The following is a 72,089-nucleotide window of genomic DNA, read 5'->3' as shown; positions in this document are numbered from 1 at the left end:
GAACAACATCAAAAAGAGTGAGAATGTTATGTTGTGATCCACATTCAGTTCCCACAGTCCTCTCTCTAGTCATAGATGGCTCTTCTCATTACAAGATCACTGGAACTGGCATCAGTCATCTCATTGTTGTTAAGAGTCATGTTCATCAGAATTAATTATAGTATAATATTGATGTTGCTGTGTAGAATGATCTCCTGGTTCTGCTCATTTCACTTCACAGCAGATGGCTTTCTGTCACACTACTGGAATTGTCTTGAATCACCTCATTGTTGAAAGGAACCTCGTCCATCACAGTTGAACATCACATAATCTTGTTGCTGTGTATATAATGTTCTCTGGTTTCTACTCACTTCACTTAGTATCAGCTTATGTCTTTCTAGGCTTTTCTGAAATCATCCTGCTCATCATTTTTTATAGAACAATAATATTCCATTACATTCATACACCACAACTTATCTAGCCATTCTCCAACTGATGGGCGCATCCACTCTGTTTCCAGTTCAAAAGGAAATGGGTTCATGTGCAAAAATGTTTGTGGCAGCCCTTTGTGTAGTGGCAAGAATCTGGAAACTGAGTTTGTTGGAGAATGGCTGAGTAAGTTATGGTATATGAATGCTATGGAATACTATTGTTCTATAAGAAACAACCAGCAGGATGATTTCAGAGAGGCCTGAAAAGACTTACATGAACTGATGCTGAGTGAAATGAGCAGAACCAGGAGATCATTATACACAGCAACAACAAGACTATACGATGATCAATTCTGATGGACGTGGCTCTCTTCAACAGTGAGATGATTCAAACCAGTTCCACTTGTGCAGTGATGAAGAGAGCCATATACACCCAGAGAGAGAACCATGGGAACAGAGCATGGAACACAACATAGCATTCTCATCTTCTGTGTTTTTATTTGCTTGCATTTTGTTTTCTTTCTCAGTTTTTCTTTTTCTTCTTTCTTGATATGATTTTTCTTGTGCAACAAGATAACTGTATAAATATGTGTATATATATGCATATATATATTGGATCTAACATGTATTTCAACATATTTAAAATGTATTGGACTACCTGCCAGCTAGGGGAAGGGGGAGGGGAAAGGAAGGGAAAATTTGGAATAAAAGGTTTTGCAAGGGTCAATGTTGGAAAAATTACCCATGCATATGCTTTGTAAATAAAAAGCTTTAATAAAAACAAACAAAAAAAAAAAAAAGAAAATGGGTTTTAGCATTTAACAAATGGAAAAGACAGATTCCTTAGTGGAACTTACAATTAACCAGGAGAAAGACTGGCAGGCTAAATCCATAGAGGGATTTTGCACCCTAGAAGAGTTAGCTATAAGGAGAAAGACACCATGGGATATGGTGAGAGGATGAGATGAGGAGAAAGACACTAGGAGGCAAATTGCTGTGTCAGGCTATAATCCCAAAAGGGTTTCAGCTAAATTGGCATGGACCATTGACAGATTTAGAAGGAAAATTTAACCTTGGGGTTTGACATAACTTAGATTTCTGATTTGATCCGGCAAGGTGGAGTTACCCACAACCTCCACAGAAGGTGGAACTATAAGGTTGAACTGATCCCCATCAGTACTTTTCCACACACATATATACATATATATATGCACATATGTATTTATACACATATTCACTTATATTTTTACATGAATTTGCAATATGCTCCTCCCCTTCCTTCCCTGTTGAAAAAAATATGTAACAAAAAACAAAACTATCTTCATACACATACAAAACAAATTCCCACATTAACCATTGCTAAAAATGTTTCTACTTTTAAAATTTCACAGGTTCACTCGATCTTTGAGTTTTTCAAAAACTATGCTACTGTGTTTATTTTCTTTCATGTGCTATGTACCTCATCTGTTCCACTGTTTGATCTCTTCCAATTTAAACCATGACCAATTATATTAATGATTACTGCTTTGCAGTAAAGTTTAATGATTACTGCTGTACAGTACAGTACAGATCCAGCAGGAGATGAACCTGCCTATTTAATTTTTAATTTTTCTCTCTATAATGTTGGTATTGTATAAATTGTATTTCCAGTTGTACTCACTTAGTTTTGCATCTGATCATAGGGTTCTTCCCAGTTTTCCACTGGAATTGTCAAGTTCATCATTTCTTAGGGCACAATAATATTCTCTTACAGCCAGACATCATAATTTGTTTCCCCAATAGAAGAAAAGCTTTTTATTAATTTCCAATTTTTGGCTACTACAAAAAGAACCACTATAAATATTTTGTTTACTAAGTCTCTTTTCTCTGGCTCTGATCTAAGATATAGGTCTACTGGTGGTATAGCTGGATTGTGAGGTAGGCGCCTTCTTTGTAATTTTTTGGGCATCATTCTAAATTGCTTTCCAGAATCGCTTGGATCAATTCACAGTTCTATTAGGTATACTAATGCATATTTTTCTTGAATTCCCCTCCACAAACTTTGTCATTTGTAGAGGGGTGAAATTTTGAATAGGTGTACTTGAATCAGACAACTGAGCACTTAAGACTAATTATCTATTCAATATAAGACAATTACTCTATTAGCATATATTTAGATAAATTGCTTTTCTCACAGTTGATGCTGGCTGAATGTTTAGTGTTAAGATAATCATAGGCAAGGATTAGAGGGTGAGATGAGACAGGCCAGAGTCACCTTGCACAGGATGAGGAGAGAATTTGGTGACTTTGGACTCCAGAATCCAGGATAGATCAATGACAAGCCTAGTGGCAGTTTGTCTGCCCCTTCTCCCTCTTCTGTCTGCCCTCACTTCCACTCCTAAAGACCAAGGATTTTAATTTATCCTGACTCTGGCTGACCGAGGCCCTCCAAGGAACTAGCCCGTACTTCATAGTCATTTTTCTATATTGTCATTTTTGCTGGCCTGATGCATCCATCAGGAGTTACTTTAATTTTCACTTCTTTAATTATTAGTGATGTAGAACATTTGTTATATGGTTATTTGCAGTTTGGATTTCTTTCAAAACAGCTTATTTTTATCCTTTGACTATTTATTAATAGGGCCATGACTATTATTCATATAAATTTGAATGAATTCTTTAATTTTATTAGATATCAGATCTTTAGCAGAGAAATTTGCTGCAGAGATATATTTCCTATTTACCTAATGTACTTTTAATTTTAACCAGATTATATTTGTGCAAAAACTTTTAAAATTGTGTGAGCTCTATCATCTGTTTAGTCATGAACCCGTCTTCATCCATAGATATAGATCTGAAAGATATTTTCCCCAATGCTCTAATTTCTTTATGATATGAACTTTTATATCTGTCATATCTCCATGCAGAGCTTATTTTGATGTATACTGTGAAATGTTGGTCTATACCTAATTTCTATCAGACCACTGTCCAGTTTTTTAAGTAGGTTGTTTTTTTTTGTTTTTGTTTTTTTGTCAAATACTGAGTCTCCCAGTAACTGGAATCTTTGGAATTTTCATAAATATTATATTATGTGCCTAATATGTTCCACTGATTAATCTTTCCCCTTTTAACCATGACCAGATTATTTTAAAGATGGCTGCTTTCTAGTAAAATTTGAGATTTGGTACTGTTAGATCCCCTTTCTTCACAGTTTTTTCATTATTATCCTTGAGATTCTTGACCATATGTTTCTATATGGATTTCCTTTTTTTTTCTAGCTCTGTAAAATATTCCTTTGGTAGTAGGATTGGCACAGCACTGTGATTAATTTACGTAATATTGTCATTTTTATTTTAATGGCTAGACCTACTCATAAGCAATGAATGTTTCTTCAGATAGATCTGTTTTTATTTCTACAGTGTTTTATAACTGGATTCAAGTTCATCTTGGTAAACACACTTCCAAATATTTTATAGTTTTTGCAGTTATTTTCAATAAAATTTTTCTTTCAAGAACTTCCTGTTGTGTTTTGTTGATAACATAGAAGAATGTTAATAATTTATAATGATTTATTTTATAACCTTCAACTACTGAATTTCAATAAGCTTAAATTGGTTCATTTCTTTAGGCTACTCTCTAAGTAAATTATTGAATTAGTAAGAAAGCAATTTGTTTTTTTCTGTCTATGCTTATTCCCTCAGTTTTTCATTCTGATATTATTAGTACAGCTATTATTTCCAGTGGTGATAATATTCTTATTCTGTCTTATTGGAAAGGCCCCTATCTTTTTTCTTTATGTACAATGTTTACTTTTAAATTTAAATAGCTATTATTTATTCTATTAAAGTCATTTTTTCCCTTATGCTTCCTAGTTTTTTAGAGAAATTGGTACTGAATTTTGACAAAAGCCTTTTCACCATCTTTTCTTAAAACATGATTTTTATTATATTATCATGATTTATATTATTTATACTCCTTTCTTAAACTAAATACTGCATTTCTCATTTAAACTCAATCTTATCATATATCATATCATATATCATATCAAACTTTAACATTTTTGCATCAATGTTCATTGAGTCTAGAGACCTGTAGTTCTCTTTTTTAACTTTTTTTCTTCATGATTTGGATGTCAAGACCACATTTGTATCATAGAAAGTTATTAGATTCTTTTTAAAAACATAATTATTACAGAAAGTTTGTAATATAGAATTAATGTTATCTGAATGTTTGATGGAAGTACTTGTAAATCTGTCTGGTTCTGTAGTTCTCTTCCCAATTTGGAAGCTTTTTGTTTTTTTTTTTAATAATTTGTTTAATTTCATTTTCTGAGAATTTAATCTTCTTATGAATATTTATTTCTTCTAGGTTATCAATTTTGTTAGCATATAATTGAGAAAATGGTTTCTGGTCATTTGTTTTTTCAGTTGCTGAATTCTTTTCCATTTTTGATTTGAACCTTTTGGTTTTCTTCTCTCTAAAAAAAAAATCCAATTAGTTATCTTTTTAATTAGTTTTTTCTTTAAAAAGCTCTAATTTGGGGGCAGCTAGGTGGTGCAATGCATAGAGCACCAGCCCTGAAGTTAGGAGGACCTGAGTTCAATTCTGGTCTCAGACACTTAACACTTCCTAGTTGTGTAATCCTGGGCAAGTCACTTAGCTCCAGTTGCCTCAGCAAAAAACAAAAACAACAAATATTCTAATTTTATTAATGTTTTATTTGCTTTTCTTTTTATTCAACTTTTCTTTAATTTTCAGAATTTCTATTTTGTTGTTTGGTTGGGTTTTTATATATATATACACAAGTTTTTTTTTACAGTTGTATACTCAAGCCATTAATTTGTTCTTTCTCATTTTTATCAGTGGAAGTGTTTAATAATACATATTTTCCCCTAAGAACTGTTTTAGCTACATCCCATGAGTTTTCATATGTTGTCACATTGCTTTCATTTTCTATTTTGAGATTTTCTATTGTTTCTATAATTTTTTCATTGGTCCACAAGTTCTTTAAAGTTGTTATTTAATATCCAATTTTTAAATATTCCACAGGCCCTTTATTAAATATAATTTTATTACATTGTGATTAGTAAGTGGTTTTTCTATATTTTTTGGAGAAGTCACAATGTCCCAATACATTGACAATTTTTGTAAAGATGCACTGTATAGCTAGCAGTATATAATTTTTTTCTATTCCCATCTAGTATTTTAGAGATCTGTCATTTTTAAGTTTTCCAAACTTTTAATCAGATTTTTTAAAAAGATCTTTTGGCTAAATTTATCTAGACCTAAAATGGGTATATTGAAGTTCCCCACTGTTAAAGTTTTACTACTTTTCTCTTTCACTGTGATTAACTTTTCCTTCAAGTATTTAGAAGTATTTAGTATCTTAGATACATATATCTATCAATATAGCTATTGATTCATTATCTATGGTGGCTTTAAATAACATTTCCCTGTTTATCTTTTTATCTTGTCTCTGCTTACTATGAAATTATGAGTCCTACCCTCCTGCTTTTTAAAATTCAGCTTGATGAATTTTGTTCTAGCACTTCATTTTTCAATTGTTTCTTATAAATACAGCAAATTCTGTTTTCTTATCCATCCTGCTATCATTTTCCATTTTGTGGGTGAATTTATCCTATTCACAGAGTTACACTCATTGTGTACTTCTCTCCATGCTATTGTCTTTGCTCGCATGTCCTCTTTATAGGAAGGTAGTAAAAGACAACAGTTGCCTGACATTTTCAATGTTCAGATAACAGAATGGATATTGCCTCAGACAAATAGAGAACTGGGAAAGACCTTACCTTAAAAAGGCCAAAATCTCCCATTGCATTTGGAGCCATTGTCAGTTCTCCTGACCTATGTCTTGCCACTGAACATTGAATGAAATGATTCTGAAGGAGTGATGCTGACGATGCATAGCATAACCTCATTTAAATCCAATTTACTTGCAAGTCAAGAAATCACCTTCCTGATACCATTGGTTCTCTTTGAAAGCCAAGAATAAACAACAAACAGTACCATTTCTTCTTAACCTTCTCCCAATCTCAAAATTTCTCTTTCTTCCTTTTTATCTCTCTTCTTCAACATGCAAATTGTTTTATTTTATGACCACTCCATTTCACATTGTGGGCTCTTTCTTAGACTTTACCTTGCCCAACCCTTATCATTTCATATTTTTTCCCTTTTGAATTTACCGTTTTACTATATCAACATTTCCATATAGGCATGTATAATTGTGTTGAATCTTCTTTTGTTCATTTTATGGAATGCCTATTTCTTCCCATCCCTTCTTCTACAATTACTTTTCACTGTATTATGTATCACTCTATTATGTGATATAATTTCCATCCTTTTCCACTTAGTCCTTATTCTTCCCATTTTTATTTTCTCCTAAGCCATAAAAAAGAACAAAACTATCCACAGGCCCCTTACTATATTTACCTTTCTTCATGATCCTTAAAAATATATTAGGATAAAAATATCAAACACTTGTTTCTTATTCCACTATTAACATATAAACAACCCATCCTTGCAGTTTCCCTTTCAACTAAATAAATGTGTGTACTTTTTTTCATCAGAAATTCTATATTCCATTGAGTCCACTTCCCCTTTCCTTACTTCATCCAGGCAAGATTATACTTAGTTAAAACTTAGTTTACGTTATTCTTGTTTGTAAGTCTCTATTTTTTGCCTTTTGGAATATCATATTCCAATCTCTGTACTTAAAGGTGGCAGCTACCAAGTCTTGTGTGAGCTTTACTATGACTTCTTCTCTACTTGAACTCTTTTGGGTCATTTGTCATTTTTTTTTTCCTCCTTGCTCTGGATGTTGACTAATAATCTTCCTTTGAATGTTTATTTTAGAATATCTTTCAAGAAATGATTAGTGGTTTCTCTCTTATTTCATCCCTTGTTCTAAGATTTCTAGACAGCTTTCATTTTTAATTCTTGGAACATGCTATCTAGACTTTTTTGTTTGGTAATGAATTTCAGAGTCTGATAATTTTTAGCTTGTCTTTACCTTGATGTGTTTTTCAGGGTAGTTATTTCTGATAAATTTGATTTTTTTCTTTTTAAATTATATTTTAATGTTTCTTCTTGCCTTGTCATTGTTTTCTAATTAGCCTACTCTAAATACATTTTTTAATTTTATTAAAGCTTTTTCTTTTCTTTTTTTTTTTTTGCTGAGGCAATTGGGGTTAAGTGACTTGCCCAGGGTTATACAGCTAAGAAGCGTTAAGCGTCTGAAGCCACATTTGAACTCAGGTCCTACTGGCTTCAGGGCTGGTGCTCTATCCACTGTGCCACCTAGCTGCCCCAAAGCTTTTTATTTTCAAAATTTATGCGTGGATAATTTTTCAACATTGACCCTTGTAAACCCTTGTGCTCCAAATTCCCCTCCTCCTTACCCTCTCCCCTAGATGATGGCAGGTAATCCAATATACGTTAAACATTTAAAATATATGTTAAATCCAATATATGTATACATATCTAATCACATTTTTAAATTTCTGAATGAAGCTTTCTAATTATATGTTCTAAGTACCAATTCTCCTTGCTATTCTTTTCTCCCAACCTATTCCATTTTTTCTCCTTCCCCCTCTTCTTTTAATTTCTCCTTCGTATTTCTGTAATCATTGTAGCCAGAGAATATTTTTTCCTTGGAGGCTTCACCTGGACTTCTTGTGGGTCACAATCTGCCTCAAAATTTACTTCTGGGGTGTTATCAAATCAAAGTGTTTCTTAGGTATTTGGAGTTTACCTTTGGTTTGCCCAATATTTTGGTTGGGGGTAGTAATTACATGCTTGGCTCAATCTTTGCTTGAGCCAAAAATGGCATGGGCAGATCCTGATTTGTTCTGAGTATGGTAGCAATAACTTAAATTTGTCCTTCAAGGGAGTATGGGACTACTAAGTTGGGTTCTGCCTTGGGTCCACTTGAGTTAAGCTGTGCCTGTGGTTCTTCCCACTGCTATTGGGCTCCTACTAAGGGTTTCTGACAGATATTTCTGCCTAACGTCTTTCTCTTAAGTCTAAGTTTAGCTAATAGCATCAAACAAGACCAATCCAAAGCCTCAAACAGCCTATGTATACTTAGCTTGCTACCTTTGCCAGCTGGTGTTATCTCTGGATCTTATCAGGATTTTATGTATCCCAGGCCTGATTGAAAAATATATAAGCCTCCAATTACCTACAGCCCAATTTCCCCACTCCCTAACTCCAATTCTCAGTTACTTACAGTAACTCCTTCCCTTCTTCCACTTTCACCAGGCAACAGCCAGACAATCCATAAGATGTTGGCCTTTTATTCATGGCAAGCACAGAAATTTAAAATACAAAAAGCCTTGGGAGATTAGTGAGTGTCAGAAATAAGGGATCATGGTGAGGTAGGCTAAAGAACAAAAGCCCAAGATGAGGAGAACCTGCCCCTCCTAACAAGGCACCAGTGAAGTGAAAGTAAAGTAGGTTTGAAGTAGGAAAAGTTGAGTTCACTTCCACACACATTCATAATTTAAAGGGACAGAGCTGTCCCCCATCAGTGCAGAAGGGCTTTTCCCACAGTGGAGACAGAAGTTAAGCCCCTTAAAATGATCCATTTAATATCCTTACTGGGATTTTGGCAAGGAGGCAAACCCAAATTAACCTCCTCTTTGAATCTCAGAGACCACATGATTGAGATGAGTAAGTAGACTAATCATTCCCCTCCCAATTCCTCCTAAGGAAGAAGAGGAAAGTCAAATATCAGTGCAGGTGACTGGAGTAACTCCATGGATGAGCAATGTTGGACCTAGGTCCTGACTCAACATCTCCAATAGAGATAAGTATCTAAGATATCGAGCAGGGTCAGCAGGCGGTCGAGGCAGATATAGGAAGGTAAGGGCTGTAGTTGGCCCATCCTTTTTATAATCCCCATCAGGACCCCCTGGACCATCACTTCTGCCATTGGCCTGCTGTGCCCGAACTAGGGCATTGGCACTTATGGCTAGTGCATCAGCTTCAGCATCTCCACGGCTCCCATTTACAAAGTTCCCCTCATCTTCTCCCTCTTCTATTCTGGCTCCTTCACCCCAGGCCACTTCTTGAACTTCTGCCCGGATCCGAAGTTGACTCAGCAACACCTGGAGCCTTGCCTCACCAGTCCCTGGAGCTTCCTTAGGTCCCAGACACAGGAAGATTCGAAGCTTGGCACTTTGCCAGGCAGGTACCATGCTCAAGATAGTTGCCATCTGCAAGAGGAAGAGACCACAGACATCCACATAACCAGGGCTCCCTTTTGGCCGCAACAAGTTAAGGGGCCACACATCCACATGATGAGATTGGGAGGAACTCCCTGAGCTCCGGGTTAGCCGTTCAGGAGGCAATGCCTCACACCCTCGAGCTAGGACAACATTCTTGTTCATCTTCAGGGCATCTACCACCATGGCCACATAGTCGTGGGGAGTTAGTGCCCTAGGACTTCCAGGGGCTCGTGGAGGAGGGAATAAGGAGTCTAGAGCAGGTCCTCCTCCCTCCATAGGCTCTGAAAAGGCTGGATCTGTTAGGAAATGGTCTTGAGGTTGTGCATCATCATAGAATCCTAAGACCAACGTGTTGGGCTTCATGCCACCTGGCAAGAGGAATGCAGAACAGAAAAGGTAAGAAAAAAATGCACAAAAATAAGACTCCTTCAAAGACTTTCAGCACCTTATTTCTTAGTTTGCACTTAGTTAGTAGGCACCTAAATATAGCTTATTTTGTTCTTTGTGGATTATTCAATATACTCATCCTTATACCACTATTATACCTTTGAAAACCTGCAAAGTCTGTCAAACACTATCTATCTCACTTGACTATACCTAATAATTGAAATCCTACCATAGAAGAGTCCTACTTTAATACGTAATGCATAAAAGAAAGTGATTACAAAATTTAAATGGGAATCTTGGGTTTTCAAAGACTGCCTGTGGAGTACAAATTCTGACAAGTTCTACTTAGTTGGAAAGTTTGAACACAGTCCTGGAAACAGACCACAGTTTAAAAGCAGTGTGTGTTACATATATACATACAATTCTTTGATTCCTTAGGTCCCTTTTAGAGAGGCAAATAAAAGTCTTAAAGGGTTTGGCCAACTAAAGACAATAATAAATATTATTTCATGGGACATCCTTCAGGAGAGGCATTCTGTCTTCTTGGGTAGAATACTGTCTTGGAATCAAGAAGACCTGAGGACTGAAGTCCTGCCATGGATACTTAATTTGTCTCTGGGCAAAATGATTTTTGTTGTTGTTATTGACTACTAAACTAGAATTGAGAGGCAAATAAAAGATTCCAAAAAAGATTCCCAAAGGGACAATTTGTACCTTTTTCCTGCCTGGATGATTCAAGTGAGGAAGTCATGCTACAGGATTCTGGGGAGAGGGGTTGGATGGAAGGGCACTAATTCAAGTGAGGAAGTCATGCTACAGGATTCTGGGGGGAGGGGTTGGATGGAAGGGTTTTATGACCAAAACGAGCAAAACTGAGAAAATAAGATCTCCTCCTATGGAGGAAGAATTTTTTTTTGTTTGTTTGTTTAAAGAGTATCAATTTGATAGAAAAAACTGGGAAGCTGTGACTTATTAAGTAAAAGGTGAATCATAGAGAGTCATTTATGCCACTGAACAGACAGTGGCAAAAGAGAATGAGGAACCTGAAAAGTTATTCTGTTGGAGATGGGGCAGTTAGAAGCAGTCATCTGAGAGAAGTTTTCAGTTCTCTTTAGTGATTCCTGCTATCCCAGAAAGAAATTCATTTCATTGGCTAAGAACTCCAGGGACAGCTATTGTTCTCTCGCCACCTAAAGTTGGAGAAAGGTGAACCTTTCCACCTCTGCACTGAGACAGAAAAGCAGAGGATGCTTTGCAACTTGTTTTAGCATCTTGGTGGAGCTGTCTTAAAAGAGTCAACTTGAGTTATGATGCTGAGAGATCCTTTCTGGAGAATCAAAGAGATGCCAATACATCCAGTGCCAGTTTCCTGGTCTGGCTTTTCTTTCTGCAAGCAGGGAATTGGGTAGATGCTATTCCACTGTTGTGTGCTGGTCTGCTGAGATGGCCTCTTCTACTTGGCTACAGGGGACTATTCCTGCCAGTAAAGGACAGATGCCATTCCTTCTAACTCTCTCCAACTATTTCCTGATTTAGACCTGCCCGCAGGGACAGGAGAGGAACACTATTTCATCAATACCTCACACTGGTCCCCTCATCTAAGCTGTCAAACACCATAAGAAAACAACACTAGAAGGCTGAATTGCTAGTGATGTTAATAACTCTTCTGAACTCATCTGACAATGATCAACAAACTCTCACCTGATCATTTCCTCCCCATTATGATGATTCTGAACATACAGTTATCATTACACAAATCCCATTCTCCATCCCTCACTCCTCAATTCCAAGGTACCAATTTTCAGTCAGAGTTGAACATAACAGAAAAAATTCAGATAATATTGTCACTACTAAAACACAAGACATTAGCAATTATTAAACCTTTTTAGCTATTTTTTTTCAACTTGAAAACATTGTAATGAGCTCCTTGATGAAAATGAGAAGAAAAGAGGCAAGCATTCACAAATGACTTTCCATAGCAGATCACATTTCCATTGTATCACAACAGATGAAAAAAGTATAGAAAATACAAGATTCCAATATCTTTGTTTATTACCTCTCTCCTCCAAAAAAGTCTGACACATCTTTCATAATTACTTTTCTTTTTTTCTCTTTATTCTCTTCTCTTTCTTGCTTTTGTTCTAACTAGCTTTCTCTCATTTCTTCCCTTTACTCTTTTCTCTAGATTTTTCATGACACAATTTTCTCCTGATTCTTCTACCCATTTGACTATTTTTCCTTAGTCTCCTTTGCTAGATGTTCATTCACGTCAGGGCTATTCTACAAGGTTCTGTGCCAAATTTTTTTCTGTTCTCTTCCTATTTCACTTAGTAATTTCATCAGCTCTCATAGATTCAATTATCTCTAATGATTCTCAGATCTACTTATCCAACCCTAATCTTTTTGTTCACCTCTAATCTCACATCTCTGCCTACCAGACATTTCTAACTGGATGTCCCATAAACAGCTTAAACACATGTACAGAACTGAATTTGTTATCTTTCCCCAAAACCCTTCACTCTTCCCAATTTCTTTATGACTATTGAAGATACTACCATATTCCCAGGAACCTAGGTTAGCAACTCAGATGTCATCCTCCCTCCTCATGATCTCTCACAAGATTTGTTCATTTTTATCTTTGCAACATCTCTTATAATAGTCTGCTAGTTGCTTTCCAGTCTATTATCCACTCTTATGCTAAAGTGATATTTCTAACAGACAAGTCTAATCATGTCAAACCCCCTCCTGCCCACCACACTCTCATTAAATAAACTTCCTAGCTTCCAAATATCTCCAAGATTAAAAATAAAATATTCTTTTTGGTTTTTAAAGGTTTCATCCTTCTTTTTCTAGTACCCTTCCTACTCTACAATCCAGGAGTGCAGATCTTACTGCTCTTCTTTGCACAAGGCTCTCCCATCTCCCTTATTCCATGTCTTTTCATTGGCTATTTCCTATGCTTTCTACATCTCTGTCTTCTGACTTCCTGGAGCTTCAACTAAAATCTCATCTTCTACAAAAAGTCTTTCCTAAACCTCTTCAATACTGGTGCTTTCTCTCTGAAATTATTTCCAATTCACCCTGTATATATCTTGTTTATACATAGTCATTTGAATATAGTCCCTCTCTCCCATTACAATGTAAGCTTCTTGAGAGTAAGGACTGTACAGCCTTTCTTTGAATCCCTGTATTTAGCTCAATACTTGGCATACAGTAGATTTTTAATAAATATTTGTTGATTGACTCTGTTCTCAATATTCTTAGAGCAATTGTCTGTATCATTCATCTAAAGCTTATCACATATCGCCTTATATTATTATTTGCATCTGTGTATGTGCATATATTTCTTCCCCAAATAGATTCTAATCTCCACAACAGTGTCTCATATGCCTCCCACAATGCCTCACCCAGTCCCTTACCCATAACTGGAGTATTATAAACAATTTCCGACTGATACAAATGGAAACCAAAACTAGCAGCAGGAATCAGGAAGAGAAGACTGGGAGAAAAAGAGAGGAGAAAGAAGATGGGGGAAGAATCTCACCAAGACCAGAAATATGCAGCAGGTGCTGGGCCCCTTGGCGCACAGATGGTGAAAGAGTAAGGTCCACAAAAGCCTTCACTTGAGCACGGTCTATGAGACTCAGCCATGCCCCATACTGGGGCTGCACAGGGTCCAAGGGCAGAGAATCTGAGTGGGGGTTTGAGAATGGGAAACATCAGAAAATCTGCATCTTCATCCTCAAACTCTTATATGGAAACTTCCTTCCATTCCCCAATAAGTCCAGAGGAAGGGGTAACTAGAGAACATGAATGGTATTTAAAAGGAACTAGGGAATCATGGGATTTAGGAGTGGGGGCTAATCAGAAAACACTTAGGGATGGGGGGCAGAGGGGATTCTTCACCAAGATCTCCCAAGCTGACATGGCCCAGCACATAGAGACCACCCTTTTTCAGTTGATTGGCCAGTCGTAGCAGGGGTAGCGCTCCTCGTGGGTTTCCCACCAACAACAGTAGCTGTGGTCTCCAGAACTTTACGTGATCCTTCCGCACATCCAGACGCAAAAGGTATTTTCGGACCTCAGTAGATAAGGATTAGGATACAGAATTAAACAGTATTAGTCATCCTGCCACTCCCCCAACCCACCTCTCTCTCATTATGTACCAATGTGAATCTCTCTTGGGACAACATTTCTTGAAAGCCTGTCACCAATTCCCTCCCAAGATTAAGGACAAGGATAAGGAAGGTCCCCACAATCCCTACCAGCAATTCTCTGATTCCCATCCCCTGCTAACCTGGTGGAACAGCAAGGCTTGACTGACATAGCCCCAGCTGCTAGGCCCTCCTCGGGCAGTGAGCAAGGCAGAAAGCAGCCCCATGAGCAGCAGAGATCCACCTGCAGCTCCTGGGCTGATAAGGAACATCATGAGCAAGCAAGAGGCCATGCCCAACAAGCAGGTGTGCCAGGAGAACAAGTTGAAAGTGGGGCTAATGACAGAAAGACAGACCACTTAAGACAAGGACAGATAAAAATTGGGACCTCCTGCTCTATACCCTTAGGCCCAGGGTTAATTCATTCTAAATCCCCTTCAGGAATCTATAGGAACCCAAATCCAGTTTTTTCTCTACCCTACATCCTTTCCCAAACATGACATGCAAGTAATAACACTGGATGGGACATCAAAAGACTTGTTCTATCCCTGCCATTTACTAAGGATGTGCCCCTGGGCGATCCATTTGATTTCTCTAGTCTATGTGGGACAGTCAAAAAAACCATAGGATTGTAGTCCAAGGACCTAAGTTCAAATGTGTGTCACTCACTATGTTGGGCATGTCACATAACCTCCTTGAGCCTAAATTTCCACAACTATAAAATGAGGGGGTTGGATTAAATAATCCCCAAGGTCCTTTCCAACTCTCTGGAAGGTTCTCTGACTCATGATCCAACTCAGTGATGCCAGATTTCTGGAATATTAATGTTCCCTCCAAAATCTAAGGTTACCATGCTCCTCACCGGAAGTTAGGGGCTGATGCCCACTCAAGGCTCAGGCATGAAAGGTCCACTGCAGCATAAGCTACTAAATAGAACACTGTGACCACAGCTGCCAGGGTGTTGAGCTTCCCAACCAGAAGCATAACCTAGAGGGAAAAGGTACTTAGGTCTTCTCACCTAACCCAAATGCCAACCCCTGCCTTGGCCAAATTAGTTCCCGCAGAACTGACTTCCCACCCAGCTTCCTGACCATTTAGGAAAGGTAAAAGAGACAGTCTAGAGTTTCCCCAATTCACCTGCACTAGACACCAGGAGTACAACACAGCTCCCCAGGGGTTCCCCCCTTGGGATACAATTTTAGCTGGAGCCAGAATTAGCCCTGCAGGGGAAAGAGATAGGACAGGCAGAGGTTAAACAAGAAAACTTCAAAGGATAACAAGGGGGAGAGGGGAAGAAGGGAGAAACAATAAATGGTAGAGAAAATTCAAAAAAATCCCAGAGGATTCAAGAAAGGCCACAAAATTAGAGAAGATATACACTTATTAAAACATTATAATTGAGAACATGAAATAATTTATCTGTCAGATTTATGAATTAGGAAAGAATTTATGAACAAATAAGAGAGGGAACATTACAAAATGCAAAATAAATAATTTTGATTATATAAAATTAAAAATTTTTCACAAACAAAACCAAGGCAACTAAAATTATAAGGAAAGCAGAAAAACTTGGGGGAGGGGATTTTATAACAAATATCTCTGATAAAGCCCTCATTTCTCAAATACATAAAAAATTGAGTCAAATTTATAAAAATACAAATCATTCCTCAATTAATAATGGTCAAAGGATAGGAACAGATAGTTTTCAGATTAAAAAATCAAAGCTATTTATAGGCATATGAAAAAATGCTCTAAATCACTATTAATCAAGGAAATGAAAGTTAATACAACACTTATTAAAACCAGTCACACCTATTAGGAGTGACTAATATAAAAAAAAAAAATGTCGGATATCAGGAGAGATGTGGGAAAACTAGGTCAACCATTCTAAAGAACTTAGAACTATGCCCCAAGGGCTATAAAATTGTTCCTACCCTTTGATGCAGCAATATTACTATTAGGAATATAACCCAAAGACATCCAAAAAAAAAGAGAAAAGGATCTATATATACTAAAATATTTGTAGCAGCTCTTTTTTTTTGGTAGCTAACAATTGAAAATCAAAGGGATGCCCATCAATTGGGGAATGGCTGTGGCATATGATTTTTTTTTTAATAGCTTTTTATTTACAAGATATATGCATGGGTAATTTTTCAGCATTGACAATTACAAAACCTTTTGTTCTAACTTTTCCCCTCCTTCCCCCAACCCCTTCCTCCAAATGGAAAGTTGACCAATACATGTTAAATATGTTAAAGTATAAGTTAAATACAATATATGTATACATGTCCATACAGTTATTTTGCTATACAAAAAGAATTGGACTTTGAAATAGTGTACAATTAGCCTGTGAAAGAAATCAAAAAAGCAGATGGACAAAACTAGAGGGATTGGGAATTCTATGTAGTGGTTCATAGTCATCTCTCAGAGTTCTTTCACTGGGTGTAGCTGGTTCAATTAATTACTGCTCTATTGGAATTAATTTGGTTCATCTCATTGTTGAAGAGGGCCACGTCCATGAGAATTGATTATCATATAGTATTGTTGGTAAAGTATATAATGATTTCCTAGTCCTGCTCATTTCACTCAGCATCAGTTCATGTAAGTCTCTCCAGGCCTTTCTGAAATCATCCTGCTGGTCATTTCTTACAGAACAATATTTGTAGTATATGATTGTAATAGAACATTATTGTGCTATATGAAAGCAGGATGATTTCAGAAAAACCTGAAAAGACTTACATGAACTGATGTACAGTGAATAGAATCAGGAAAATGTTGTACACAGTAACAACAATATTATTTGATGAAGAACTGTGACTGATTTAGCTAGTCTCAGCAACACAATGATCTAAGACAATCCCAAAGCACTGATGATGAAGCTATTAATCGTCTCCAGAGAAAGAATTGAGATTGACTGAATATAGACCAAAGCATGCTCTTTTCACTCTCTTTCATTTTTTTTCCTTTTATTCAGGTCTTCTTGTAAAAAATGACTAATATGGAAATGTTTTGCATAATTGCACACATATAACTAATATTTGATTGTTTACTATCTGGGGGAAGGGGTAGCAAGGAATAAAAGGAGGGATAGAATTTCAACTCAAAACTTTAAATAAAAATGCTTAAAAGCTGGGGGAAAATATTGAGGTCAAGAAATTTAAAAAAGAAAGAAAGAAAGAAAACCCACCAAAAAGGTCATCCTGTGCCAAGGCATGAAGAATTCGTGAGGCACCAATGAGTGAGCTCATAGAAGCTGAAAGTGATGCAGCATATATCCCAATTAACACCATTGGAGGCCAAAGGCTAATGCCTCGAAAGAAGCCATAGTCTTCCCGTAGCAATGTCCTTGAGGGAGAGAAATGAAGATGACAATTCTCGCCTAACCCTCTCTTTTCCAATTAGTGACATAGATAGCCAATTCTCTTGCTCATAATTCTCCTTTGAATCTTGCTTCCCTTATGGATCCAGATATCTTCCCCTAGCCCCAGCCTATCTATACTTAAGTATCTCATTCCTCTCCAAGTATTTCTCATTCATTTTCACCCCCAAAACCTGGGGTCTTAGTTCTACCCTCACACTCCCCGCTACCTGTCACAGGTAAAGCTGGAGAAGAAGAACAGCAGAGCATAAACGAAGAACGTATACACTACAGCAATAATAGTGCCCAGAGGGATAGCTCGGCTCGGGTTCTTCAGCTCCCCTGGGGAAAAAAAAAAAAAAGAAGCTATATTAGTTGACAAAGTATGGGGAAGTGTCAATCTTTAGGGTCCTCTGTCCCCATTAAACCTCAAAGATTTTTCTTTCCAAGATTAGAGTTTGGCCATTCAAAGAAATCAGGATATTAAGTAAGCGAGAACAAAGTTAGGGCCAGAGAACAACAATGACCCTTCTATAGAGTACTAATCTATAAAAATACTTTCTTCAACAACTCTGCAAGGAAGATAGGCCAAATATTATTATACCTATTTGAAATATGATGTAAAGAGAAGAGAAGGTCACCCAGTTAAGAACTGACAAAGCTGAACCACTAATCCAGGCCTCCTGGCCCCAAGTGGTTATCTCCTAGAAATGAAACCATTTTCTCATCACTGCTAGATCCTTCACCAAGTACTCAGGACTTGCACTTCCTTTGAGGAGGTCAAAGACAACAGAGACTCACCTGACATGTTGGCCCCAGCCATGATGCCTGTGCAACCATTGAAGAGGATGGCAAACACACTAGCAAAACTCATGGTAACCCCGGTGGTGTAGTCCTGGGAATAGCCCGCTGAGAAAAGAGTACAGAGAGGAGGAAGGGACTATGGACCTTTCTCCTGGGAACCAAGGCACCTATTCCCCTTCCTCCACACTTGCTGTCCTTGAAGCCAAGATGCTAGTCTTTCTCTTCCAATGTTCCAACTCTCATTTTCCCTCTTCCCCAACCAGTCTGTCTCTCTGTTCTAGCCAGGGTAGTCTTTCCTACTTGGCCATAAATTTGCCATGTCTTTTTGTTTTTTCATTCCTGTTCTGGCATACCTTCCCTTCTCTTTTGAGTTCGTCTCACTTCTTCCTGCCATTCTAACCCATGGTGGCAATCTTTATTTAAACAATTCACTCTATCACTTATACTGTCTTTCATTATTTAATTATTCCTTGAATGTATCTTACTTCCACACTTCCTTAAAAGCAGAAAGTCTAATACTTATTATATATATATATATATATATATATATATATATATATATATACATATATATATACACACACATACAAATATATAATATCCCACCATACTATAGAGTGGAAGGATAAAACACATTTGTTGATTTATTGAATTAAACTGAACTGTGCTGGGACCATACTTCCTGTTTTCTCAATAACCTATACCCAAATGTTCTTTCCTCAGTCCTCATCTCAGGATTTTGTACAGTTCCAAGTTACAACTTCTACTCACCACCCAAGTTAGATTTCAAGGTGCTACTGTTGAAGCCAGTGAAGTGGCCCAGCTGGGGGAGTGTCGAAGAACCATTGGTGCCTGGCCTAAGAGGGAGGGTCACATCTCGGGGCTCCACAGCCATAAAGCTGATCAGCACCAAGGCCAAGGAGGCAGAGACCAGCAGAAATGTAAGGAAGGAGGCCTGTGCATAGAGGCCAGCTCCCAAGGTACAGACTCCACCTACCAGACCCAACAATATTGTTCCATATAGCAGATTCCAGCCATATCCTTGGGGAAGCAATCGTATCCCAGCTGGCCCTGTTGTTTCTGGGGGCAAAGACAGGGATAAAATCATTTGGGGGAAGTAGTACTCCAAAAACTATTCAAATATTCTAGTTATCATAAATGTCCTCTCACACTGTGAGTTCCATGGCCAGGATCACAACTCTGAATTTAATGATTAACAAATATTTCAAAGGATAATAACATGTTAGAGCTGGCAGTGACCTTAGAGAGCATCTAGACCAAGTGTTCTTAACCTTTTTTTTTTGTATCAGGGACCCCTCTGGTAGTCTGATAAAACCTATGAACTCCTTCTTGGAATAATGTTTTTAAATGCTTAGAATAAAATGCATAGGGTTACAAAGGAAATCAGTTATAATAAAAACAAGTCATGCATCCTATATTAAGAATCTGTTAAAATCAAAATTGACTTAGACCCCTATCTTCAAGTAATATTTAACAGAGATTTGTCAAATTAAAGTTGATTTGAATTCTGGACAAACTCTTGGAAAAACAGCATGATCTTTCCTTCTGGCCTCATTTCCTTCTTCTGTGATATGAGGGTATTGGACTAGACAATATTTGAAGTCCTTTCTAGAGTTAAACCAGCTCTTCATTCTTTCTTGAGCATCTCTGCATCTCTCCTTCCTAATATGAATATAGTTAGGATTAAGAGCTGATAGGGATATGACACACAGGAGGAAGCTGAATCTCTTAGAGATTCAGTGATTTGCTCAAAGTGGCAGAGTATGGCTTAAAATATAGGTCCTTTCATTGAAATCCAGAGCTCCTTTTGTGGGACCATACTGAACACCTCACAACTCAGCATTTCTTTTTGTATGTGAGTACAGTAGGGGCCAGCTGAGCACCATCTTGGGAACATATAGGTGCTTGGTGAATCTGTTCTCAGACAGGAACAGTGGGGGTTCCTGCTTTCTACTCGGAACATTCTCAGAAGAACAGGCTCAATACACATCTCCATGCTTCAGCAATAGGCCCACAATGGTCAATTCCCCATTACATATTTATTTCATCTTTCCCTTCTTCTCTTCTACAATATAAGCTCCTTGAAAGAAGGCACCATAAAAACCTTTATCCTCTACTACTACTAGCAAAGGGTTTAGTACCTAAGAGATATTCAAGAAATATTCACTGATTAACTGTCTGCTATCATACCCTTTCCCAGGGCATTCCTCTACCAAAAATAATCTTAACACCTCAGACTCCCCAAGACCTTGGAGTAGGGCTCCTCCCCCACTCTGGAGACCCAGGACTGGGAGAACAAACCAGCTCCAAAGACATCCAGTATGGCTTCCACCAGCCCCAGCACAGAGACGGCACAGCCACAGATGTTGGCTAGGAAGAACATAAGACCAATACTTCCTCCAAACTCAGGACCCAATGTCCTGCTGATCATGACTGAAAGGGGAAAACACAAGAGAAGGGAAAGTTAAAGAAAAATAAAAATGAAGTGGGCCACTCATAGCAATTCTAATAGAGGCTAATACTCTTCTACCAAGTTACAAGTCTATGCAAGTAATCTTTTCAAACAAAAAAGCGCTTCTTTTGACCTGACATCTGAATGAAACCCCAAACTCTATTGCCTCATCTTATCTCTACTGGAGAATACAAGTGCCCACCCCTTGCTCATCTCTCATAGGAGGATACAGTAGGCTCCACCCCCACGCACAGCTCCATTGGTGGCAATGGCACAAACAGAGAGGACAGTCAACACCAGAATGAAGTAGGCAATCAGCAGCATGGCCAAAGCTTGGATCAGCCCAGCATGGCCTACTACAAATCCTGTAGGAAAGGAAGGAAAGGAAGATTATAGGGAAGTAAGGTTATAGAGGCGTACATGTTTCCACCCCCCTAAGTGATCATGGATTGACAAGGGAAAAGAATGCTTTCTCCCAATTTCTCTCAATTTAATGTGTCCTTGTAGAGAATGGAATAGTGAACAGGGATCATAAGGGCACCAACACCAACTTAACCTGGGCAAAAGTCAAAGAACGGATAGAGATTATCTATCATATGAAGGCTCATAGAATTGAGATTTGAAAGAGCCTTTAAAGAGATCATCTAATCTAAGATAGTACATTTAAATTATGGAGTTATTTTATAAAGGAGAAAATTTAAATCCATCAGGGCTATGTGCTTTGTACAAGGTCAACCAGTAACCAGTAACAAATCTGGAATTCAAATCTAGACTCTCTGACCCCAAACCTATTGTCTTTCTAATTCAGCAAGAGACTTCCCTTAACTCAAAGCCTGTCCATAAAACCATCCCTCTGTTCCTTCTTGAATCTTAGGTATCAGATCTTTCCCCAGTTCCTCACCTATTCTCATGAAGACCACAATGCTGAACATAGAGAGGACAGTGGGCACTACAACACCAAGGAAGGTGGAGAGTTTCCGGAGGGCCCCACCTCCTGGACCTCCTATCCCATACGGCAGAAATGTAGTTCCTTCTTCCCCAAGGAGCCGGTAAGCTAGTAGTGGGGAACTCTCACTTGCCATGGCTGCAGATAGACAAATATGTGAACAGGTAATGTGGAAACAACAGAAACTGAGTTGAAGACAGGGCCAGGGATTATAACCCACCAAGTACAGTATAAGGCAGAATTTGCCACTGATCCCCTATAATTTCCTGCAATCCCAAAGAGAATCCTCTCTTTAGAAAAATCCACAACCCATCAAAAGTCCTCTCAAAAATCTGTTGACCAGGAAATTATAACTCTATAAGAATATAACAAAAAAGACTAAAGGTGACAAAATAATCTAATCTGGAGTCCAGGGCAAAACATCCCTCTAAAACTTCCACTGAACCCATCCTCTTACCATTTTTAAAAAATCTTGGCAACAAACACCCTAGGTATCTCAGGAGAGGCCCCCACAAAAGCCAGTCAAAGGCTTGTTGATTCTTAGAATTGTCCCCCATTCCCAAATCCTATGCTCAATGTTCGGGAAGGCATATTTGGACTTTAAGGGAGACAAGGATCTTGGCATCAGGTCATAGATTTCTTCTCCAACATATACCCCATTCCTTTTTTCCCCCATCTCATTTCTGAAAAGGAAGCCGATCTGGGGTACTGTTGTCTAAAAGAGGAAGTCAGATGACTAAGCAAGCAAAGTCTTTTTTCCAGTTTCACCTGAGTCCTAGAGCAGAAGTTAGCTCCACTCTCTGCTATGTCATCTCCTTCCTCTTTCCGCAAAAATGGAGCAAAACCTCCATAACCCCTTATTTCCACATCACTTATACCCATATCCCATGCCCAGTCCCAACCACATGCATCTATCTACCAGATTTTCTTCACACATCCTGCTCTCCTGCTCTACCTTTAATCTCCTCGCCACTACACAGAAAAGCAACTCCCCATCACATCCTTCAACCAGCATCGCCTTTCCTTAACCAGTCCCTCCCACCAAAACACTTCTCCCCAAAACATATTCCTCAAACCGCTTTCTCACATCCCTCCCGAGGTGGGTAAGGAGAGCTGCGGATAAGAGAGTGAGGTTTGGTTGATGTCTTGGCTAAGTTAACCTCAACCAAACTGGGAGGTTGGGGGGAGGAAGGGAGGAGTTGTCACACACTCACCGATCCTCCAAAGAAGCAGTTCCCGAGAACTGTGGAAGATGGCTGGTGGAGTGAGTGTACCTAGACTGAAAGAGGGGGAGAGAAGAGGAGGAGAGAACGATGTTCAAGTCTCCACCAGCCCCTCCAGATTTCAGTCTTCCCGCATCAACAGCCCCCCTGTACTTTCCTTATTGGGGCGCCGGTCCCCCACGCTGCCCGCCCCCAGTCCTCCTCCATTCCCTCACCTCTCCCCACCATTCCCCTCGGCCAGCCTTTCCATTCCCCTTCCTGGTCCGCACCAGTGCCTAAAGATCCTAGACTGCCCTGCCTCGCTTCCCCCGCAAGACCTAGTCTGGCCGGGCCGCAGCCCATTGAGGGCCAAGCTAGCCTTCTTCACCTCCCCCCTACCCCCCGCAAACCAAGCTTCCTCTGGAGCCAGGAGGCCGGGACCGGCGACCTTTGCAAAACACTGGGGACCCAGGAGAGGGCAGGGGCCGCACCGTGAGGGACCCGGGGCTGTCTTGCTCGTCGGACACGCAGCCCGGGATTCGGCTGGTCTGCGAGGGGCCAGCCCTCGGGGACTTCAGTCCTCCCTTCCACGCCCCCAGCCCAGCATTCCCAGCCCCAGGATCGGCTCCCGGCCTCTCGGCTTCTCTCCTCCGAGCGCCCGCCTCTTCCCGGGCTCTCCCCCTCGGTGCATTCTCCCGCGTGGACGTGAGGCGGCGCAGCTGGCGTGGGGAGACGCCGGGCGCTTAGCCCGGCAGACTCAAAATCGGCCTGAGCAGTTCTCGCTTATCTTTCCTCCCCCCCCCCCCCCCCCCCCCCCCCCCCCCCCCCCCCCCTCCGGGAAAACTGCAGCCTGGGTTAAGGAGCCCGACTTGGGATGCTAAACTGTTAGTTCCGCGTCCGCAGCCTGGGGAATCCTGGGAGAAGATAGTTAACGCCGAGGATTGCAGCGTTTCCCGTTTCTTTCCCAACCTATGAGCTCCTCGAGAGCTCGAACTGGCTTTATCTTCCTGGGGGCTAAAAGCTGGTGTTATCTCCCCGCCCAGGGAAAATGTCCAAAGGCCTACGGGCCGTGCTTTGCTTTTGTCCTCGCGTCCCCGAGCGAGAATTGTGATTGGCGCACAGTAGGCACGTAACCGTGACCGTGGATTGTTCTGGGAACCTTCCGCAGGGGAAGGCGGCTCGGACATAGTGGGAGTCCGCAGGAAGTAATTTGAAGAGGGAGAGAGGAAGAGCACCTGAGGTTGTATCTGTGACTTCCGGATGCCAGCGGAGAAGGGATGCGTCCCAAGCGGGAATGGGGTTAAACAGAGAAACAGCGTTTATTCTTCCCCGCACATTAATCCACTTCCCTTCTCTCCCCCACGAACATATAACTTTGCGAGGAGGTGAGGCCTGCTGGAAGGAGGTTAAAACTGGATTTAACAATACGGTGACGTTCAACAGTCATCCCGCCGGCACCTCCACCAATGCCAGCAAAAAAAAAAAAAAAAAAAAAAAAAAACAGCCTCTTTTATCCCGGAAAACCGAGAGCATGCAAAAGGGAAGGGAAGGGAAGGAGGAGGGGCGAGGATGTGTTCCTTTGTCACGTGAGAGAGGAGGCCGCAGTAGTCGCTTGGGAGAAAAAAAATGTCGGACCTTGGGCGGGATTAAAAGATTAAAAGCCCGGACAGCGAGAGAGCGCCGGGTCCGGCGTAAGAGCGTCGTTTCCGCCTCCTACCTGATTGCACGCAGAACAATCTAACTTGACTGGCTGCTGCCTCGAACGCGGCCGACCTGTGGCACTGCGCATGTGCAGTCCTATACCTTTCTGGTTACGTTAAAAACCTTTCCCTGTGTATCTCTAGGACCCCTGGGACTTGAGTGAGCTTTGCATTTTCGGGCCTCACTCCATTCCTCGGGTAAACCGTCCCCATTCCCCTCGGCGGATACTTCCATTTCCAGGCTCCGCCCAGTGAAACGAACGTTGGAATTGAAATTAAAGATTGTGTGTTAATAATAAAGCATAATAATAAAAATAATAAAGCATAATAATAAAAATAATAAAGCATAATAAAAATAATAAAGAATAATAATAATAATAATAAAGCATAATAAAAATAATAAAGAATAATAATAAAAAATAATAAAGCATAATAAAAATAATAAAGAATAATAATAATAATAATAAAGCATAATAAAAATAATAAAGAATAATAATAAAAAATAATAAAGCATAATAATAAATAATAAAGCATAATAAAAATAATAAAGCATAATAATAAAAATAAAAAAGCATCATAATAAAAATAAAAAATAAAGCACGTTGATTCAGCTGCTGTCGATTTTTAAAATTGTGCTCGGCTCTATCGTGCTTTGGCACCTCTGCCGGGGCGAGGCTAACTAAAAGAGACAGTAGTGGGGACTTGTGCTCACTTGAAGACACGAGTCATCATCCTAAAATTTTCGGGCACTTAAATGTTATTGATTGTATAGAATGAATACATGCATTGCAGGAGTGGAAAAGTGATAGCTCTCAAATCTTAAAAGAGCAGATCCGACCAAATCACAGGCACTCTGCCCCACCCCTGCCTCCACACCTATTCAATCAAAAAGGCTCCTATCACCTACCAAATTACACACACACACACATTTTTGGCTCCTTCCTACCTTTCTAGCTTTCATACTTTATTCTTCTACCTTATGATCCAGGGACACTGATTTTATCCATTCCACTTGTCCCCAAGGTCCACAATTCTATCCTTCCCCCTCCTTGGCCTCCTGGCTTCGCAGAATCTTCCTTCAAGTCTCAGCTATAGCCCCACTTTCTGGAAGAATCTTTTCCTGATTGCCCTTAATGCTAGTGCTTTCCTTCTGGAAGTATTTCCAGTTTATTTTGTATATATCTTGTTTGGATATAATTTTGGTTTTTTTGCCCTCTCCAATTAGACTGAATTCCTTCAGAGTGGGAAACTGTTTTTGCTTCTCCGTGTCCCTAATGCCTGACACATAATTGTTGCTTAATAAATTGACTTTGTACATAGAAAGTGTTTAATAAAATGCTTTTCATCTGTTCAGTCCTTTGCACTCTCAAATTATCTTTCTGGCCTTATTGTACATCACTCCTCTTCCAGTATTCTGCAGTATAGCGAAGCTGACTTCCTATGTTTCTGATACTCAATTTGATGACATTAGGTTAGGGTTCCTAGTGGTCAGGGAGTTAAATGATGAGGTTAGTGACAGGTTCGGGGTTCAGGGAACCAAATGAAAAGGTTTGGCTCCCCTGAATCCCCTTAGGATTCCCCACAAGGTAGGGAGTTGTGGGAATCCCTTTCTGGTGATACAGAGGTCCTCTGTAAAGGAATTTACAAACCCAAAAAGCTAGACTGATAAAAAGAAGTTTATTATTGGCACTGGAAAGTCAGCCTTTGTTATGCATGAATAGAAAGACTGAGTTCCTTAGTATCAAAGTCCTGGCAGAGAAGTAAAGTTTCTAGTAGAGAAATCCCGACAGAGAGGTATAAAGTCTTTTTTTTTTTTTTAATTTAATAGCCTTTTATTTACAGGATATATGCATGGGTAACTTTGCAGCATTGACAATTGCCAAAGCTCTTGTTCCAATTTTTTACCTCTTACCCCCCCACCCCCACCCCTAGATGGCAGGATGACCAGTAGATGTTAAATATATTAAAATATAAATTAGATACACAATAAGTATACATGGAGGTATAAAGTCTTATTAGGGAAATAGGTGAGGGAGATAAAGAGAGGGTAAACGCTGAAAGAGAATTTATGGCATATTAGGTCCTCTGCAAGGACTGAGCTCCAAGTTGCTGTTTTTATAAAGAAACCTGAGACAGATGAGATTCCCTCAATGCTGTCACTGCCTCCAGGTCTAGATGAGACTACTTACTGAGAGTGGTTTTGAGCCAACAATAGGGGTCAATAAAAACCTAGGTGTCCAGCTAAATGAGATTACTTCAACTAGTCCCACCAAGATAAACCAGTTTATCTTGGTTTCCTGGGGCGGGTCTCAGAGGCAGGGTTAAAGGAGAATTTCTCCTAGAAGGAGTTTTCAGAGAGTTTCAGGGTTCCATCTTCAGTTTCAGGCTCCCCTTGTCAAATTCTCCATCTTCTGCTTCTGATTCCTGGCCTTTTTTTTTTTTTTCCTCTAGTTTTCTCGTTCTTCTTGATCGCTTTATAATCTTTGACACAGTCAGTAATTCTCTTTCTGATACCTGAAAGGCTTTGGTCCACTTCCCCCCACTAGTCAGTGAATTCTTTGGTCTTGGGTTTATTCTTTTCTAATTTTAATTGAAGGGCTTTTGGAGATGATATAGGCTTCAGAAGGTCAGAATATTAAACACCAAAATTCTGAGAGCTTGAGTTCCTGCTGGGAATTGTCAGAAATGGAGCACAAATAAGGTAATGGCATAGGCTTTAAAAAGTGAATCTGAACCAGAACACTGGTTACTGAGACCCCCATCCAAGCTGCTATGTTACAATGAATAAGCTTGATGGGGCAACTGCTTTGTTCATCCTTGGAATAATACCTCTCTAGGGGCATATTGATAGAGCAGTGGATAGAATGCCAGGCCTGGAACCAGGAAGGCCTGAGTTTAAATTCATCCTCAGATACTTGGTAATTATGTGACCCCAAAGTCACTTAAGTCCTGTTTGCTTCAGTTTCTTCATTGATAAAATGAGCTGGAGAAGGAAAGAAGAGAAAGAAAAGGGAAGGATAAAGGAAGAAAAAAATGTATTGGCTTAATCCCATTCTAAGAAAGAAAGAAAATATATTTCTTTAAATTTAAGCTCATTCTCCCCAAATATAGAGGTGGTAAAGGAGAGAATGTGTAGGAGAAGTGTTTGGAACTTCTTTTCTTGGTATATCTTCTCAGTAAACATTCCTTTGTAAAAGCTGATTGATAGCAATTACTTTTGAAATTTTATTTATTTATTTAAAGCAAAGAAAAATAGAAAAAAAATGCCATGTGCACAGCAGAACAAAAGAGAAAATTCAAAATATAATGCAATAAATTTCCTTTAAAAAAAAAAAGCTTATATAGTAAATAATACACATTTTGTTCAGAGCTATCCATCTTTGCTGCTTTATAGATTTTCTTTTGTTTTTGCTGAGTACTTTTTACTTTATTCTTTTTTCCTCTTCCTTTTCTCCTCAAGAAGGCTACCATTAAGCATGGATATATTTATATATACATAGGAATGTATAATCATACACATATATATTCATGTATATATCTATGTAAGACTGTTTGTCTTCTTTCTGAAGATGCTCAACATCTTCCTTCATAAGTTCAAGTCTTTCCATATTTTTCTAACTCTACCAACACATCATTTTCTGTCCTACAGAAATATTCCAACTTTATGCTATCTAGTTATTTTTAAATAATCTAAAACAATATTGATTAATATGGCTGACATAGAAGTTTTCTTATTTTTCTCTTTTGATTACATCTATTTTAGTGTTAACTTTGTCTATCATGACTACTATCCCTGCTTTTTTTACATAATAAAATTCTACTCCTGATCTTTATTATTGTGTGTATATCTCTTATTTCTTATCCTTCTTGACTTTTCTGCTTTACTTCTATCTCCTATTATTTAACCTACCCCTCTCCACCAAAGATCCCTCCTTTATCCTCTCCTCCCACTCTTCCCCCCATCTTGTTTTTATTTTAATTTAGAAGACTGTTATGATCTTCCAAATATATCTTTATTTTATTCCTGTTAATCTACACACCTTTTATACCTCTCCCTGGTCCCATTCCCTTACCTTCATTTCTTTTTAAATTTAGAAAGACTTTTATTGTCTTCTAAATATTTGTTTTTTCTTTAACTCAGATTTGACGTGAATAAAGTTTCCCTCTAAAATCCCCTCCCCTGTTTTCTGCCCACCATAGCTTCTTATTTCTTTCTGAATTTAGAAGATTTTCAAACCTTTCTCTCTCTCTCTCTCTCTCTCTCTCTCTCTCTCTCTCTCTCTCTCTCTCTCCATATACATGTATATATACCTTTCTCTCTCTCTGTATATATATATGTATGCATATATGTATATATATACCTTTCTCTCTCTCATATATATACACCTTTCTCTCTCTCTCTGTCTCTCTCTGTGTGTGTCTCTCTCTGTCTCTCTCTGTGTCTCTCTATATATATATATATATATATATATATATATATATATATATATGAGTTGATGTCTTTTTGTAACAAAATCCCAAAAATTTGACAATTCATTGAAATGTTCATTTTTGCTCATTCAGGATTATATTTAACTTTGCTTTGTACAGAACCAGAGAGAAAGGTATAGGACTGCACATGCGCAAATAACAATATTTTCTGTGGCAACCCCAGTTCTTTTGCTCTTTGATATTTAGCGTTCCAAGACTTTGATCTTTGAATGTAGCTTCTGCTAGGTCTTGTAATAGTATTTACTGAAATAAAATGATGAGTACTAAGCACGATGGTGGCTAATCTTAAAGAAAATATACCAGAATAAGTACTTGAGCTATTTAGCATTAGAAAAATTATCTCCAGCTTCTCAGGGCTAATCCTAGAGCTGTAAGAGGACATGGCCAACCTTGCTCTTGGGGACTAGACTCAAATATGAATAACCAAATCAGAGCATCTACTACATGTGGGGGACTCATCTAAGATAACCACGTGGTCTTCAGCTTTGTTAGGAACCCATTCTGAACCGAAGGCTTTTTTTATTCTTGAATACTCCATATAGACCAGGAAAACAAACAACTCTTTTGTGTTTAACTGTAAATGCACAGTCAGTTTTTCTGGTATGTTCTCCCTATTGTTAACATCTTGAAGCTCACAACGTTATTATCATTTCTAATGTCCCTTCAATTAAGAGTGGGAAAAAAACCTAGACAACAGAAATATAAGCAACAGGAGAGCCACAAGGTGGAAGCTCAGGTGGGGACATAAGTGCCTGAGGCATTTCTCTCCATGTAGGGCTGGCCCCCTCACTCAAACAAAGCCAGGAAGGAAAAAGAAAATGCCTTGGCTGGTTTTTGAATACATCCTCTGTTTCAGCTCAGCAACCAATCAAAAGATTCCTTTTCTTCACATGGTAAGCATACCAGAAATAATACTTGTGCATGTTCCGAATTAGGGAGCAGGGCTCTGCCATTACATGTTATCACATCTTTGCAGAAGATTTCCCAGCTTCTTCCACATGAGAAGTAAATCAAATCAGCATGCTGTATATGCACAAAGGGGCTGAACTTGGGGGTTTCTCTTGTTTATATATAGACTTGTCTCCCCACTTGAATATAAGGTCCTTAAGAATAGGGATTGTTTCATTCCTTGGATTTATGTCCCCAGCACCTAGTGAAGGGTTTGGCAAATGGAAAATACTTCATAAATTCTCATTGGGTGAGTGATAGCCAATCAGTGGCCAAATCATTTCAATCCTGTCCCTGCTACATCTTTCTTTTCTATCCCCTCTTCTCTATTTACATGGTGATCTTCCTAGTTCTAGCTCTCATCATCTCTGACCTCAGCTAGTGTAATCACTTCCTCATTGGTCCCCCTACTTTCTGTCTCTTTCCTTTCTAATTCTTCCCTCAATACTGCTAAATAACCTTCCTAAGGCATAGATCTGATCATGTCACATCTCTGTTCTTCCATGCTTCTTATTAACTCTGAGGTAAAATTCAATGTTCTCCATTTGGTATTTAAGCCCCTCCACCTTCTGACTCTTACATACATGTTTAGCTTTATCTCATATGGTTCTTCCTACAAATGCTTTACCTTCAGGACAAACTGACCTATTTTAATTGTAACTCAGTCTCCCAATTCGGTAAATTAACTCATGCATCAAATCCATTCTTTCTTCTTCTCATTGTCAAGATCCTTCCTCCCTTTAAAACTCAGCTCAGGTAACACCTCCTCCCCAAAGTCTTCCTTGGTCCCCCCCTTAAGTTATCTTGTGTCTTATACCAACACATACAAATATGCACATCTATCTGGGATGGCTGTTTTCAGTTTTTTCTTCACCAAAAAAAAAAAAAAGTGTCAGGTTCATATTATTTTTAAGATAGAAACTTTAAAATGTTTGTTAAATTGAATTGGACTGAGAATAAAGAGGTAATGAAGAACTCTGAGCAGTGAGGTTGGCTGGGTTTTTTGATCCTTAGGATTCAAACTTCCTTCCTTCGTGCTATTTTGCCCTGGTCCCACCTTAGGGAGCCCATGCATGCTTAATCTTTCAAATAACCCTTAACCTCTAAGTATTTCCCCCACTTCCAGGGAAATACAGTCCTCTAATCCTCTGGGTACTCCACCCTGAGGAAATAGCATAATAAAGTATAAAGAACATGAGATTTGGAGTTAAAGGATCTGGATTTGAAGCTTAATTCTGCTACTTACTACTTTTTTGAATATGATCAAATCACAACCTCCCTGGGCTTCAGTTTCTTATCTCTAAATTGAGATTATTGAACTAGGTGACCTCTGAGATGTCTTTCAGTTTTAAATCTATGAGCTTATGAGTTTCCTGATCATTACCCTACCCCCTGCCCTGGTTCCTCAGGCCTGAACATGGTGGCCCCTGACCCGCTAGGCGCCAGAAGCAGATGAGTATTTGGCAGCTGCCCTGACAGTTTCCTGAAACTTCAGAAAACAAAGGGATAGTAAGAGAAGGGAGCCCTTCCTTTAGAATCACTGACAGAGTGATCTTGATTTGAAGGAAGAAAAAGCATAAGATCCCTAGGTCCCGGGAGAGCAACAAGAGATGGGAGTCAGGACTCCTGTTTCCTGGAAGGGAGTGGGCCTAAGGGACAAGATGTCTAGGGTGCAAAAGGCAGGAAAGCTGAGAAAAGGAATAAAAACTAGGAGCAAGACATCTGGATTTACTCTATACAGGGTTCCTGGCTTACTAGTATGTATATGATGTCAGTCATAGAGGACGATGGGGGCAAGAAGAGGGATGGAGTGGGGGGGAGACAGCTCAATTCTCTGTCCTCAGGGGTACAAGTAGGATAGGAGGGAAAGCTACAAGAAACCAGAGATACTGCATCATCTTCAATTTTAGTGGGTCCTAATTCCCCACCCCCTTCCCTGGACAAACCTGACCCATTGCTCTCTTTCCCTGGTCCCCACCCAGCTCTGTCTTCCTGTCCCTCCCTAGGCACGATGCTGGGAGAGATGAGAGAGCCTACTCTGCTGAATTCTATTGGCTATCTCAGGACCAAGGCATCTTGTTCCTCTAATTCCTACTGTTCTTCCAGAACTCAGGAATACCGCCTTCTAGTTAGCACTTCTGCTCAGATTCCCTCCTGGAACCCAGCTATCCATCCGTCACCTTTCCTATATTCCTGTCAGGGACATAAGGGCAGGTTGGGTGGGTGTGGGAGGGTCTTGGCATGGTGGGGGAGAAGGGAGAGGGCTCAAGCTCACATCCGGTTAGATTGCCAGGGGAAGAGAGGAAACAAAGGACTTCCCCCTGCTTGGACAATGAGCCTCCGATCTACCTCCCCCCACCCTGCTCAGCTCTTCCCCTACCCCCAACTCAACCCTTCCTCCATAGCTCTGCCTCCCAGGCACACATCTGGGGGTTTTATCACAGACTATATCATTTACTTTCCTCTATTCCTGTCAGCTCTGATGCTCCTTCTGAGTCCCAGCTGCCAAATAGCTAGGGCTCCCCAGGTTTCCTCCTTCCATTCCCCAAGTTCTCAGGCTACAACTTCAGCTGCTGAACTAAGGTCAATGGCAGAATAGAGTAAGTTTCTGAAAATATTCCTCGCCTGTTGATTAAAGGAGGGAAATTCAAGAGGATACCTCAGAAGAGACACAAAGACAGAAAGAGACACAAAACTATTTCTGGTCTAATTTTGATTCCATTGGATCAGAGGAAGAATGTGTAGTATGGAATGAAAGTTTGATACATGGGGTACAATGGAAAGAATGTCAGGTATGGATTCAGAGGACTGAAATTGAATTCCACATTAGTCACTTATTACCTATGTACAACATTGACCTTGGACAAGAACGTTCTGGGTGTAGTTTTCTCATTTTTAAAATGATAAAGATAGAATGGCTCCCTCTAAGTCTATAAGCCAAGTTCTTTTCATAGGTCAATCAGTCAACAGAACTCACTATGTGCCAAATGCTGTGATGGGAATACACTGGGAATACAAAGAAAGGCAAAAGATAGTCCCTCTTCTCAAGGAGTTCACAGTTTTTTCTCCCTTATGAGAGAAAACATGAAAACAACTAAATACAAGGAGAACTGAGAATGGATTCTTTCAGAAGATGGGATTTTAGCTGAGACTGAAGGGAAGCAAGAGAAGCCCAGAGGAAGAGATGAGAAGGGAGAGAATTTCAGGTATAGAAGACAGCCAGTGAAAATGCCTGGAGACAGAATGGAGTGTCTGTTTGAGGAACAGCAAGAAGGCCAATGTCATTGGATTACAGAGTATGTGGAAAAGCATAAAGTGTAAGAAGCCTGAAAAAGTAGGAAGGAGCCAGTTTATGCAGAACTTTAAAAGCCAAACAAAGGATTTATATTTGATCCTGGAGGTGATAAGGAGCCACCAGAGTTAAGTGAATGGGAGGGAGAAAGGGAGCGGGAAGGGAAGATGATCTGATCTGTGCTTAAGGAAAATCAGTTTGGAGACTGAGAGACCAACCAGCAGGGTATGGTTTTTACCAATCTCAGGTATGAGGGGTTGGAATGAAAGTTAAATTGTTGGAACTTGGGAACAGATTACATAAGGGGGGTGAGGAGTGAGGAGGAAAGAAGGCAAGGATGACACTTATATTGAGAACCTGGGAGATTAGGATGGTGATGGAACCTTCAATAAGGAAGTTAGGAATGAAGGAGAGGGTGTTGGGAATAAAGATAATGAGTAACGTTTCAGTCATGTTCAGTTTGAAGTGTCTATAAGAAACTGCCTGATACAACGAGATCAACCAAATCATTTCTAATGGAGCAGTAATGAACTGAGCTAGCTATGCCCAGAAAAATAACTCTGGGGGATGACTAAAAACCATTACATTAAATTCCCAATCCCTATATTTATGCACACATGCATTTTTGATTTCCTTCACAAGCTAATTGTACAATAATTCAGAGTCTGATTCTTTTTGTACAGCAAAATAATGTTTTGGTCATGTATACTTATTGTGTATCTAAGTTATATTTTAATATATTTAACATCTACTGGTCATCCTGCCATCTAGGGGAGGGGGGGGGGTAAGAGGTGAAAAATTGGAACAAGAGGTTTGGCAATTGTTAATGCTGTAAAGTTACCCATGTATAAATCCTGTAAATAAAAGGCTATTAAATAAAAAAACAAACAAAAAAAAAAAAAACAACAACAACAACAACAACAAAAAAAAAAAAAGAAAAAAAAAAAGAAACTGCCTGATAGGCAGCTGAAGATGTGAGACTGGAGGTGAAGAGAGAGGTTAGGAGGTTAGGGCTATATAACATAGATCTGAGAATCAACAGTATAGAGATGCTAAGTGAATGCATAGAATCTCCTTTAATATTAACTAGTCTCTCCTCTCTTATTATCTCTAGTCTATGTTGTACATATGTTTGCTCATAGTTTGTTTGTTTGTTGGGTTTTTTTTTTTTTTTGCATGTTGGCTCCCCATTAAACTGTGAGTTCTTTGTCTTTTGCCGTTCTTTATGTCTTCAGCACTTAGCAAGGTAGCAGCAGGTAGCAGAGTACCTGGGACATAATAAGTTTTTTAATAAACACCTGTCAAGATCCTTCTAGAATCTGCCCTGTGCCATTCAATGTGTTGACTTATATCTCCCAGGTTTGTATCATCCACAAATTTGATAAGTCTGTCCCCTTATGCCATTATCTAAGTCATTGATAAAAATATTAATCAGCATTGTGGGTGGAAAGAGAGAGATTACAGGAGGATATCAAAGTGGTAGTTCATAGAGCAAATATACAGTATTTGTTACTCAAGCACACCTCCTTACCTTACTTCCAATATAGATGGTTTGAGAAATGCCCAGAAAGCAAACCTTCCCAAGGATAGAGATCCACAAGTCCAGGTCCCGCATTATAGGAAAAAAAAATATGTACTGACACAAAGATTACAAAAGGAACCAAAGAAAATACAAATGGGACTAGTCAAGGAGGAAAGAGGGTCAAGGAAATTGATATTGTACATTAGACTTGGAAAATCTTACATAGGAACTTAATCCTCTGCAAACTAGACTAGGTCAGCAGAAAGTCACTAGTCAACTCCTGAAAGAAACTACACACCTGTAAGATTGGTTAGAATGACAGGGAAAGATAATGTGGAATGTTGGAGGGGATGTGGGAAAATTGGGACACTGATGCATTGCTGGTGGAATTGTGAATACATCCAGCCATTCTGGAGAGCAATTTGGAAGTATGCTCAAAAAGCTATCAAACTGTGTATACCCTTTGAACCAGCAGTGTTACTACTGGGCTTATATCCCAAAGAAATTTTAAAGAAGGGAAAGGGACCAGTATGTGCAAGAATGTTTGTGGCAGCCCTCTTTGTAGTGGCTAGAAACTGGAAACTGAATAGATGCCCATCAATTGGAGAATAGCTGAATAAATTTTGGCATATGAATATTATGGAATATTATTGTTCTGTAAGAAATGACCAGCAGGATGATTTCATAAAGGTCTGGAGAGACTTATATGAACTGATGCTGAGTGAAATGAGCAGGACCAGAAGATCATTATATACTTCAACAACAATACTATATGATGATCAATTCTGATGGACGTGGCCCTCTTCAACAATGAGATGAACCAAATCAGTTCCAACAGAGCAGTAATGAACTGAACCAGCTACACCCAGAGAAAGAACTCTGGGAGATGACTGAACCACTACATAGAATTCCCAATCCCTCTATTTTTGTCCGCTTGCATTTTTGATTTTCTTCACAGGCTAATTGTACACTATTTCAAAGTCCGACTCTTTTTATACAGCAAAATAACTGTTTGGACATGTATACATATATTGTATTTAACTTATATTTTAACATATTTAACGTGTGTATTGGTCAACCTGCTATCTGGGGGAAGGGGTGGGGGTAAGGAGGGAAAAAGTTGGAACAAAAGGATTTGCAACTGTCAGTGCTGAAAAATTACCTATGCATATATCTTGTAAATAAAAAGCTATAATAATAAAATTAAATTTTAAAAAAAGTGAGAGAATGAAAAAAAAAAAGAAAAAAAAAGAAAGAATCCTAGTAACAAGGAGCCACAATAAAGATCATAGAAAACTTGGAAGTTGCTAGCATAAAGGAAAGTTTGGAATCTAATATTCCAAAAAAAAAAATCCAAAATTTCCCCCCCTCCCCCCCAAAAAAGTTTTTCAATCAAGGATAACCTATTGGAAAAATTTTAAATAATCCCTACAGGAGGAAGAAATGTAATTTTGATGAACTAGAACAGGAGTATCAAGCACACTAGCCCTAGTGTAGCCAAAATCAGATTAAAATTTAATTGGGAAATATCTAACAAAATGAATAAAAAAATACAATAAAATATAGATGACATTCTTTTAAAAACTGTCAATATGTGACCTACAGAGATCCTTATATATCAATTAATGATCCCCATTTCTATTCAAGTTTGTTACAGCAAGATTTAAAAATTTTCAAACTTTTCCTGATGAAAAAGCCAGAACTGAGGAGAAATTTTGAACTGGAAGTTCAAATGTCAAGAGAAACATAGAAAAATGTAAAAGCCAAGGGAAGCATTTATTTTTAGGAAATAATTCTTGACCAAACAAAAGATGGAGTGGATCACAAAAGACTAAAAGGACTATTTTGATTATATAAAATGGAATTTTTTGGGAAAAAAATCTAATGTAATTAAAAAGTAGAAGAGAAACAGTAAATTGGAAGCAATCTTGGCAGCAAGTTTCTCAGATAAAAGGTTCATATTCAAGACATATATGAAACTGATTCATATTTATAAGATTAAGAGCTATTTTCCAAATAGATAAATAGTCAAAGGATATGAACAAGTTGGGGTTTTTTTGCTTTTGAATTTGTTTTATTGTTTCATGAAATCTCATGGGGTCATATATTCAATTCTAAATTTTGTTTCTAATTTATTTATTTTAATACACATTGCTTTATGAATCATGTTGGGAGGAAAAAATCAGGACAAAAAGGAAAAACCGTGGGGAGAGAAAAAGAAAAAACAACAGAAAAAAAAAAAAAGAAGTGAATTTAGCATGTGTTGATTTACATTCAATCTCCATAGTTCTTTTTCTGGATGCAGATGGCATTTTCTGTCCAAAGTCTATTGGGATTGCTTTGTATCAAGCTGTTGTTTAGTTTAAATCTTAAAACAAAGATCCAACTTCTCTTCCTCTTACCTCCTCCCATCTCTCAGTGAAAAACAAACAAAAAAACAAGAAAATCAAGTACAAGACATGTATTGTCAAGTAAGACGTTGGCCATGTCAAAAAAAATTTTATCTCGTTTACACACTAAGTCTATCAGAAAATAAATAGTATGTTTCATGATAAGCCTTTTGCATTCCTGATTGGGCATTGTGTTGATCGGCATGGCTAAGTCCTTCAGGGTTGTTTATCTTTTTAATATTGTTGCTGTTGTACAAAATGTTCTCCTGGTTCTGCTCACTTCTCTCTGCATCAGCTCATAAAAGTCTTTCCAGGTTCCTCTGAAACCATCCCTTTCATCATTTTTTTCAGCACATTATAATTCATCACAGTCACATATCATGATTCTTTCAGTCATTTCCCAATTGATGAACACTATCTCCCTCCTCCCCACTTTCCAATTCTTTGCTATCATATATAAAAACAAGTTGCTATAAATGTTTTTGTACAGGTGGGTCTTTGTTCTTTTTCAACCTTTTTGAGAATATAGACCTACTAGAGATATGTCCAGGCAATAGCATTTTTGTAGATAGTTTGGAGCATAGTTCCAAATTGCTTTCCAGAATAGCTGAACTAGTTTACAATCCACCAGCAATGCATTGTATTTGTTTTTCTCAACATCTCTCCAGATTTCGTTATTTTCCTATTTTGTTAACTTTACCAATTTAATGGGTATGAAGTGGTTCTAATGAATGATTTAGAGTTTTTTTTATGGCCCTATAACTTGAATTTCTTCTTCTAAAAACTGTTGTTGTTCAGTTGTTTTCCAGTCAAGTTTGACTGTTTGTGATCTCATATGGGATTTTCTTGGCAAAGATACAGTAGTGGTTTGCCATTTCCTTCTCTTGCTCATTTTATAGATGAGGAAACTGAGGCAAATGGGGTTGAAAGACATACCCAGGGTCTCATAGCTAATAAATGTGTGAAGCCAAATCAGGAAAATGAATCTTCCTAGATTCCTAGACTCCTTGTTGAGTCTAGACCTGTACCACCTGCCATCCACTGTACCACCTAGCTGCCCAACAAGGGCAGCTTTACTCTTAACAAAACTTCATCCATCACCATAACTCTAAAATCTTGTTTCTCCTCACTGAGAGATGATGAGGTCCTCTTCTGAGAAAGTGGCATATATTTTTAGGCCTAGCCTATGTGGGAATTTTTTCCTCTTAAACTATTATTTTTTTTCTCCTAATTATTGTTGTTATTGTTCAATTGGACTAGGGAGCAGTGGGAAAGATAGATCATAAACATGTGTAAAAATAAATAAGCAAACTTTTTTTTCACTTAATATTTTATTTTTTTCAACTACATGTAAAGATATTTTTCTTTTTTTATTATAGCTTTTTATTTACAAGATATATGCATGGGTAATTTTTCAGCATTAACAATTGCAAAACATTTTGTTCCAATTTTTCCCCTCCTTTTTCCCTTCCTTTTCCCCAGATGGCTGGTTGACCAATACATATTAAATATATTAAAGTATAAGTTAAATACAACATATGTATACATGTCCAACAGTTATTTTGCTGTACAAAAAGAATCAGACTTTGAAATAGTGTACATAATTGTGCTAATTGTGCTAATGCCTGTGAAGGAAATCAAAAATGCAGGCAGACAAAAATAGAGGGATTGGGAATTCTATGTAATGGTTCATAATCATCTCCCAGAGTTCTTTCCCTGGGTATAGCTGGTTCAATTCATTACTGCTCTGTTGGAACTGATTTGGTTCATCTCATTGTTGAAGAGGGCCACGTCCATCAGAACTGATCATCATCTAGTATTGTTGTTGGCATATACAATGATCTTCTGGTCCTGCTCATTTCACTTAGCATCAATTCATGTAGATCTCTCCAGGCCTTTCTGAAATCATCCTGCTGGTCATTTCTTACAGAACAATAATATTCCATAATATCCATATACCACAATTTATTCAGCCATTCTCCAATTGATGGGCATCTACTCAGTTTCCAGTTTCTGGCCACTACAAAGAAGGCTACCACAAACATTTTTGCACATACAGGACCCTTGCCCTTCTTTAAAATCTCTTTGGGATATAATCCCAGTAGTAACACTGCTGGATCAAAGGGTAAGCACAGTCTGATAACTTTTTGAGCATAGTTCCAAATCGCTCTCAATAATGGATGGATGTATTCACAATTCCACCAACACAAACATTTATTTTTTAAATAAATATTGCAGAATATTCTACTGGATATTTTTCTGCCATATTGACATTGAACTACGAACAATTACTCTTTGCGTCTATCCACACAACCATTTTTGAAAGATCCAAGACTGTATATTTTATACAATTTTTTATTAAAATTTTCTATTAAAATCTAGATAAACTAAATCAATAGCATTCTCTTCATTTCTTAAAGTAATCCTTTCTCAAAAAAAGGTTCATCTCACATGACCTTACCTTGTTGAAGTCAAGCAAACTTTTTAATCACTTGTTCCTTTTCTTAATTCTCTACAATCTTCTTTTAAATGTATATATAGAATAAGTATTCTATAATTTTCTCAGTAATCAAAATCAAGCTTACTGGCCTACAGTTTGCAGATTTTGCTTTCTTTTTCTTCTTAAAAATTAGGACATTTACTCTTTTTCCAGTCTTTTGGTTTCTTTTCTATTTTCTATATAGTGAATAAAGCATGGAGCTTGGAGTCGGGAAAATGAGATCAAATTTGACTTCAGACACTTACTAGCTATGGGACTCTGTTACTAAACCTCTATTTGCTGAAGTTTCCTCATTTACAAAATAGGATAACTTCTAGGGTTGTTGTGAGGAACAAATGAGATAAATGTAAAATGCCTAACACAGAGTCTGGCATTTAGAAGGCGCTATATAACTATTAACTATTGTTATTTCAAATATCAGTGACAGATTTGCCATTTCTTTCAGGACTCTAGGATGTAATTCATCTGGTTCAGGTGACTTGAATTTATCAAAGATAATTACATGCTCTTTTACTATTGCCTTATTTATCTTATGAATCAAATACCTTTTAATTACTTTTATAATTTCCAATATTAAGATCACTATCTTAGACAGAGAAACCAGAAACTCAAGAAGAATTGAGTTCTACCTTATCTCTGTGGAAGATGTGTTGTCATCTTCCTATATATTTCAAGCTAAGATATTCTCCCTTATTTGATCCTTCTTTTTCTTCCTTTATAGCTAAAAGAGATAAGAATGATAGACAGAGATACAGAGAGACAAAGACAGAGAGGGAGACAGACAGACAGACAAAGAGACAGAGACACAGAGAGAGACAGAGAGAAAGAGAGAGACAGACAGAGAAACAGAGAGAGACAGAGACAGAGAGACAGAAAGAGAAAGACACACAGAGAGAGAAACAGAGACAGAAAGAGAGAGAGAGAGAGACAGACAGAGACAGAGACAGAGAGAACTTGTATATCTTAGCTTCCCTCCATAGTCTCAACTCCTTCTGAGAGTTAGTATTCTTGGCATGATTTTTTTTTTTTTTACAGGACCATGCAAATTCTTATGATCATCTTGTTAAATATTCTTGTTTCCATCTTCTGGATATTTTTCTTAAAAATCTAAACTGAGTGCTGAGTTCCCTGTGCATCATCATTGGTCTCTTTAGACAAATCCTATTTTTCTTCCTCATTTTAATTATTTCCCTTTATATCCTCAGACTTTCATTCTTAACCTTCTCTTATCTACGATTACTTTCACTGAGTCATTTTGCTCCATGGGATTCTACCTATCTTTCCTTTATTCTTTGAAATCTGCTTTCCCAAAATGGATGGTATATGTCAAACTGCACCCAAATTTCCTCTTCTCTAGAAGGAAGTGATCATATCTCCCCATGGTTCCTATCATTTCCAACCTACCAAGTTAATCAGATCCAGAATAGAATTTCCTTTTGTTGCCCCTCCTCTGAAGTATAAAAGTGTGATGAAGGCATATTAAAAAGTTATTAGTTGCTCTGCCTTTGATAGAGAGCTACACTATATGTCTGGATAATTGATAGCTTCCATTTTTTCTACTTCATGCTTATGATCTACTTTCCAATTCCTTATCTATTTCTTTCTTCTGCCTTGGTGGTCTGGAGTACATTTCAAAGACAAAATCACCTCTTTTCTTTTTCACCTTTGATCTTTACCCCCAAACTCCCCATAATGCTTCCACCTTCTGGTTCCCGGCTTTGATCATATGAATATACCATCTTAATATACAGTGCTACCTCACCCTCCTTCTACTTATCCTGCTTTTTAAAAATCAAATATACCTATTTAAAGGCATAGTCCAGTTATGGGTTTATCCTACCAAGTCTCAATAATGTGAGATTCTATTTACCCTCTTTAGTTAGAAAAGGTGAGATAATAATTTCATACAGTATAGTGTGGTCCCTATAGTCAATATGATGGGAAAAGGCTTATGATCAGTAGTATGCTATAATATAAATATAATATAAAATATAAAAATATTTTACAACTAACTCTCCAAAAGGAAAAAAAAGTGCATAGATATATCTTTACATTTATTGCAGTATTCATACTTAATCCAACACTTTCTTAGGTCTAGGTAATCAATAGAACAAAAAAAAAATCAAACTCTAATTTGATGCTCTGTTACAAGCCTTAATATAGGAACTGTATGATAATATGAGATCACCTAGAAGTGGAGAAATCACCTACACTGAAATGTCAGTGTAATCTCCTGAAGATCAGAGACTGCACCTTATAAAACTTTGTATCCACTGCAGTGCTGAGCTCATGATTGGGACATAACATCTGATGAATGAATGAAACAAAGAAAGGATTAATTGTATTTACAAAAGAGAAGAAATTGACCTCTAACAGAAAAAAATAACAATCTTACCTATATTTCAAGGCACTGCTGGGCAAATGTATTATATAACAATATGATCTAACTGAGAAAGTGTTTCTTCCTAAGAAAAACAATGTAGTTTAGTAGAATGAGTGCTAACCTTGATTCAGGAATATCCTAAATTTGAATTCTACCCCTTTCATTTACCAGCTGTGTGACCATGGGCAAAATATGTAACCTCTTTGCACCTTAGTTTCCACATTGTAAAATGGGAATGAAACCCATAGTACCACTGGGATTATATCCCAAAGAGATTATAAAGAAGGGAAAGGGACCTGTATGTGCACGAATGTTTGTGGCAGCCCTTTTTGTGGTGGCTAGAAACTGGAAACTGAATGGATGTCCATCAGTTGGAGAATGGCTGAATAAATTGTGGTATATGAAAATTATGGAATATTACTGTTCTGTAAGAAATGACCAACAGGATGATTTCAGAAAGGCCTGGAGAGACTTACACGAACTGATGCTGAGTGAAATGAGCAGGACCAGGAGATCATTATATACTTCAACAACAATACTAGATGATGACCAGTCCTGATGGATCAGGCCATCCTCAGCAACGAGATCAACCAAATCATTTCTAATGGAGCAGTAATGAACTGAACTAGCTATACCCAGAAAAAGAACTCTGGGAGATGACTAAAACCATTACATTGAATTCCCAGTCCCTATATTTATGCACACCTGCATCTTTGATTTCCTTCACAAGCTAATTGTACAATAATTCAGAGTCTGATTCTTTTTGTACAGCAAAATAATGTTTTGGTCATGTATACTTATTGTGTATCTAAGTTATATTTTAATATATTTAACATCTACTGGTCATCCTGCCATTTAGGGGAGGGGGTGGGGGGGGGTAAGAGGTGAAAAATTGGAACAAGAGGTTTGGCAATTGTTAATGCTGTAAAGTTACCCATGTATATATCCTGTAAATTAAAGGCTATTAAATTTAAAAAAAAAAAAAAAAAGAATAAAGGACAAACAACAACAATAAAAAAAAAAAAAAAAAAAAAAAAAAAAAAAACCCATAGTACCCACATCACTAAGTTACTAAGAGAGGATAATGTATATGAAGTGGAACCTGAAAGTGATATGTGAAAGATCAGCTATTATTATTACTAGAAACATTATAGGTCAGTTAATAACACTTTTTTAAAAACTCTTTTATCTTGGCTACCAGGTTCTATTAGACCCCAAGTTTACTATGCTCACATGTTCACTTCTTCCATCTCTAGTTGTGTCTCTTTCTTCCCCCCCCCCCCCCCCAGGAAAGATGCAAAGTATTCCTACTGTATGAGAAACAGCTGTGCAGACATTCCAGGGATCAAGGGCCAGAAAGAACTTGGGGGGGGGGGAGCAGGGAGGCAGAAAGGTGAAAGAGAGCCAGGGAAGAAGACTGGTGAAGTAGAAGTAGATGAGGAATGGGAAGATGGAGGGGAGAGAATGACTGCAGAAGTGAAAAACAGGCATTCAGACCAGTAAGGCAGAACAGGAAGGACTTTTAGGAAGCTGGGAAAACAGAAAAAAGAATCTAGAGAGTTAGGGCAATGAGGAACAGACCAAGCTGGACTAGCCTGAAACCAGAGTTTAGGGGTTAAGGGAAAATAAGGGATAGGGGAAGGAGGTAGTTGAGGATGGGATTCTCAGTCCTATTCCATTCACCTTCAAAAGAAACAGTTGTTTCCTCCCCTTTATGTTCCTCACCCTATCCTATCCCAGATGCACCCAAAAACAGGGTATGGGGGACATCCCTTGGTGTACTAAGATTATTTCAAGGTCTACGAGGTCATTCCAGACTTGTCTATTTTGTTTGAGGCAGGGAGTCAGCTTCCCAAATATTTCCAAGCTTCTTTCTTTCTAGTTTCATGTATTCCCCTGCCTTTGCCTCTCTTTTATCCCAGTCTGTCTTGTTACTTTTGTGACCTCTTCAGTCAGTACTCCTATGATTCTTTCGGTCATTCCTACAGACTTCACCCCAAGAATGCTATGTTCCCCTTTTCTTATTCCTTTTCCCTTTGATCCCAGCTCAAAGAGTAAGAAAAGGAATAGCTGAAATGGGGGGGGGGGGGAGAGGAGAGGGCCCTTCTAACTCCTCCCCAGTTTTCTAGCAGAACAGATTAGAGGGGTGGGGTAGTGAGAGGAAGGACCCCTCCCAAGGAGGTCCCAAGGGCCCCCAGGAGCCAGACAGGAAACAGCCTCAGGAAAGACAGAGGAAGTAGCTATGGTGACACTCCCCCCAAGGGTCAGAGCTTGGGAAAGGGGGTAGTTTCCTACAGTTAGGAAGAGTGGGATGGAGAGTCAGGGTAAGAGATTGGAAATTCCTCTACTGGATATCCTACTCAGTTCCCTTTTGTCTATGTTTCACTGCTCACATGGTGGGGAGAGAGGGTGTGGGGTGAGAGAAGTGAGAGAAGAACCTCCTGCCTTTCACTTTTCAGTTCCCTACTCTCCCAGCTCTTTGTTTCAATTCCTGATGTATGATTTCTTTAGCATAGTAAATACCAAATAAAAGTGTTTTTTTTTGAATGAATACATGTTCAACAAACTCTCGAATTGCCTACATAAGACCAATTTCCATTTTCTGCCGTAGGTATATGGCAGTTTTCCATTTCCACTCTCTTCTAATCAGTTTTGTCCCCAAGCAACCCAACCAAATATTTGCCAAGTATGACAGGATAATGAACATCTGAGACCAGTAGACTCTTAGATTTATTTAGATAGATGGCAATGGGTCTATTTTTCTTTGCATATTTTCTGCACTGCATGGATTTCTGTGAACGCTCGCACATAGCTTGGTGTGTTTAACAGCATTTCGTGTCATCTTCTTGCCTCCCTCTACCCTCTCCGGATTTCTTTACCTCTATCAGGGAGTCTCTGTGTTTTTGCCTCTTTTACAACACAGTGGATCACTCTTCCCTGCTTTCCCCTTTCCCTCTCTCTCTCTCTCTCTTCCCCCTCCTTCCTCTTCTCCAAACTTTCTCCCAACTTCCCGGCTCCTCCCCCACTCCCCCACCCTTTTTAATTCCCTACTCTACTTTCCTCATGAATTATTCAGTAATCAGCGGACTCCAATCCGGGCAGTCCGGCCCCTTCTCTCCCCGGGGGCCCTGCCCAGCCAGTCGGCTCTTCTCTTGGTCGTCAGTCCCTCCTCTCTCCCTCTCTCCATAACCCAGGCGCTGGCCCCGGCCCCAGTACCAGTCCCAGCCCCTGCCCCGGTTCAGGCCCCATTTTACCGCTTCTCCCCTCTCTCTTTTTTCTCCCTCCCTCGCTGGCGGGAGCGGACTCTGGGGGCCCAGTGGTGGCAAAGTGATTGGAGAGAAGGGGTAGGGATACCTAGCTGCACCCCAACTCTGCCAGGGGGGCCCCCAGACCGGACTCGGCACCCCGCCCCCCAACCAGGGCGGGATCCCGAGAATCCAGAGAGATCCCCCAACTCCAGCCCTACCTCTCTAATTGTGCCCCAATTTATGACAATCTTATGGTCTCCATACTTTCTGGATTAAACTTTCAGAGAGGATAGACTACACCATATCTCGGGAGGAGAAACAAAAAACACTTTTGGCGACTTCTGGATCCTTGCGCCTCCCCCTGTATGGTGGGGGACTAAAAGGACTGCGAGCAAAAGAAAGCGGTGCGAGGGGCAAGAATTGTGCTCCTAACCAGAGGGTTTCAGATCTGGGGGGGCTCGCGCCCCCCAACCTCGGATCTAATTGGGAACCAGGTGGCGCCATGGAGTTTCGAGCGCTACTCTGCTGGGCGTCCCTGGCTTCTGCACTAGAAGGTGGGTGAGTTTGGGGAAACTTTCCCTTCCTAATTTCCAGAGGGTTTGAGTTTGGCCTTGGAGATGAGGGGTTGATTCTTTCTTCACCCCTTCCACCACCTTTCTGTCCTCGGGCTGGGGGAAAGGATCTGGATTGGAGATTGTGGATGGGGAAAGGGGGATAGGAAGGGGGGGGGGGAAGTAGGCTGCCCAGCAGGGAAGTGGATTTTTCTTTTGTTTGCAAAGAAGAGGGAGTTGAATCCCTTGTCCTGGGACTTTTCCCCACCTCAACTCATCCTACTCTTCTCCTGGACTTCAAAATTTCCTCCCAAGCTTCTTAATTTCTCCCCCCACTACTTTCCCCCCAATAGCTTAAACTTTCCCCCAAACTCTTCCCTTCGGTTTCTCCTATGCTTGCTGTACGCGCCCCCAAACTAATATTTTCCTTCCTCCTAAATGCCTAACCGTCCTCAAATGAAACATTTGCCAATGGATTACACCTTACCACCACTACTAGTCCAGCTAATGCCTTCAATAATTCTTCATTTCAGGATCACCCCCCCCAAATGGATCTGCTCCCTGATTTCTAGGCCCCAAAACGCCAGTCTTTTCCACATACTGCTTCAAAGCATCCCAAAATACTTCAGTTCTGTCCACATTCAAACTGATTAAGGTTTCTATAAACAAGTTAACTCTCAAATGAAGGATTTGACTAGAATTCTTCCTCTACACTGATACCTTTCTCGGGGTTATTTTTTGCATATCACCAGAGAGTACCAAAGATTGGTGAATCAAGCTTTGGCACCCAAAAATCTACTGTAGATCCTATCCCAGTCCCCACCCCCAGCTCAAAAACTCTTGCTAACTGACTCTGCCACCCAAACACCAGCTCCTGGTTATCCTGTAAGCTTTTCCCCCCTTCATTTTTCAAATGTGTTTGTCTTTTAGGCTACCTCACAACCTCCATTCTTTTGTAGGGGGGAGGCAAAGTGTTCTGTAAATCCCCTCCTATTGCCTTGATCTCTTTCATTGAGCTCTCCCCCGCTTTTCACTGTCTGGAATCAAAGGGGTTCTCTGGGGAGTGGGCCATGGAGGAGGTAAAGGGGAAGAATCAAAGGTATTTGGAAAATCCTGACTTTTCTCAGGGCTGAGCAACACAGGCTATGCATCAAAGAGAAGTGGAGGCCCCAAAAAAAGTATGAGAAGAGAAGATAAACTCTCCAGGCTAGAAAAAGCTGAGGAATAGGATAGTAAGAGAAAAAACTTAATGGGGAAAATGGGGGTGGGGAAGAAAGAGAGAGAGAGAGAGAGAGAAAGGATTGAAGAACTAGAAGAAAGAAACAGAAAGAAACAATTGTCAGATTATAGGTGAAAAGAGATACACAACATGAGGGGAATAGGAAGGTTGAAAGAGGAATGAAACATAGGAAAGGACAACAGAATGGAAGAGAAAGAATCTTGAAAAGGGACACAGAAATGACAGATTCAAGAGAGGCTGAGGCACATCTAGAGATTCTGTTAGAGATGAAATACACTGAAAAAGATAGAGAAGATTACTGACAGAGATGATGTATAAATTAGACAGGAAAAAGTTTTCCAAGGGAACAATGGAGGGAGGAGACCTCTACCTTCCTCCAATCCACTTCCCAGAACCTGTCCCCAGCTTTCTCTAATATTCCAGCCACCCCTGGAGGGTTGCTAGGCGGCTTCCCCTTAGGATGGCGGGGCTCCCAAATAGCTCAGAGCCAGGGAGAGAAATCCTTTTCTTTGGTAGGAGGAGTTGGATGAAAGGAAGAGGCTATCTCATTCACCTTTTCTGTCCTTCCTGTCCCCCCTTCCTGCACTCAGATGGCTTGCCCCTTAATTGCCTAGCTATCCTCTGGACCCTCTACTCTCTTCCTTGGGCCTTAGGGAAGCACTTTGCCCTAACTAGCCAAGAAATTCAAAGGGGATTTCCCTCCCCTACCTTTTCTCCCTTCCCTCCCCAGCCTAGGGCTCTGCAGTTTCTCTTAATCTCCTCCTTCCGCCAGCTCCACCTCTCCTCCTGGCTGCAGAAGCAAAGCCAGGTGTGTGTGTGGGGGGAAAGGGGGGCTTTCCTCATCTCCTCCCCTTTTCCTTCCCATAACCAGATCCAGATGTGAGGCCCCAATAGGGGAACCAGGGTGTGAAACCCAAGCGTCTAGGCTCTACTTGGAAAATGAGCGTTGATCCTGATGGGGAAAGGGACTTGGGGGAAGGGAGGCAGGTCCCTGTGGGGAAGCAAAAACTGAAAGGGAAGAACTACTGTCTGAAAGATGGAATGTCTATGTCTTGGGAGGAGGAGTGGGAGCTGAGAGAGAAATGGAGACTGAAGGTGGAACTTGGATCCTGAAAGAAGAGGGAGGGGGATGTTGCATTTTCATCAACCCTTTGCCCTACAAGGGAGTGTCTTATGGGTCAGTGAATCAATTTGATTTAACTACATTCAACAAACATTTGTTATGCATCTTGTGCTAGACATTAGTAATATGTTTAAAATATATATTTTTTTTAAATGATAGACGTTGCCCAGTCTCAAAGAGTTACATTTTACTGGTGAGATTGGGTAAAGGGTGCTTGATAGTCCTTAATCTGCTACTTTCTAGACATGAAGGCTCTCCTTCATGATCCTATATGTAGGAAAGAAGGCCAGGATCTTGGGAACCCCTTAGGGGGTGAACAGGTATTTGCCAGCTGTTAGGGGTGGAGCTGACAGTCAGAGAGAGAAAAGACCAGAGGCTGAGAGGAAAAGAAATAGAATTAACTCCCACCCTCTACTTCTGGAACTTCTTTTCCTTTGTCCAATAAAACTATTAAATCACAATTGTGAGGTTTCATTTCCCTCATAATCTTTACCCTCACAGATCAGAGATAAGTGAGTCTATCTTTCTTGTTCCTCCAATTCCTTGATCTTTATTTTGCCTTTCTGTCTTTCCTAGAGACCCTCCTGAACACAAAACTGGAAACAGCAGATCTAAAGTGGGTTACCTATCCTCAGGTGGAAGGACAGGTAAGAGCTAGGGCCAAAGACATGGAAGAAGATGGAAAAAGTGTCCTTTTCTCTTCTTCCTCTGCTCTTTTAATTGGTCTCACTTACTCCCATGTTACCCTCTTTCTATGCAAATGATTTTCAGATCTGTCCAGCCCTAACCTCTCTCCTGACCATCACACATCCAATTGCCTATTGTAAATCTCTAGTTAGGTGTCGGACCATACGTCACACTCAGCATGTCCAAAATTAAACCTAGTCAATGAGGCTTCCAATCTCAGAGCAGAGATGTCATATTCAACTCATCAATCTCTCCTATCTTGTCCTTTTTCCCCATTTCCAATATCCCTGTTCCCATGTCTTATTGCTTCTATCTTCCCACAATTTCTTGTATACATTCCTTTCTTTCCACTCACATAGTTGTCACCTTGATCACAGGATAGACCCTCATCACATCACACCTGAACTATTTCAATAGCCTTTTAATTGATTTTCCTGTCTCAAATCTTTCCTTATTCCCAGCTTCCTAAACTGTAGTTCAAAATTCCACATGGCATCTCATAACTGTGTGTGAAGGTCGCAAAATTATGACTTATTATTAGTGAATGTTTGATTTGTATACCTATTTTATATATCTTTATATCCCAGGGCTATGTAAAAATTTCTTAGGTGAACGGGAGTGGAAAAATTTTAAGTAGCCCTGCTGTAGTCCATTTTCCACCCAATGACTAAATTAAAGAAGGAAGGAAGGAAGGAAAGAAAGAAGGAAGGAAATGAGCATTATTTAGCACCTATCATCTGCTAAGGACTATGCCAAGTGTTTTACAATTATTTTCTTTTTTAATCCTCACAACAATTCTGGGTGGTAGGTGCTATTATATCTATTTTACAATAGAAAAAATCAAGGCAAACCAAGAGATTAAGTGATTAAGTGTAAAGATTACACAGCTCAGATCTTCCTGATTCTAGATCTGTTACTCTATCTACAATTCTAATTGTATCAGCTATTAAATAAATTTCAATAGATTCCTATGACTGTTAGGATCAAATATAAAATCCTCTCTTTGACTTTTAGCACCCCAAATAACTTGGCCCCTTTGTATTTTTTTTTTGGTTTTCTGGTGTCTTATACCTCCCTTCCATATACTCTGTGATGCATTGATACAGGCCTCCTCACACATCTCTTGACCTTGGAATTTTTACTGGCTGTCCCTTTCCCTGGAATGCTCTCTCTCCTCACCTTCTGGCTTCCCTGGCTTTCTTCAAGTCTTAATTAAAATCTCACCTTCTTCAGGAAGCCTTTCTGGATTCCTCTCTTAATGGTAGTGCCTTCCTTCTGATAACAATATCTCCAACTTATCCTGAATATTTCTTGTTTGTACATGGACATTTTCATGATGTCTCATTAGAATAAGAGCTATTTGAAACCAAAGACCATTTTTTGGCTTTTTTTTTATCCTGAAAGCTTACACTTGCCCCACAATAAACATTTCTTGACTTGACTTGATAGATGCTTGGAAGAAGGGGTCATGGGGTTCAGAGAAGAGGAAAATTTAGAGAATAAAGACAGATCCTAACCCTTCAGACCTCCAAGTATCCCTCTCTTAAGCTTTAGTCTCCCTGTCCCAGTCCTTTGGCTAGAGGGAAAGGAACCATCAAATCTCTCCTCTCCCAATTTACACTTTCCCATGTTCAGTCTTCCTTACTCCCTCCTTAAAGGCTTCCCTGAAATTGCAGCTGTTGAGCCTTGACCCTCTTACTCTTATAAAAGAACTTTTGAAACCAGCTTCTATCGCATTTTCCTATGCGTGGATCTTTGACCCAGATTCTCCCCCAGATGGTCCAAGGAGAAGCCAAGTTCTTTCTCCCCATCCCCTTCCCTTTTGCCCCTTCTCATCACCTGTTCTCCGAACAGTGGGAAGAGCTGAGCGGGCTGGACGAGGAGCAGCACAGTGTTCGGACGTATGAAGTATGTGATATGCAGCGGCCCCCTGGGCAGCCCCACTGGCTTCGGACAGGTTGGGTGCCTCGGCAGGGGGCGAGGACGGTCTACGCCACCTTACGGTTTACCATGCTGGAATGCCTGTCCTTGCCCCGGGCTGGGCGTGCTTGCAAGGAGACGTTCACCGTTTTCTACTATGAGAGCGATGCCGACACTGCCACTGCCCTCTCCCCTTCTTGGATGGAGAACCCCTACATCAAGGTATCTAAGTCCTGGAGCCCTGATCCATAAAGGTCGGGGAGCCATCTGCGAGTAGGGAATTGGGGAGAGGGCTGGGACTGTTTAAAATGAACAAAGCTTCCATTTCTTATTTAGTGAAGAACTAGGGGACTAAGGAAATGGGGTGCCTTGGAGGGGAACAAAGCCTTAGATTGGAGGGCTAAATGAAGGGACTGGTGAAGATAAAGCTAGAGTTTAGAAAGGATATGGGGGAAAAACAATGGAGAAGGGAGAGACCAGGACTTGGGCTCCAGAAGAAGCATGGGGGCCTAGGGCGAAGTTAGAGAAGAAATGAGCCATTGGTGATATATGTAGGTCCTAGAAAACAATGACAGAGGTAAACATTGCCTCCCCCACAAACCCGGATAGGTGGACACAGTGGCAGCAGAGCACCTGACTCGGAAGCGTCCAGGGAGTGAGGCAACTGGGAAAGTGAATGTGAAGACCCTGAGACTGGGCCCTCTCACCAAGGCTGGCTTCTACTTGGCCTTTCAAGACCAGGGTGCCTGCATGGCCTTGTTATCTCTCCACCTCTTCTATAAGAAATGTTCCCAGCTGACTGTCAACCTGACCCACTTTCCTGAGACTGTGCCTCATGAACTAGTGGTACCTGTAGCTGGAAGCTGTGTGGCAGATGCTGTCCCAGCTTCTGGCCCTGGTCCTAGCCTGTATTGCCGGGAAGATGGCCAGTGGGCAGAGCAACCAGTAACTGGATGTGTGTGTGCGGCAGGTTATGAAGCAGTTGAAGAGAACACTAAATGCCGAGGTGAGAGTTGCTTCCATATATTCCTCATCCCAACCCCCTGCTTCACAACTCTTTTTTTTATCCATAGGCAGACAGTGTGGTATAGTGCAGAGAATTAGACTTAGGTTTTGAGTCTTAGACATACTATTTATTAGCTATAGGATCCTAGGGAAGTTACTTTCTCATCTATAAAGTGATTGGTTGTGATTTCTGAAGTCTCTGCAATCTCTACTATTCCAGGATTCTAGAACTCCCAGAATTCTTTCCTTTTGGTTCCTATAGCTCTTCTGTTTCTTTATTTAGTGGTCTTCCCTCTCAGGTTTTCTAGCCTTTCTTTTCAGGATGTATTCCATGAGAAAATAGAATACAATTCTCCTTCTTTTGGGATTTCCAATGTTCTCATCAACCATAATCACACATAAATGCAATAATAATAATAATACATTTATATAACATGTTAAGATTTACAAAGCACCTTATATATAATTCTCTCAATTGATCTTCACCGCAGCACTCAGAATAGGTGCCAACATCATCTTTATTTTATAGATAAGGAAGCTGAGACTCAGCAAGTCTCAGCAAGCCCAGGGTCACATAACTTTTAAGAGACCAGATTCAAATGTTATGACTTTTAAGTCATCTCTGATCTTCATCTGCACTCTCCCCTCTCCACTTTAGCCTCCACTAAAGCCTCAACTACATTTTTAAATCCCTTTTCCTGCATCCAAGAACTTTAATTTAAGCATTAAGAATTTTATCAGAGCTTGGCCAGGGTTGGTGTCAAGGCACAAAAGCCTCATGTGCCTGACTTGCTCAATATAACTTTTGACTCCTTTTCTTTCTTTTTTAAAAATCTGTATTTTTTTTTCTTATAAGAAAATGTCTTTCCTTTTGTCTTTCTGGGTTCTTGACCCTCTTCTCTCTACTTTTAACTCATGAAATTTAATTCGTGAAATTTTGGAATCGGGTGAATATATTGAGGAGTGGAAAATCTTTTTGGTGATTAGTCCCTTATCTTTCACAGCCTGTATGCAGGGAACCTTCAAGCCTCTTGCAGGAGAGGGGTCATGTCAACTATGCCCAGCTAATAGCCAATCCAACTCCTTTGGATCCACCATTTGCCAATGCCGAATTGGCTACTTTCGTGCCCCCAAAGACCCCCTGGGAGCTCCTTGTACCAGTAAGTAACCAGGGCCCAGAATTAGGTGGAGGTAGTGAGGGTATTTGAACAAGCTGATCTCTAATAGATCTCGTCAGGATTCAAGCATCTTATCCCTCAAACAAAAAATTGAGCAACACACCACCTATAGTTTCATTCAGTTCAACTTAACCAAAATTTATTAAGCAATTACTATTTATGGATTTGTGCTTCATAAGAAAGCACACTGACTCTTTTTGTCCTTCCTTCCTTCCTTCTTTCCTTCCTTTTTTTCTTCTTTCTTTCCTTCCTTCTTTTTTATATGTGTGTATTTTCCACTCTGTTCCTCTATGTCTTTGTGAGTTGTCTATTTCTTTGTCCCTCTCTCTTTTACCTTTTGTCTTTCCTTCTGTCATTATTTCTCTGTGTCTCTCTTCCCCATTTCTCTTAGCACCACCCTCAGCCCCACGAAGTGTAGTGGCCCGTCTCAATGGCTCATCTCTCCGCTTGGAATGGAGTGCTCCACTTGAATCAGGAGGCCGAGGGGATCTGACTTATGCCCTTCGTTGCCATGAATGCCATCCACGAGGCTCTTGTGTACCATGTGGAAGAGATCTGACCTTTGATCCAGGTCCTGACAATCTGGCTGATCCCTGGGTAGGGATTCAAGGGCTTCGTCCTGATTTTACCTATGCCTTTGAGGTCATGGCCATCAATGGGGTGTCTTCTGTGGCCCTTGGGCCCATTCCAGTGGAAGCAGTCAATGTCACCACAGACCGCGAAGGTAAGATTGGAAAGTTAGTGACTAAAGAATAGGAATAAGTAAGAAGTAGGGAACACAAAGGACTCAGGAGAGATGTGGGAAACTAGCAATAGAAGAATGGTGAGCTGGGACAAATAAGATGAGGCAATAGGAGACAGAAAAGTCTAGTTGAGTTGAGACTGTAAGGGAAAAAAAGAAGAGCAAAGGCACTCAAGATTGAAAGTCTAAAGAGAGCTCAAGATTGATCTGGAGCTGGAGGACATAGAAGAGAAATCGTAAGGTAGATCACTAGGCAGAGCTGAGGAAAGAGATTATAGGAACATGGGGGAGACTGAAAAGATTGTTAAGGGCAAAGAAATTTCTTGGCAGGTTAGGGACAAATTTGGCGTGAGGAAGAGCCCTAACTTGCCTGATCTATCTCTCTCCAGTACCACCTCCAGTATCAGATATCCAGGTGACAGGAGCATCCCCCAGCAGCTTAAGCCTGACTTGGTCCATTCCCCATCCATCCAATGGGGCTGTGCTGGATTATGAGGTCAAGTACCATGAGAAGGTAAGAATTGCTCAAATACTGAAGTTCTCAAGGCAGGATGGAGGACTCCAAGGTTGAATCCCTGTATTTTAAAGACAGAGTCAATCATTGGCTGAGTTTTCTTTGTGGAGTAAGGAAGGGGTGGCAGATATAGAAGATACAAACTCCTCACTCTTTTTAAGGCAGGTATAAGACACAAATCATCAAACAAGTTGTTCAATTAAGCATAAACAGTAAAGAATACTTAAGAGATACCATCAGTGGAAGGGATGAGATTTAGTGGGGAGAGGGTTGGAAGCTGAAGCAGGGGATTAAACAAAGAACCTTAAGTCCTAACTCACTATCCTTTCTCTCCCTCACTGAGGACAGGGTGTGGAAGGACCAAGTGGGGTACGCTTCCTAAAGACATCAGAAAACCAAGCAGAACTGCAAGGGCTGAAGAGGGGGACTAATTACCTTATCCAAATTCGGGCACGCTCTGAGGCTGGCTATGGGCCCTTTGGTCATGAGCATGACAGTCAAACCAAACTGGATGGTAAGAGAGTTATATAGGGGTCAGAAATAGAGTGGGAAGGTTTCCTGAGCTCTCATTTATTATCTCTATGGTGGGCCTCTCCCTTCCCATTTACATTATCACTTCCCTCTGGCAGTCACTTTTCCTTCTAATCTACCTCCATGTTTGTTTTCCATCTCAGATTTCTTGCTCTGTTTCTGTCCTTTTCAGTCTGTTTCCTTACTCCACAGTCGTATTGTGTGAAAACTTTGAAGGTAAGTTGCACTGATGATCAAACTCATAACTACCTCCCTTCTCTAGTTCAGTGTTGGGGAGGGGGAAGGAGGAAAAGAAAGGCCAATAAGCCAAATATTCCTTCATACCATTCTCACAAGGGTCCTGCCCATTCTGACTTCCCAAACTTGTTCTCTCCAAAAATAGAGAATGAAACCTGGAGGGACCAGCTGGCACTGATCTCGGGCACAGCAGCCGTTGGGGTTATTCTGATTCTAGTGGTCATTGTCATCGCAGTTCTCTGCCTCAGGTAACAGCCGCAGTTCCCATCCTCCATGCCCTAAGACAATCAGTTCTCCCCTGGATCCAGGGCAAATCAGAGACATTCTTAGTAAGTGTGAAAGAGAACAAGAATTTTATATGGAGTTCCTTTGATCCCCCTTTCTTCATCCATGAGAAACTGAGAGAGATAAACCCAAGTCTTGATCTGTCTGCCTCTTTGCATTAACTGCAGGAAACAGAGCACCGGAAGGGACGCTGAATATTCAGACAAGCATGGACAGTATCTCATCGGGCATGGTGTGTGCATGATATAACTAGATACCTGAGTTCTGGGCCCTGGCTTGGGAAGGAGATTGGAATTTTTTTTTGGAGGGGGTGGGGGGAGGAAATAGGTAGTGAGTTGTTGGAGAGGATATCTGGAGTCCTGGAAACATTATATGTATTGTTGGAAAGAATTTAGAATCAAATTCAGATTTTGTTTCTATTACTTACCTTTGCATCCCTGGGCAAGTCAGTTATACTTTCTGGACCTCACTTTCAATACAGGTTGAACCAGTAGTTTCTATCAGGTCTAAAACCTATAATTCTGTGATACTGTTACAAGAGTGCTAGAGGGAAACAGTTGAGTAAGTGTATTCCTTACTGATGGCTCCCCATATTACTTCCAAGGCACAAAAGTCTACATTGATCCCTTCACTTATGAAGATCCTAATGAGGCTGTGAGAGAATTTGCAAAGGAGATTGATGTATCCTATGTCAAAATCGAGGAAGTGATTGGAGCAGGTAAGAAAGACAAAAGTTCAGGGTGCGGGGTCCCTGGGCATTTGTTCATGGAGTGGGGAAAATAGGAGAGTGATCACTATACTGTGGGATTAAGGCTAGATGAATTTTATACTGAAACTAGAAAAAGCCAAGGGTCGTGTGAAGGAAGGCAAGACCCTCAATGCTAAGGAAAGTGAGACACCTACCTTCCTTTTCCTTAGGAGAATTTGGAGAGGTGTGTAGAGGACGGCTAAAAACCCCTGGAAAGAAGGAAAGTTATGTGGCCATCAAGACCCTAAAAGGTGGTTATACAGAGAGACAAAGAAGGGAGTTCTTAAGTGAGGCTTCAATTATGGGCCAGTTTGAACATCCCAATATCATTCGACTGGAAGGCGTAGTTACCAATAGTGTACCTGTCATGATCCTAACCGAATTCATGGAGAATGGGGCGCTGGATTCCTTCCTTCGGGTAAGTCCTTCTTCTCATAGCCTCCCAGAGTTTTCTCCTGAACCAGAATAGGGTATCTCTTTGTTCTTTGAAACATCAAAGTTAAAATGGCTGATGCTTCCTTTCTTTCATTTCTGGCTTCCCACATCCCTCCCACCTCATTCCCCTAAGATCATGAGATCCTAGAATTATAGTTGTAAAGGACTTTAGAGAGCCTGTAGTTCAACTCGCTCATTTCACAGATGAAGGAACTGAGATACAGAGAAGGAATGCTTGTCCAAGGTGACACAGATAATAAGTAGTAGAGGCTTCTTTCCTCTCCTGTTCCCCCCTACTCCCAATAGTTTCCTTCCCCTTTTCCTATTCCTTTAGCAAAGATTAAGGAAGGCTTATGTGTTTATTCCAGAACTCATACTATTACCCTATTATGTATATCACTTCAGGGATGAAAAAGAGGAAATAAAACATTTTTAAGCTCCCACCATGTACCAGGTACTGTGCTAAAATGATTTGCAGATAACCATCACATTTGAAAGAGATCTCATGTATTTCTTGCTCCACCCCAACTCCAGCTGCAGGGGACTATTGTGACCTTGTTCCAACTTCCTGGCTGAATGACAGAAGATGTGTTGTTAGATAACTCTTCAGTTTAGAAGCTTATTATTGAGGTCAAAGTCAGGATCTGAGTCCCTTGTTTGTCTTATTTTTTGGTCACAAACTACATCCTACTATCTGTTAACTCTTTTATAAATGCTCAGGTAGTAGCAAGGCCCAGATCCACCTTAAAATTGGCTACAAAATATCCTGAGTTATAGTATAATTGGCTCCATGCAAATCTGTCAGCACAAAGAAAAAAAAAAAACTTAATGGGTCAGTAGTATCTGGGGTTATCCCAAAAATTTTAGTGCAGTTTAGGCTTTAATAGCTTCCTAAAGTTAATAAAGCTTATTAACAAAACTTATTAAACTTAAAACTGTAGTTAGACTCTCTCTATATAAAGAAAAACCTTTATTAGAGGGAGCAGTTAGCAGATATATTTATTGAGTATCTGTTGGGTACAGAATATGTACTAAGGCAGGAGTCCTCAAACCACGGCCCATGGGCCAGATACAGCAGCTGAGGACGATTATGCCCCTCACTCAGGGCTATGAAGTTTCTTTATTTAAAGGCCCACAAAACAAAGTTTTTGTTTTTACTATAGTCCGGCCCTCCAACAGTCTGAGGGACAGTGAACTGGCCCCCTATTTAAAAAGTTTTGAGGACCCCTGTATTAAGGAATAGAAAAGAAATAGAAAAAATAGTCTCTGTTTGTTAAAGATTATAAATCCTAAGGAGACAGGATACACATACTTAGAGGATCTAGAACCAGATGATCCAGTCCAATCCCTTCTTGGATGAGGAAACTGAGGCTCAATGTGATTAGGTGACCAAACCCGGATCCTTTGGCTTCAAATCTAGGACACTCCCCTGTTTTTATATTGGTAATATTGTACAAGTCTGGAACTAAGCACAAAATATAGGTTGAAAAGGAATAAGAATAAGAAAGGGATCGGCCTGAAATCAAAGATTCCTAAATGAAATGGATTTTGAAGTGGATCAACAAGGAAGTTGAGAGGAACATGGATTTGCAGGATAAAGGAATGAGTACCTTCCAAGAATGAGGACTGATAGGTTGGGTGTCTTGTGAAATCCTCTTGCTTTCTCTGATCTACTGCTTTCTTGTTTTATTTCTTCTTTTCCCAATATCCCCCTTCCACTTAGCTTAATGATGGACAATTCACTGCCATCCAGCTGGTGGGCATGCTTCGGGGTATTGCCTCGGGCATGCGATACTTGGCTGAGATGAGCTATGTGCATCGAGACCTAGCTGCTCGAAACATTCTGGTCAACAGCAACTTGGTCTGCAAAGTTTCTGACTTTGGTCTTTCCCGATTCCTGGAAGAGAACTCTTCTGATCCCACCTATACCAGCTCCTTGGTAAGTAGAAGAGTTCAAAGACATGGAATGCCTGGGTATTTGAGACAAGGGGAGGGAATGAGAACCGAAGAAAAAATTTGGGGCCAGAGACTGAAGGATTTGATGTTTTGGTTCAGGGGAAGGACTAGGAGCTATGACACCTGGGAAGATGGAAAACAGATCACTTGGGTCCTTAATGAAGGAATATGGGCTGCCTTTGTGGATGTGGTTGGGAATTGGAGTTAGGGAGCAGGTAACCTTGGTGACAGGTAACAATTCATATTTTATAGTGTTTTAAAAGTTTATTAATCTCTTCATAAAAACCCTGTAAGATAACTAGTATAAATATTTGTAGCTCCATTTTACATATGAGAAAACTGAGGCTCAGAGAAGTGTCACATGAACAAATGTGAGAATCAGAATTTTAACCAAAGTTTCCAGGCTCCAGGTTCAGTTTTTTTCTCCCTAATTCTTCCACACTGCTTCTCTAAGAAGAAGCCTGGAACTGAAGTTGAATGACTGGATTATAGAAAGCAAATCACGGTTAGATAGTAAGAGCTGGGATTGGAGCCATCTTTCACATTGCCCTTCTCATCCTTTTGTTCAGGGTGGCAAGATTCCTATCCGTTGGACAGCCCCTGAAGCCATTGCCTTCCGGAAATTCACATCAGCCAGTGATGCTTGGAGCTATGGGATTGTGATGTGGGAGGTCATGTCATTTGGGGAACGTCCATATTGGGACATGAGCAACCAGGATGTAAGTCCCCTTTCTCAGAGTCTTCCCATTGAATATGCCTTACTTGCCCTAAAATAAATAATAGAGGATTCTTTTGGAGATGTTCTATGTGGTATTTTGCTCCACCCTACAGCCAGCCAACCACCATTATTTAGCTGGGAGAGAAGGGAATTTCCAGAGTGCTCCCCACTGAAATGAAGTAGGGTGGGTAAGATTTAGAGCTGAAAAGGATCTTGGCAATTATATAGTCCAATCTTCTCATTTTAGAGGTAAGTAAACTGAGCCCCGGAGAAGTTAAATTACTTGCCTAAGATCATAAAAGTAGTAACAGAACTAGAATTCAAATCTAGGAATTGAACTGCATAGCTACAAATGCAGCTCTGTTTCTTTGAGGAAAACAGAGATTGGAGTATAGATTAAGAGTAGCATTATATCTGAATCATAGTTGAAAGGCAATTGGAGGCATTTCCGTAGCTATACCCATCCCAAACAGAGTACACAGAAGTTGGTCATATATGGCCCATCTGATTGTCATCCCTGAATCTGCTCTAACAAATTTTCATTTGTTAGAAATCCACTGCTCATCAGACCTCACTACTTCCTGACCATTTTTTCCCTTCTACCTGTCAGGTCATCAATGCCATTGAACAAGACTACCGACTGCCCCCACCCTCAGACTGTCCCACCTCCTTGCACCAGCTCATGCTGGACTGCTGGCAGAAGGACCGAAATGCACGACCCCGCTTCCCCCAGGTGGTCAGTGCCCTTGATAAGCTGATTCGAAATCCAGCCAGCCTCAAAATTGTGGCTCGGGAAAATGGAGGGTGAGAACTCCGGCTTTCTATGGCTCTACTATCAGACATTCTCCATAACTACTACTGGAGAATCTCTTTCCTCCAGAAAGATTCTTTGCTGATGTTGTATGGAACTGTTCTCTGTCTGCCTAACAAGAACTGCCCATTCAGCAGTATTCTATTGTGCTATGCTCTTCCCCTTCTCTTTCCTTAGTTCCAATGCTAATAATGCTTAGCCTTCCACACCTTTCCTTTGCCCCACAGGGCCTCACATCCTCTCTTGGATCAGCGGTTGCCTCATTTCTCAGCCTTTGGCTCGGTGGGCGAGTGGCTTCGGGCAATCAAGATGGGTCGATATGAAGAGAGCTTTGCAGCTGCTGGGTTTGGCTCCTTTGAGCTGGTCAGTCAGATTTCGGCAGAGTAAGTTGTAGACCTGTGCTAGGAAGAAAACTATAAGGAGACATGGGGAAATATGGAGGCTTTGGGGAACCAGAAGAGGGTAAGAGAGAATCCGGAGAGTTCTTTGGGATTGTATGTAGTATTAACTTTCTTTTTTGAATAGAGAATTGCTTTAACAGTATCCCCATAGGAACAATCTGACATAAATAAAATCAAGTACATTGATAGTTCCAGAAACCTTATGATTAGAAAAAAGGAGGAATGGGAATTTCAAAAATCTCAAAATCTGAAATCTAAGAATCATGGAAGAAATAACCTTAAATGATTAATAATTGTTTACTTACTGCTGCCTCCTTTCTATTTTGAGCTATTTTTATTCTATTTAAATTTCTCCCCTGAAGGTACTCTTTTTTTTCCTATCTTCATTTTTCTTTTTATCTTTCCTCCTCTATGCCTCCCTTTTCCCTTACTTCTCACCCTGTTTTCATCTGTCCCTTGAAGAGGATGATCAGGATGGTGAATGGATTCAAATTCAGGGCATTCAAAGAATGTTAGAGATATCTAGTCTTAAGAGGAGGAGCCTTGCCTAGTCCCAGGAGTCAGGATTAAGGTAAAAGAATGATGATTTCCAAGAAGGACAGACTTGGAAGAACTTCCTAATAATTGGGGCTATCTTTGGTAAAATGGGAGATAGTGAGTTTTCTGCCCCTGAAGGTCTTTAAGTAGAAGTCCTTCCTTCCAGGTCAACCTGCTTGGATGTTTCCAGTCCCAAGAAAAAGTTATAAATGTAGTGAGAAACTAGCACTTGTAAAGAATACTCTCAAATTAGAAAATTGTAGAAAGTGGCAACCAGGATAGTGTGGGGTCTCAAGATGGTATCATTAAAGATTTGTTGAAGAAACTGGGGTTATTTAGCCTAAACAAATAAGGGAGTCATCCTCAAGTATTTGAAAGTCTATCACCAAAAAAAAAGGAATTAAGCTTGTTTTGCTTGGCCCTGAAGGATAGAACTAGGAGCCATAGGAAGTTGGATAGATTTTAACTCAATGCAAAAACAAAGTTGGGGGGGGGGGAATTTTTCCCCTAGAGAGAACAGCCCCATTTTTCCCCTAAACAAAAACAAAAATAATTAAAGAGCTGTCTGTGTGGAAAGGACTGCTTCAGGGAGAGTGGGTAGATTAGAAATCCTCAGAGGCTAGAGAGCCGTATGTTGCTAATGTGCAAAGAGAATTTCTTTGCATATAAAGGTTAGATAAATTTTGAAGTCCCTTCTAATCCTGAGATCTTATGAGAAACTAGACAAGTTAGAATGAGGATTTCTGAGAGAATATCTATAATGACCTAATGATCTCTACTCCTTCTTTGCACAGAGATCTACTCCGGATTGGCGTCACTCTGGCTGGTCACCAAAAGAAAATACTGTCAAGTGTACAACATATGCGATCACAGGCCAAGCCTGCAACACCAGGAGGGGCAGGAGGACCAGCTCCCCAATACTGATTTCTGTTTCTTCTGCTCCTCAGGAGCTCACATCCCTGGAACAATTCCAGGAACCCAGGCTTCCTAACCTTTTCTTCTCCAGCAGAGTTGAGGTCCCACCATAATCTTTAACCTTGCTGGATTGCACTTTGAACTCATGGAGGATGGAAGTTTGGAGAGACCAAGATTTGGGGATTCAATCACATGAGACTGTTTAAGAAGAAATCATGGAGCACATATCCCCTTCTATGATCTCTCAGTCTTTCCTTCAAAACTGGTTATCACTTGAGGGAAATGTAACAAAAATGAGGAAACTACCCCTCCACTCTCCTAACTCTTACTCTCCATCCTGTGATTGGGAGAGAGGGGTGAGCATAGCTTCCTCTAAGGATTGTTCTCCTTCTTGAACAGGACTCCTCAGGTGCTTTTCTCCCACCCCTATGGGGACATAACCCAAACAGACCAAAGAGAGGACAGAAGAACAGTCTCATGATATCAGAAACAGAATGATGTCACAGGAGGTGGGAGTCAATTGAACAATTGGCATTGCACATGACATCATTTTCCTGGCTGTTTTGTTATCCTCCTAGAAGTGATATTGTCACCCCACTTCATTTTTTTATCCTGTAAATTTTTTTTACCCTCACCCCATATCTGCTTGCCTTCATATTGAAGGTTTGTTTTTTTTTTTGTTTTTTTTTTGGTTTCATCTTTCTGTTTCTTCCCAATTCTTGTCACAATCTAATGTTTCAGGACACTTGTCCTCTTTGTTATTCTTTTATACCCAGACTGGGATAGGAGACCACAGTGTACCTGTTCAATCTCTTGAACAGTAATTTTTCATAGTCCATCCCCCGAAGATGGGACATCCCACTCTGGCCTTGCCTTCTAAAGGAATTTATCGGAAGAGGACAATGAGGAAGGGTTAAAGGGAAGGGCCCTACCTGACAAATTCCTTGGAGGGGTTTTTAAATTATAAAGATGTTGAGGGGTGTTTTTTTTTTTTTTTTCTTTTATAAATAAAAGAAAACTAAGGAAATTATGGACTCTGGGACTGACTTGGAATCACTTGATTCCAAAAGAGAATTAGGATCTAAAGAAAGTGACTAAGAATTGAATAGAGGAACAGGGAAGAATTAGGGGCTGGGCATGGGTCCTTGAAGTTAATAAGCCAAAGAAGAAAGAACAGGAGCTTCACTTGTAAGTATTTGGGAATGGGAATCCGCTAGGGGAATAGAACTCTTGGGTTCCCTGCCCCGGTCTCTTTGGGTTTATGTGAATGAGTCATTGGCAGCTGCTCCTGAAGGCTCCAGTTGTTGCTGCCAAGAGCCCTGGGCATCTCCGGGGTGGGGCTGCCTCTCCTTCCTCTCCAGGCTGCCCCTGTTTCAGCAGGAGTCCTGTGAGAGAAGAGGAGAGAAGTGCAGGGCCTGGCAGTCCAATTTAGCAGACACTGGGGGAAAGGAAAAGGGGGGATTTAGGCTAGAGTGGGGGGGGAGTCCAGGCAGCAAAGAAGACAGCTGTAGCCCAGATGTTGACAGTTGGGCTTTGCTGCAGAGGAAAGAGCAAAAGGGGTTGAATTGAGAGGGGTGGAGTTTACAATTAAGAGGGATGGGGGGGGGGGAAGCTAAGAAGTGGGAGTAGTAGTAGAAGACCTTGATTCTTGTTCTTCCTGAACTTTTTTTACCCCTTGGGTCTAAGAGAAGAGTTTTATTCAGGAGGTAACCTTGGCTGTTCCTCCTAGCACAAGGATGAGAAGAGAAAGCCTCTGAATGTTTCTTTAGTTTCTCTTCCCCTCTCCCCCACCCCACCACCACCTCCAGTTCTGCCCTGATCAGGAAGAAAAGGATGGGGATCTGCTTGGGTGTTCTCTCTCTCTCTCTCTCTTATCTTATTAATATTATATATATATATATATATATTTTTAAGGGCCCCCCAAAAAAAAATTTTGGGGGGTTTAAAAAAGGGTGGGGGGTTTTTTTTATAAAAAAATTATTTTTAAAAAAAATTATTAAAAATAAAAAATTTTTTAAAAAAAAAAAAAAAATTTTTAATTTTTTTTTAAAAAAAAAAATTTTTAAAAATTTAATTTTTTAATAAATTTTTTTTTTTTTTATTTATTAATAATTTAAAATTTTTAAAAATTTATTTTTAAAAATTTTAAATTAAAATTTTAAAAAAAATTTTTTTTTAAATTTTAATTTAAATATTAAAAAAAAATTAGGAATTTAAAAAATGAAAATTATAAATTTTATTATAAGGTAAATATATAATTATAAATATAATAAAATTTTATTAAAAAATAATTATATTAAAAAATTAAATTATAAATTAATAAAATATAATAAAAATTTATTATTTAATTTATAATTAATATAAAAAAATTTTATAAATAATAATTTTTAAATAATATATATTAATTTTTTATTTTAATATATATATAATATTTTATATAATATAATAGATTAATTTTTTTTTTTTTTTTATTTTTATATTTTTATATAAAATTTAAATTTTATTTATATAAAATATAATTTTTTAAACTACTAATATCTTTTATTTATTATTTATATAAAAATTTTATTATTTTTATATATATATATAACTAAATTATATTAATACTTTATTTTCTTATTTACTAATCTATATATATTATTAATATTTTATATTATATAATTAATTTTATTTCTTTTTATAACTATTTCACTTATTTATATATATATACTATATATTTTCTCCCTTCTCTTTTTTTTTATCATTATATATTAAATATATATATTATATATTATATATTACTCTCTATATATATTATATATTATATATATATTTATAATAAATTAGTGAGTTTTTATTTTATTTAGTATATAGTGTTTTTTTTTTTTTTAATATATTATAATATTTAATTATATTATTTTGTTTTCTATATATATATATATATTTTATATTATATAATTTTATATTATGTGTTTGTGTTTATTTAATAATATATTATATAATTATTTTATTTTGTATATATTATATATGATATATTATTTCCTTTTATCTTATATATGTTTTTTTTTTTATTATTTTTTCCTTTCTTCTTTCTTTTCTCTATCACTCTCTTTATTTTCCTATTTCCTATATATATATATATCTTTCTATATATATATATCTTATTTTATATATATTTTATATTTTATTCATATATAAACTTTATATATATATATATATATTATTTTCTTATAAATATTATATATATATATATATATATATATATATTATTATATAATATTATATATTTTATCCTTATATATATATATTATTTATATTTATTTAATTAATATATATATATATATATTATTTTATATATCTCTCTCTCTCTCTCTCTCTCTCTCTCTCTCTCTACTCTCTCTCTTCTATTTCTCTCTCTATCTCTCTATATAATATATATATATATATATATATATATATTATTATATATATATTCTATATATATATATATTCTCTTATATTTATCTATTCTATATTATTTATATATATATCTCTCATATATTATTATATATATATATATATATATATATATATATATATATATATATATATATATATATATATATATATATATATATATTATATATATATATTATATATATATATATATATATATATATATATAATATATATATATATATATATATATATATAATATATATATATATATATATATATATATATATTATATATATATATATATATATATATATATATATATATATATATATATATATATATATTATATATATATATTATTATTCTCTCTCTCTCTCTCTCTCTCTCTCTCTCTCTCTCTCTCTATCTCTCTTTCTCTCTCTCTATATATCTCTCTCTATATCCTTTCTATCTCTCTCTCTCTCTCTTCTCTCTCTCTCTCACTATCTCTTCTTCTCTCTTCTCTTCTATATATCTATTGATGTTATACTTTTTATTGATCTTATTCTTTTTTCTCTTCATTTCTTGTTCGGCCCTACTTTGGGTGGATGAGGGGCCTTTGAGGGGATGGGAGAGGTGGGAATGGGAACGAGACCTTCCATTGTCCTCTGTCTTTTCATAGGCCCCTTGTGGATTGTTGGAGAAACTAAACACCCTTCTCTCCCAGGCACCAGCAGGTATACTGACTATCCCATAATTTTCCTCTCCACCATACCCTTTGTTTTAATCAGGTTTTTATGCTCTTCTTTCACCCATTTTCCCTAAAAGATAAAACAACATGAATCCCTGAGGAAAATGAGTCATATATGAAGGAAAACACAAGATAGAGAAATTATTCATACAGGGAAACTGGGCCCAGTAAAAGAAGGTATCTGGAAAAGCGAGTAGAATGTAGGGCTGGACATTAAAAAGAGTTGGGTTTAAGACCCGATTCAGCCATTCACTAACTGATTTTAATTTTTTTGAACCTCAGTTTTCTCAGCTAAAAATGAAAATAATATATCTACCTCTTAAGTGGTGTGATAGATCAAATACGTACTGGATGTGACGCTCTTTGCAATCGTCAAAGGCTATATAAATTTGAGCTATTGTGTTTTTAGGTTGATAGGATTTGGTACTAAAGACCCTTTCCCTTCTCTTTTTTTATGAATACATGATACAGTCAGAAAGTCAGGGAAGAATCTAGAGGAGACAGAAGGAACAAGAGGTTAGGGATCAGAGATAGGAAGCCATCGCTTTTTGCTGTGCTGGGTACTTTGATTCATAGGCTACATGAAATCAGCATCTCATCTCATCAGTGTTGGTGGGAGGCAGAAGAAGATGTTTCCCAAACTTCTACATATTTGTATTTCAGCTTAATTCCAAAGTAACCTTCCTGTCTCAGCCTCAACATGGGCTGCTTTCTGGAACCAAGAGGAAGGAAAGCCAAATAAGAGTAGGTGGCTGATCAGTGTGAACCCTCTAACCCCTATCCTCTATCAGACTCATCTTCACTGGGGATGAAGGATTCATGAATGGCAGGGACGCTGCTTGGGATAGGTAACTTAGATCCACAGTTCCCAAAAGGTCTGTGGATAGATTCCATTTAGATGGAAAAACAATTATCTTGATCCTAAGGGCAGCCTTTATGAGTATTTGTGAGGGGAAATAATTTCACTGTTCACCATAACACTGGAGGCTCCAAAAAATTAGTCAACATGACACTGGTAAGTCTTAAACATGCAACATTTACTAAACAATAAGTTAGAAACAAAAACAATATTCCTTAGAAATCTAAAGTAGGAATGAGCAAGACATTAGCCCATCCATAAATTTGGGTCACACTGTCAATAAGCATTTATTAAATGGCCATTAGGGAACTAGGGCAGCTAAGTGGCATGACGGAGAGAATATTAGGTTTGTAATTAGGAAGACTCATGGTCATGATTTTATTTTATTTTATTTTTTATTTTTTTAATTTAATAGCCTTTTATTTACAGGATATATACATGGGTAACTTTACAGCATTAACAATTGCCAAACCTCTTGTTCCAATTTTTCACCTCTTACCCCCCCACCCCCTCCCCTAGATGGCAGGATGACCAGTAGATGTTAAATATATTAAAATATAAATTAGATACACAAGTATACATGATGGTCATGATTTTAAATCTAGCCTCAGATACTAGCTGTGTGACCCTGGGGAAGTCATTTATCCCTATTTGCCTTAATTTCTCATCTATAAAATGAGCTGGAGAAGGAAATGGCAATCTATTCCTATATCCTTGTCAAGAAAATCCTAAATGGGGTCACAATCAGACATGGCTGAACAACAAAGTTATTTTTATTTTTATTATTTTAATCATTTTTATTTTATTATAATAATGATTATCATTTATAATGTGCCAGACATTGTGATAAGTGGGGATACAAAAAGAGACAAGAGACAGTCTCTGTACCTAAGAAGCTTACAATCTAACATGCAAACAAATACTCTTTTTTACAAAGCAAACCAAATGCAGGATAAATAGGAAATAAATAAGATGGAAGGTACTATAACTAAGAATTGTGGAAGGCTTCTTGTAGGAGGTAGGAATTTAGTTATGAATGAAGACAACAAAAGTTTGCTGAAAAAGGTGGTCCATGGCCACTTAGCCTCAAAGAAGTCCATGATATGAAACAAAATAAACCAAACCAAAACTAAAAACAAAAGGGCAAAAGATTAAAGGGGCTTGAGAGTTGGTAGATCTAGGAAAGAAATATGGAGAATAATGGTGAAAATAGACTTCTAATACCCAATTGACTCTTAGTTGGGATTGAAACAAAACCAGGAAAATCAATAGTAGAGCAGAGGAGCAACAGTATTCCAGGTATGGGAGATAGAGATGGAATATTGTGCAGTGTCTAAAAGGGAGAGGGGAAACACTTTAAAAAAACTATCAGACCCAAATGGGGAAATATTAAGCACTCAGGGCAACTTACAAATATGGTCTGCAAGTTTTGATTATCCTTGGTCTCTTCAAAAACAATCTGCATCACAAAGTTGGTTGACTCGTAGATGCTTCTATTCTGGTGGTACTCAATGCTCTCATGCCAATCAGGCAGTTTCTCAAAATCATGCCAGTCAGAAAATTCCCAGCAAAAAATGCTAATGTCTCAGAACTCTATACTCTTCTTGTGACTTTCTATATTTCTTGTTTTCCTGCTTCTTTTTTACTCTGCCTCTTCCTATAACTTTTTGAATTCTTAATAGTTCCCAGTGCCTCAAATCAAAGGCTCCTACTGTAGTGAATCATCTTTAGGAAATGAAACTCAAAAAATACTTCTAAGAAAAGGGGACACAGTGGATAGAAGATGGGTCTCAAAGTAGGAAGCAGTTGTTTAGTCAACTAATCAAATCCAACTCTTTGTGACTCAATTTTTTTGTTGTTGTAGCAGAGATACAGGAATGGTTTGGCATTTCCTTCTTTAGTTCATTTTACAGATGAGCAAATTGACGCAACTAGGGTTAAGTGACATGAGCAAGGTCACACAGTTACTAGGTGTCTGAGGTTAAATTGGATATTGGAAAGATGAGTCTTCCTGACCCCACACCCACCACTCTACCCACTATGCCATGTAGCTGTCCCTAGTGCCTTACTGAATGAATGCTTCTCCCTCCACACCCCTTAACACTTTAATTTAATAGCACTTATATAATTTCCCTCACTGTTCTGTTTGTAATTCTTTGTAGTTTTTTCAGTTATAAACATCAAAACTTTAAAATAGTCATATACAAATTAGCTAATGGACCACAATAGCCTGCAACTATCTTTATCTTAGTCTTTGTTCTACATTCAAACAGGTTTTTAAAATAATTCATTTATGAGAGCAGTTCTTTATCTGGTCTTTGGAAAGTCAGTGTTTCTTCTCAACATCTAATCTGTTTCTTCATAAACTGATTTTTATCTTTTTTTTTCACAACAGTGTTCTTTTTCTAATTTTTTTAAACAATTGAATTTCACCTATGGAAGTCGGTAGCATCTTATATATATTCTTCCTCTCAACCCTATTCTCAGCTCCCTCTTTCTATCCCAGGTAGATGGCTGCCACTTCTTTATACCTGAATATGGTAGAGATAACAGAAGGATACAGAAAGCAAGGATCTTGCTGAGAGCCAACCTACCCAGCACTTGGTAGTATGGCAGTGGGATTCCTAAATCTATAAAATTGGCTGAGATGGTCTTGATATCCTTGACCTGCACTCAAGTTCTTTTCATCAGGAGCTTAATCTCCCAGTTTCCATAGCAACTACCAGCAACTATGAAAACTATTGTTTTAGAGCAATAGAGAAAAATATAGAGGGATAAGGACATGCAATGGGGTTAGAGGCATATTTCCCTTTTGAGGGACAGGAGGATTATCTCACTGAACAGTAGTCAATACAATAGTGATGTTCGACCCAACTTTTGAGCCTTTTTCTCCAAATTACAGCTACTGAGGAGGTCAGGGTTAGCTGGGTCTAGGGAAGGTCAAGTGGAAGGATGCTAAGAAAAAGTTACTGGGGTTTAGTGATTTGGAGAGGAAAAAGTACTAGTATCCCATTCTCCCAAATCTGAGAGATTAGAATTTTGTCTCATGCCCCACCTTTCTTCTAACGTCTTTTCTCATTCCCCAATTTGATATCCAAGTTCCTAAATATATATAAATCTTTCTGTGTGTATATATGTGTACATACATACATGTACATATAGGAGGGTACACATGCATTGTAAATATGTTTATTATCAGTGTCAAGTATTTGTATGTGTATATATGCATGTATACATGGGTCAGGTATTTATGTGTATATATGCACAGGTTTGTGTACAAACATACATTGACATATACAGACACATGATATGTACATATATTCTCAGCTTACATATAGATATATGTTTATATAGATATATATATATCTTCTTTATATAGAAAAGATATATATAGATATATAAAACACACACATATGTTTCTAAATGTAGAACTCTCTCCTAACACTCCAAACTTGAAATATGTATGTGTGTGAGTATATGCATATATGTATATGTATACTCATATGTCTCCTGGAATAATATAAAGAGCCATGCTTTATAAATATTTTTTTATTTTCACATAGAACTTAATGATCTTGATGGTGTATTTAGAAGTAATACCCAACCTTTGGCTCTCTAACTCTACTGAAGACATACTTAATTGTAGGCCTAATTTTTGTCTTCTTCATCAAATGATTGTCTTTGTTTTTGGTTTGCATTTCTTTCCTGGTAGAAAGAAGGGAATGGACACAGAGGCAAGTTGAGAAGTCTCTTGTCTCATTTCCTTAGTCTCTCCTTGTTTCCTCAATTTTCCCCATCTTTAGTTCTTATCTCCTGATCTTCTTATAGATATAGATACTGGCCACAACTACTATGAGTATTGCAACATACATCAACATTCACCATCAGGAGGCTGAGGTTGGTTGATCTAGTCTGGAGATAGAGGGATATTAATACCATAGTACTCAGACCTAGAAGGAAACTTAAATATCATCTAATCCAACCCCTTCGTTTAACAGAGGGAATGAAGGCTGGACTTCCCCAATCATACAGATAATAATAATATAATTATTATAATATAATAATTTTTAAAAAGCTGTATTAGAATTCAAAGCCATGTATTTTGAGTCTAAATCCAGTGTTCTTCCCTCTTTTTTTTTTTTTTAAACCTCTTATGTCTCTGATTTGAGGCATTGGGAACCATTAATAAACCAATAACAATTAATTATAATAAGAAGTTATAGGAAGACAGAGTAAAAAAGAAGACCTTCTAAAATCCAGAGATTACAAGGTGCAGAGATAAACTTTCTCAACATATGGATGCATATAGAGAGGCAATTACTTAAAGAAATAAACAGCTTTGAAGAATAAGATCTTTGGTTGCAGAAGAGAACTAGATATTGATTCAAAAAACTGCTATCCCTGAAAATGGAACTGTGGAGAGAAATAGGTCCTGTCAGTCCAGTTGAGCAACCCAACCAGCAGAAATGGTTAGCTTAAGCCAGGAGCTTTGCAAGGATTCCCTTAGGAGATTTTTTATCTCCTTTTATCCCCTGTTATGGCATAAAACCTCTTGAAAGTAAAGTATTTTTAACTATCTTTGTAGTTTTAGCTCCTTGGAGCCCCTGAACATAACAAAGCCCTTGGACAGAGCAGAAATTTAATAAATATTTGTTGAACTGAACTGAATTGAAGGATGAAAGAATCAGTAGACCTCTATTAGTCTTCTTGTTCTCAGCCCACTAGGAAAGTAGTGGCTTGTGAAGGATTAAAATTGATATGGGATTTGGCTCTTCATGTTCCAGAACATGTAGTGGTTACAATATCATTTGTGCTCTCCTTATTTATCTGATTCTCTAACATGGGCTATCATCTGGTAGCTCATTTAAATTTTAGTCCTTGATAGGTAAAAATGGGAAAAGAAAAGAGTAGGAATTAAGCAGATGGGTAATAGGGAATGGGACATTGGAAGCAGTGATGGGATAGAAACTTCAATGGAGAAGGGGAGGCTTAGTTGACAGTGGAAGACTGAATTAGGATTCTTTGATTTAAGGAAGGGATAAGAGAGAAAAGGATTTGGTAAAAGGAAGAAAAAGGGGATATGGAAATATGATTCCCATAGTCTTAAAGTTACCATC

The 72,089-nt window shown here is 38.8% G+C and overlaps 2 protein-coding genes across 7 annotated transcripts; one reads left to right on the top strand and one right to left on the bottom strand.

Moving 5' to 3' along the window:
• Positions 1-8,685: 8,685 nt before the first annotated feature.
• SLC12A9 (solute carrier family 12 member 9) lies at positions 8,686-24,422 on the bottom strand. 5 transcript variants are annotated; one of them, XM_031965342.1, is made up of 15 exons: positions 24,194-24,422; positions 22,971-23,035; positions 21,712-21,894; positions 21,041-21,175; positions 20,660-20,791; positions 19,109-19,417; positions 18,335-18,442; positions 17,764-17,875; positions 17,363-17,520; positions 15,313-15,395; positions 15,038-15,162; positions 14,319-14,511; positions 13,928-14,102; positions 13,566-13,712; positions 8,686-10,002 (listed from the first exon to the last, which is right to left on the bottom strand). In XM_031965342.1, exons 3-15 carry the CDS (start codon positions 21,890-21,892, stop codon positions 9,131-9,133), a joined length of 2,730 nt encoding a protein of 909 aa, XP_031821202.1. In that variant the 5' UTR covers positions 21,893-21,894; positions 22,971-23,035; positions 24,194-24,422; the 3' UTR covers positions 8,686-9,130. The 5 variants fall into 5 exon arrangements, with proteins under 5 accessions (XP_031821202.1, XP_031821200.1, XP_031821201.1 ...); XM_031965340.1 differs by lacking the exon at positions 24,194-24,422 and adding an exon at positions 23,928-24,140; XM_031965341.1 differs by lacking the exon at positions 24,194-24,422 and adding an exon at positions 23,842-24,010.
• Positions 24,423-45,312: 20,890 nt separating this feature from the next.
• Positions 45,313-62,981, top strand: EPHB4 (EPH receptor B4). Of its 2 annotated transcripts, XM_003768815.4 has the most exons (17): positions 45,314-45,986; positions 48,923-48,993; positions 50,888-51,175; positions 51,563-51,959; positions 52,963-53,118; positions 53,528-53,860; positions 54,268-54,392; positions 54,741-54,906; positions 55,306-55,408; positions 55,613-55,677; positions 56,050-56,163; positions 56,364-56,611; positions 58,352-58,567; positions 59,154-59,303; positions 59,913-60,106; positions 60,341-60,496; positions 61,846-62,980. In XM_003768815.4, the coding sequence occupies exons 1-17, from the start codon at positions 45,935-45,937 to the stop codon at positions 61,973-61,975; spliced, it is 2,964 nt and encodes a 987-aa protein (XP_003768863.1). In that variant the 5' UTR covers positions 45,314-45,934; the 3' UTR covers positions 61,976-62,980. The 2 variants fall into 2 exon arrangements, with proteins under 2 accessions (XP_031821199.1, XP_003768863.1); XM_031965339.1 differs by lacking the exon at positions 60,341-60,496 and having other exon boundaries at positions 45,313-45,986; positions 61,846-62,981.
• The last annotated feature ends 9,108 nt before the right edge of the window (positions 62,982-72,089 follow it).

The sequence above is a fragment of the Sarcophilus harrisii genome, chromosome 4 (assembly GCF_902635505.1).
Source record: "Sarcophilus harrisii chromosome 4, mSarHar1.11, whole genome shotgun sequence".
NCBI classification, from domain to species: Eukaryota; Metazoa; Chordata; class Mammalia; order Dasyuromorphia; family Dasyuridae; genus Sarcophilus; species Sarcophilus harrisii.
The sequence above is the reverse complement of the archived record's forward strand: the minus strand, read 5'-3'. Positions and strand labels throughout refer to the sequence as shown.

What these genes read in the sequence shown, in the direction of transcription:
- SLC12A9 (XM_031965342.1), bottom strand. Translation starts at nt 21,892, where the DNA reads ATGGCAAGTGAGAGTTCCCCACTACTAGCTTACCGGCTCCTTGGGGAA. An exon ending in GGCTGGGGCCAACATGTCAG is followed by an intron (nt 17,876 to 18,334) that starts GTGAGTCTCTGT and finishes TTTTTTCCCCAG; the next exon opens with GGGAGCTGAAGAACCCGAGC. An exon ending in AAGCCTTGCTGTTCCACCAG is followed by an intron (nt 14,103 to 14,318) that starts GTTAGCAGGGGA and finishes TTATCTACTGAG; the next exon opens with GTCCGAAAATACCTTTTGCG.
- EPHB4 (XM_003768815.4), top strand. Translation starts at nt 45,935, where the DNA reads ATGGAGTTTCGAGCGCTACTCTGCTGGGCGTCCCTGGCTTCTGCACTA. An exon ending in CCTGGCTTCTGCACTAGAAG is followed by an intron (nt 45,987 to 48,922) that starts GTGGGTGAGTTT and finishes TGTCTTTCCTAG; the next exon opens with AGACCCTCCTGAACACAAAA. An exon ending in CCTGGGAGCTCCTTGTACCA is followed by an intron (nt 53,119 to 53,527) that starts GTAAGTAACCAG and finishes CATTTCTCTTAG; the next exon opens with CACCACCCTCAGCCCCACGA.